Source organism: Amphiprion ocellaris, chromosome 11 (assembly GCF_022539595.1).
Source record: "Amphiprion ocellaris isolate individual 3 ecotype Okinawa chromosome 11, ASM2253959v1, whole genome shotgun sequence".
NCBI lineage: Eukaryota > Metazoa > Chordata > Actinopteri > Pomacentridae > Amphiprion > Amphiprion ocellaris.
This window is the reverse complement of record NC_072776.1, coordinates 6,857,903-6,929,032: the sequence shown is the minus strand read 5'-3', so window position 1 is coordinate 6,929,032 and position 71,130 is coordinate 6,857,903. Positions and strand designations below refer to the sequence as shown.

The following is a 71,130-nucleotide window of genomic DNA, read 5'->3' as shown; positions in this document are numbered from 1 at the left end:
TAGGCCTGAAAACAGCAAAAATGTCAACTATGTTACAAGAAGTCCCACAATTATATATTGACCCAGGTGATGCCAATACTTCATATCTTTCTATCAATATCGTCTGGTACAAATACAAATATGCATCTCAGCAAGGAGTTTTTGCCATCAAGCCTCAGCATTATGTGGTTTTGTAACTACATCTCAAGATCCATTACACACTTATTCTTCTAGCTTGTGGCATTATGTTTGTACAAGAGCTCAGGTGTGATTGTGGTTCCACCTCACCTTCATGCCGCTCTCTCTAATCTCCTTGATGAGGTTTCCGGGGTTGGTGGTGGCCTCTAGGTGGAAGGTGTACTGGTTGGCTCCGGCTGCTGCCATTGGCTTCACCCACTGCTCCGGCCGAGACACCATCATGTGCATGTCTGCAACATTTACACTGTCAGAAAGCTGTACTCCAACACAGCAGAGCATGATTCAACATACCTATGGTTTTTAAAGTCAAGGAAGTGTGTTATTTCCTCACCAAAGAAAGGGTCTTGGCCTACTGACTTCCTCAAACACTCCACCATGGGATGACCAAATGTGAGATTGGGGACAAAGTGCCTTTAAAGGGAAGCAAAGCAGCTATTGTGAAAATCTCCCATCTTGCATAAACAGCTGCAAAGTAACGTCTTGCTTAAGCTATGTGTAAACACCTCGACAGACCGAAGAGGCGTTAAGTGTTGAAATAAAGTGCATTCTTTGACACTCGTAGATTTTACAAGCCTCTAACAATTAACGCATAAACTCCAGTTATATAAATATGAGCTCCGCAGCTTAACTTTTGGCCGGCTAGCTTAGCTTGTTGATGTTAGCCAACTTTGGCTCTCCAGCACTGAGCTCATAATTGGCTTGCTAGCCGTTAGCATGCTAGCTGATGTAGCTGCTGACACACTGACCCGTCCATGACGTCTAGGTGCAGATAATCCGCCCCGCACTCCATCATCCGGACACACTCGCTGCCCAGACAGGACAGGTCGCTGCTCAGGATGGACGGACCGATCTTCGCGCTGTAAGCCATGCTGGTACTGCTGGTGCTGTGAGCATACAGCCTGGCAGCTAAAACACGTAAAGTTAGCCGCATCATAAGACGTAACTTCCGCTGGTAGCCTTCAAAATAAGTTGTCATAAAGCTAAGATGACCCTTTATTAACCCTGCAAAACCCACTGCTGCAAAAATACATCAGTTTTATTTTTTATTATTATTAGTTTTTATTATTTTTATCTAAAAAATATTATTTTTGATATTTTTTTCTATGTTTGGATTTTACAGATTATATATGTGTGTGTGTGTGTATGTGTGTGTGTGTGTGTGTGTGTGTATAAAATACTTTTACATTTTTTATTATTAGTTTTTAGTATTTATATATGAATACATATTATTTTTTTCATTTTTTTCTGATATTTGGGTTTTACAGGGTTAATGTCAGTGGGGGAATTTGCACTATTACAGCAGCCAAGGGGAACGTGCAAACGTAGGAAAAAATAGTAGAAAAAATATATATATATACATAATGTGAATATTCAGATACTGCACAGATTCATCTGGATGTAGAAAATAGCAATATTCCACATATGCTGATATTGCACAGATTTTATCTATATCGTACATATAACGCCTCTTCTTATATTTAACTATCAAAAAGCAACGCAAATGCTGGTAAGCAAGTTTATTTATATAGCAGTTTATTTATATAGCAGACTATCATATATAGAGGTGATTTAAAGTTCTTTGCAGGCAATGGTGTAAAAAAAATTAACATGTTAAAGACAAAATATGAAATGCAGCCAACAAGAATACAATATATACAGTTCAATAATTCAGAAACAGTGGAGACAAGTTGATAAAAGTACACATACAGTTTACAGAATAATCTAAAGTGACTGAGCAACAAACTGAGCAATTGAAAAATAAATTAGTGAATAAGTCGCAGCATAAAAGTGCTCACAAAAGTACCAACTTATTCATTTTTTAAAAAACACCAACTTTATCACATATCTTCTGTAGGAATGAAAGCAAATACATGATTGTCTTTGTATGATGTTTTATTTGTGATTGTTAATATTATATAAGAACCTACACTGACAAATTTAATACTTTGCATTTCATTTTATTTACCATTATTCTGGCCCAACGTGTCTTCGATTTACCAAGCATCCATTTCCCCCGTAGTCTACGGTCTTTAGTAGTTTTATTTTTACAGTAAAATTCCCCAATCTTTGATTTTACTTTGTGTGTCGACTGTAGCTTGACAACTTTCTTCTAGTCCATGTTCAAGGCTCACACACTTTCGCATGTATAATGAGACAATCCTTGCATTTTTACACTAGATGGCGCATAAATCATATGTTAATGAGCTTTCATCTCACTCTCTCACATTGGATTCAACTTCAAAGACTGAGTGTTAAGATGTAGACGTAATTAAAAGACACCTTTTCTTGAGTTTTGTTGTTGTTGCAAACTTGGAGGTATGGAATAAAAGCTTTTAAGATATTACAGCGTGTACTTCTGTCATTCCTCAGTCCCAGAACAGCAGCAGTTCAGTGGTTCTCAGAGCTGAAGACAATAAAACACCACGACTAGAACAGTTTGTTATACTTAGTCATGGCAAAATGAACCATATTTGTAATATTTTTGTGCTGTAAAGTCCAAATCTCACTACACAGACTTAAGAAACATTCACAATATGAGGCCTTTAATGTTTTGTCCTCTGCATGCAATAATTAGTTGAGAAATATTCCTGCAAAACTGTGGTTCTTTCCTGAAAAAGAATAATGTAAAGCCTTAACAGACAAAACAAGAATAACTTTCCAGGACAAACATCTTTATTGTGTGTGTATTGTGTGTGTTATTTGCTTATTTCCTGATTATCACAGGTGCTTATTACATTTATTATTGTCTCCGTGCTTCACTCTATTCAATGACATGACTGTGATGGCAAACTTCTGTTCACTTGGCACACATTTGTATGGACAGTTGTCAGTTTTTGAAAATATGTGAGTTTTAATTAGTCCCAGTGCTCTTCCAGTCCTATATTATGGTATTTTATCTACTCTAGTTTAGTGTTCTAATAGCTCTTTTTGTTGTTGTTGTTGTTTGATTAGTTTGTTCACCATCTTGGACAAAATCCACTGAAATAGTTTGGATGTTTTTCCACATGATTGTGTAAGTCGCTGTGATTTATAAGCAGCAGAAGGCTGCTGGGTTTTAAAAAGCCTCGCTGCAGCTCTCTGCTGGGGCTCAGCCCACAAAGAGCAACACTCATATACCCAGATTGCTTAAACAGAATCTGACATTTATGAGTTTTGCCCACGTCTTGTATTACTGCAGCGAAGATGGAAACACTGGTGGCATGGCGCACCCTGGTAGACATGATATATGCCGGTTTTGAGCAGAGTAAGTTGGCGCCACAGAGAGTTGGGGCCTCAAGTGACTCTGAGGAAGGTAGTAAAGAAAAAAAAAAAGAAAAAGTTTTGACAGCCATATTGTGGACCGGTGCCATAGCTGCAAGGGCCCGTTTTATTGGTCTGTCCATACAAAAGTCCTTCATAGTAAACTCTGTGTAGAAAGTGTCTCTGTGATGGTTAAGAGCAGGGTTGATGGAAGATGATTCAGTGCAGCTAATTAAGTGATTCTGAGTGCTTAAATCGCGTGTTTTCACTCGGGTCACGCTCAAGGTCGACGCATTGCCTGTGTTGGCTGATGCATTTGTGTTTCTGCTTTAAGAGGGGTCATTCTTTCTCTGCAGCTGACAGTAAGACACATTCCTCACCTTCACTGTAAACAGCTATAACACACATGCACGTCAGTTCATACAGCCACAGGCTTCTGCTTACTGGAGGTCCCCATTAAAGACACCTTTTTTGGTTTAGCGGAGGAGGAGCAGCTCAGGAATGTGACTTGGACCCACTTTTTGGACGCTGTCAAGCTGTTCTCTATTGCTCATTGTTGACATTTTGTCAATTTAAAACCACTTTAATAACCAGTACTGTACCAGTGATGTACTGTCACATGTGTTCACTTAGTTTCCAACTGAAATGATACATATGTCCTGTACGAAATCACTATGGGAAATAAATTGGGCAATAAAACCCTCAAAAAACAATGCTTTTGTAGATTTTCAGATTTAAATGAAAGCACAAACAAAGTCATTTGTAGTGTAAAGCTGATTTTGCAGCCTTTCATCACTGATCACATCCTAAATTTTCCCACTCTCTAGTGCAGTGACATCTTACTTACACACTGTGGTGACAAAGGTGGGCGTTTCACAGTTTTAAAAGGTTTTAGAATGTGCGAATGTACTTTCTGTGATCCTAATGAGCTTGTGGATGAAAGTTTTCTCGTTACACGCGTTCCTGCATCTCAGTCGTCTGTGAACAGTTAAAAAATTTCTTTTCTTCAGCACATCGGGGACAATTAGGTACTGATGTGGATAAAAGCTGAAGACTAATCAATTCCATTTGGCGGTCTGCTAAATTAGTGTGTCCATTGCATTAGTTGTTGCCATTTTTAAGGTCTGTCAACAGCTATGGCAATTAATATGCTTGTTTATCTTTTTTAATGAAATTAATATTTGCTTTTTTCACCTTTTTTTTCACTAAGTTGGCGCTTTCAATTACGTCCCTTGAGGTTTGATTTTAGCTTTTACACGCGGCTAATTACCAGGTATACAGCAGGGTGTACTGAGCATGTTTGAACTTGTTTAGCAGTTTTTTGAAGTGCATCATTTACCTGCTATGAATTAGTGATCTAGCAAATCAATGATGAGCTCAACACCAATAAAGAACATCCTGGAAACGCAACATACAAATCAACCTTTCACACAACAACTGCCAATCTGCAAGAGGAAACTGTATGATGAATCCATATAAGGAGGAATTCCTGTGCGCTTTAAGTGCTCTTCAAGATGTGTACATTTGCAGCATGTGAGCTGTAACCTTGGATAAATTGGGTTTAAGTCACCCTTCACCTCAACAATAAAAGGCAGGAACACAAAAGATGATGGTGCTGATCTGTTTTTTCTTTCTTCTGTGCAGTGGTTGATAACTAAGAACTTGGTGCAACTCCAAAACTTTCATGTATTATCTTGATTGAAACCTTCCTCCTTCTTCTGCCTGATGCCTGAGCAAACAAACAGCGAAAAGCCAGATCTTGTGATGGTCAGACGTGGAACGTGTCCTTCTAGCCTCTCCCTTCCACGGCTTTATGTCATTGTGGTAAGTGGAAAGGGAAGGGTGGGGTGGGTGCTACCTTAACGCTACTGATCGAGTCTGTTTTCCTGTCGATGGGGGTCAGGAGGAGCTTGTTTGTGTTTGGTGTATCTTTAGTAGGAAACTTTCATTAGGTGTGTGATGTGGGAAATCCGTGAAGATGTTAGAGCAGGATTAGGAGCGAGCGCAGCGGGATTGTGTCTACATCCTGTAACCTGCTACAAAGTAATGATCCAATCAGGTAGGTATGTAAAGAAGGAAATGTAAGAAATCACTTTAGATCTAATGAATTTAACATACAATTCTGCTGTTTCTTATTTGGAAAATGTTCACGCTTGCACATTACACTTGCCTTTGCTTGCTGAATGTTAAAGAGAGGCTCTCAGGGGTAGAACAGTAGCCATAAAGAGTCACTGTGGCCCCTAGAAGAGCAATCATTAACCACATAAAACTCAAGACTTTGCAACCAGTAAAACTAAAGTAGTAGTCTTTATTCGTGATGGTTGCACAGTTTGGCTCATTCTGTATATCACACGGTTTGTCACATCATTACAAGTACATAAAAAATACTTGAAATCAATGATGTGGTCCTTTAATCTTCACAGATCAATGCGTTTAAATGCTGGTGTCATCAGCATAATTGGCTTCCTCTTGGTTATTTAAACAGCATTGATCAGTTTGTGTTAGGGATTCCTTGACATGACCTCAGCTTATGCACCCTGACCACAGCACACTTCTGAGCACCAGTGGTCAACGTATAACACTAATCGCCTGTGAAAACCCCCTCTAGGGAGAAACGGACTCTTCCGCTAGTCATAATTTAGCCCTTTATGGAGGACAACACATCACTTCAAAAGGCCAGAAATGGGAGCAGAGGGCCACTGGTGACATTTCAAGATGATAGCAACGAGTTCTGAATGAATAAAAACACAGATTTATGGAGCATATTTTTTTTGCGATTTAATACCAGTAGCCTACTGAGTGTTTGGTGTGAGCAAACGTTACCTCCCAACTTCATAAAACATCTAATCCCCCCCGATTTAATCTTTAATATTTGAAGATTGTAGATGCTGCTGAAAAACACTGCCTACTTTAATATGTTCTCACAACATGTGCTTCCAGAGTGCCGAGGTTTGGTTTATGAAAGCTGGAAATCCACTTTTAATAAAGCTGCTTTCTAAGATCAGACTGAAAGATTTTTACATATCTTATATATGTTTTCCTTTTTTCTTCAATAGAGTGTTTAATCCTGTACTTGGAATCTTGTGGTGCTGGTTTTAAATCAACCTAAAACTTGTTTTGCATCGATATATTCCAGCACACACTTTTGCTTTCAAAGTTAGACCAAATCTGCCAACAATCTGGGAGTGAGGAAGGTGTTTTTGCCAACTCTTCATAGAACAGCCTGGTCAGTATCCATGTTCAGCCTGAACTATGAATCATGACAAGTCTCTCCTCTGCTGGGAAGAGTATTAAATGTTTGTATTGCTAAGAATACAGCAGGAACATCAGCTGCTGAGCATTACTCAGCTGCAGCAAATAAAAAACCAAAACATCATGTGGGAAATTCTTTGGCACTGAGCGGCTATCTCCTTTGGACAAAATAAATTTGTTGTGAAAAATGGCGAGAACTTTCACTATCACATGATCTAAGTGGGAGTACTGATCCTGACCCCATCTGGTCTTTCCAGCAGCTGCTGGACCCACTGTGGAGAGCGCTAAAGACTCAAGCAGTTTCAACAAATTCTCGAAAATCCTTGTACTCAGTGAGGAGCCATTCAGGGATTTCAACTCCAGCTCAGTGAAAGATAAGAAACCAACACAGATGCAGCTACGTAAATACAGGCTGAAAGATATGCACTTGTTCACGTCTTGAACAGACGCAAACACTAACTCTGCATGACATTTTCTCTTCCTGTCTCTGAGGTCAAACGGTCCCCTGACAGGATTTGACGAGGACGACTCTCCGGGGAGCAGAGCAGCAAGTGAACCTTGTCAAACTGCCTAAAACAATAATTTGTAAGTTGCACGAGTTTAAAGGTGAAAGAAGTTTTCAAATCATTTGAGTGAAGTATCTTTACAAGTAGAAAATGTGCTAAAAATCAAAAGTAAACATATGCACTGGAAGAAAAGCAGGTAATGATGGATTTTTAGGAATAATTTGACTGTGATTGTCAATTGAAAAGCAGGTATAAAAACAATAATTTATGAAACAACTACAAACTGTAGATCCCAAACCATTGTAGAGGAAAAGTGACAACATATCCTCTGGAGATGCTGTAGAGTAGAAGTCACATGAGCTCCAAAAGCCCAAGTTAAATACAAGAACCTCAAAATTTCCCTTGAGTGCATTGGCTGACTAATTTTTTGGATTTTCCATTACTACCAATAACTTGTTTTGGTATTACAAGTGAAATGAAAAACAATGAGGGAACTACAGGGAAAACCCTCACTGGGTGCCAGTAAATCGCCTTTTCACTAATACACTATCGATGATATGCTTTACGGCTTCTAATCTTGGTGTATTTTTCCTGGATTTGACAGAAAATGTTACTTAATGGGAGGGTACTTGCGATGCTCAGCCACTTCAGTCATCAGGTTTTCACTATAGATGGGTGGCGGCTTTCTCTCCAGATTCCCCATTTAAACCTTTACTTAGGCAGGTAATCTCATCGAGATCAGGCTCTCTTTTGAAGGAGAAGTCCTGGTTTTCAGCAAAGAACAGGCCAACCCTTCCTCAAATCCCCCAGTCTTAATATTTCACGTGGCAACTGAAGCATGTGACATGACACAACAAGGTATGCTTTTAACCAGGAAAAAAAAATGAGACTTTAATCCAAGCCATGATGTCTCTCTTTACATTTAGCACGCAGAGGAAAATTTAGGAGAACATCCCTTGAAACGCACTCAATAACATATTCATGATGCTCGTCACTGGGAGAGTATCGACACAACTTGGATTTCTGTTGAACTCCTTTTTGAATCCAGCCCTGGCAGTGAGCGCGCCGTTATCAGTGGAAATAGTTTGTTCCATTAAAAAAATAAAAGGGGGGTTGATGTGCGAGTGACTCTAAAGACTCACACACATCCTGACACAGCGTTGTCCCACTGTCCAATTAACCTCACACAGAGAACGGACGGAAGGGAGAGCAGCAGTGTGATGGGTTACAGCCCCCCGGAGACGCACCGACGTCCAACAGCATGTATCTACAACCTTCCTACAATCTAAGTGTTTTCATTCAGCCTTTAGATATCCTTTCTAGGTATTTCCCCCTTCTTTTATTCTCTTTTTCCTGCTGCTGGTTGGCAGCATAAGGGGCCAATATTGACTTTGCTGATGTGTTTTTGTTTGGCATGGGAACGCTTGAGACTTTGGCTGGTGATGGCCTCTTTGAGTGGCTTACCAGAGGGGCCTGGAAGAGATCCAGCATGTATAGCAGCTAATAATGGACTCTGCTGTACTGCTCCGCTCATCAGATGAGAGCACAGGGAGGAGAGAGGAGCAGCTATATTGGTACAGGATGAGTCACTGTAATTTGGGTTTGTGTATATGCACAGCACTGCATTTAAAGAGCAGCTCTATACACTGTGCTGTATGCGAAAGGCAAATGAAATCATTTTGCACATTTCACAGATTAATGGAGCGTTTAACCTGGTTTCTGCTTGGTTTCCTGAGGTCTGCACTGAGCAAAGAAACACTGGAGACCGGCTTCACATCTTTTTTGTTTGCCAGGAAACACCCCATGGCATAGAGGGAGAAGAAAGGAGGGGGGAGAAAAATATGGATCACAATTGAGGAGCAAGGATCAATGGGCACAATGCCAGCAGATTTCATGAGCTACTCCATCAACAGAAATGGAGCCATGAAAGGGAGCTCCACAAATCCACACGAGCCTTGACAGATCTTTTTTTTTCTTCTTCTAGCTAATGCACGAACTATCTTAGAGACAAAATAGAAACATTGGCAGTTTTGGAGAAGATCCACCCAGCCACGAAGTTCAGTAACGTAACAAATCAATGTTGTTTTTCAAGCTGTGACAGGGTGTTCCCTTACTGGGTTATATAAGGCCTGGCCCCGGGGAGTGAAAACTGTGCACTAGGTTCATTAGGGTGGATTTCCCTTGAGTAAAATAACCAGTTCTGGTTGTAACCAATTAATTAGGAAAGTTACCCTTTTAATTATACCTCAACTGCTTGAGTCATTACAGTTAATTTCCAGTGCAATATTTTAAACTGTGAGCCACAAACAACACTGAAGTGCATAATTTTATTGAATACATCACACAAATGTGAATGCAACTGTCAAATGCATTTTGGAAATCATGCATTTTGCTGAGCAGTGAGAAGATTGATACCACTGAGACCTACATGTCTGCATGCTAAATCAGAATCTTGCAGCCAGCAGGCAAATAGCTTAGTGTAATTAGAGGGAAAATCCGCCACACAGCATCTGGAAAACTCACTATCAACGCTGTATATCTTGTTTTAATATTTTAATCTTTTCGAAAATCCACATACAAAAATGTCAATAAATTCCTGGACAATCTGCGGATGGCGTGTCAGGAAACAGTCTGACATGTAAGACCCCATAAAACAGCAAGTTGTTGTTTTTACGCAGATTAATCATTGCAGGTATGACATGTATATGAGCAAACACATTGACATAATATTGGGCAGAGTCTGGCTGGCTGTTTCCAGTTTTTATGCTAAGCTAAGCTAACCTCATATTTGCCTCACACACGACTGTGACAGCCTGTCTGTCATCTTATCTAAATTTCAGCACGAAAGCAAGTAATCTTGTTTCCCAAAGTGTTGAATTTCTCCAACCTAATATAAAATAACAGTGGCCGTGCCAAAATTGTGCATCCGACACAAACTACAACACATCAAATCCTCATTTGAACTGGAATATTTCTCATGGAATTAAATTTGTTGTCTAAAGAAACAGTCCTTTGTTTTGGAAAAAATACTTGTTTGCTATCTTACAAGTGATTAGATGATTAGGAGATTGATAGTATTTGAATTTGTCTTTATTTTTTTCATCGTCTATCAACATAATGCAGCCTTGTTAAGAGACCACACGCATTCTGTGGTGCATTCTTGATCGCTGTAAACAAACAACATGCTTTCACAAATGCAACTCTTTGTGTAACAGCGTGATGAAGACGATACCATCCGCTGTTCGCCAACAAATCAGAACAAGCAGAAACAGCAGCAGTAACGACCGCAACGCCGCTATGGAGAACCCGGTTTTATCTGGTTCAATATCTGTAGTTGTCATGACAGTCGAGTAAATTTCAATTTGTGCATTCCTGTGGTATTAAGACACTCATGGATCCCTGGCAGGAATTTCCCCTGGCCTTCTCTTTTGTTTTTTCTGCAGTGTCCCTGCCCTGCCTGTGGAGGTGAGGGAAAGTTCAGCCACACAAAATCTAGAATCTGAAGGAGAATCTATTTTTTACAGTCACTGTTTTTCCTTACATCTTTCTCAAGGATTTTCAGACTGGGCAAAAAAGACTTTTTACTCACGGATTTTGCATATTTAGGGCATCTTTATGAATTTCTAACAAAAACTGGTGTATGTGCGAGATGTTTCACAACACAGTACACAATAAACCCATGAATACATAAAGGAATAGGATAACCGTGCTATGGTACTGACCAGTGGGAGTATCAGTTTACGGATACAGACAAAGAATAAGAGAAACCTGTGAATAACGTATTCATAAATACTAGAAAAACAAGAAGTGATTCATGTCACATCTTTGGCAGCATCTCTACGTTCCTTGGGTGGAAGTTTTTTTTTATAAGAGAAGAACATCTCGTCGCCATCAGGGGCCAATTTTCATCGTTCTGTCCAGAGCTGTCTCTCAGCAGTGTTCCCCGAGTGATTTATGGGTAAAAGTAGATTATAATCGATATCACCTTGACTCCGTGAGGTTGTGTGAAATCTTCCATAAGGGTTTTACAGTTTCACTGATGGCAAAGATCAGTACAATGGAGACACTGGGCTGTGAGGGTGGAACTAGGTATCATTTCCTTCTGCGTCATTCCCAAGAAGCAATGGTAGATATCACGTCCAGATGTTTCTGAGGGTTAGAGTGGACACTCATATCTTCCCTCAGCACCTCACATCTTTCCTGCTGTATGTGCTGCACAGGATACTTTGAAAAGACTAATGGCAGCAGAAAAGGAAACTCAGAACCTGTTCCATGAAGAACTTAGTGTCACACTCTATTTTTGTGTAGAGTGCTAGACAAAAAAAACTGCGGTGAGTCTTCACTTTACGGGAAATCTACTCCTTGAAAGCCTTCATAAGGAATAGTCGAAGATTCAAATTACTATGTGTCATACGAAAAGTGTTGCCCATGATGACTAGCACTAATGCAGTTCATCTCAGCTTTTTTTTTTGCCCCAAAACTTAGGTTTGTTTCCCACTGCACCATGCAAATTCCAGAATAAAACTAAGAAAACAAACTCCATAAACCTGCTGTACAATAACTACTGAGCACCAAATGACACAGAGACAAAGTCAACATCAGACTAGTGGACATAGTGGAGCTTTAAGCACACTGAGAGTCTAATGTAAAGACTTTTATATTCCATAGATGGCGAGTGAACAGAACACTCGTCTTAATTAGGTAGCCAGAGACACAACTTCAAATGAATATAGTTCTGTGTCTGCTGGATGTCAGTATTTTGTTGTTAGGTAGGAGCATAAAAGAAGTGCAAAGGCATGAAAAGTATAGTCTGCTTTTCTTGACTAGACTTGACTTTCAAGACCAAAAACTGAAGGTAAATATTTAAGCATGTTAAGCAATGCATGAAACTCTGCTGATATGAAAAAAAATGAAGGGATCTTACAGAACTAAATACTGTTTCTTTACATATCCATGGCAACCCAAGCTAGACTTACACAGATAATTACAGCATGGTATGTCTTTCTGACAAGCGTAAGTGGTGTTCTTCATCTGCACACAGTGTTCTCATTGGCTTGCACAGCTAAAGTCAAAGAAACAGAGAAGAACTTTTAGTCTGGGGAATAGCAACAAAACAATCAGAAATATTGCAAACACAGTGGCAAACATTACAGTTTAAGAGGTACTATTCCTGTTTTTATTCACTCTCACGCTTTCATAGTGTTGTTCTTGGCCACAGGAGGTAGCTGTTTTCAGAAGAAATGCTCTTCAAAACTGACCGTCAAACACGGAAAGACTGACAGCACAAAGTTCATGACTGCCTGGTGAATAAAGCTGAGCATTCAGCTGCTAAAGAGCCAAATATTTATCTCAGGGGTTGGTGGAAACCAAAATAGAGCTGGATGTGTATAGCCAACTGTTTGCTAATACGCTCACCATATTGTCACTATCACCGCCTCCAGGTGGCTAAAAAAATCACACATAAAATCCACTATGAGGCCTGCATGTGTGTGAGCAATGTTATGAGTCTCCTTGGACTGCATTGGTCTCCTTCACTTCTTAAATTTTGACTTTATCCTGCTCCAGAGGCTTATTTGGGGTATTTGCACACTTCTGCCCCTGGTTTATAAGTCACTTGTGCGTCCCAGCAGAGCCGCCGCACCATGACACCACTTTCATCACCACAACGTTCGAGACATTTATAGCTGCAGTTGCCACTCCCTGATTTAACTCTAGACTCATGCAGGAAGACGAGACATTAACAAATCACAAACTACGATGTAACCACTCGAAAGTTCACGTCACAAACGGTGACACTTATGTGATTAGTTCTTCTTTGTTGAATCATGACAGTCAGCACTCCTGGTACTTCCACCGCTCAGAGGACCGACTTTTCTTCAGGCAGCGCATGGCAGCTCTGTCAGGACTCGACTGTCTGGCTGACTGAAAGAAATGAGGTAATGCTGCCACAGCGGCGCCTCATTTTTGAACCCAAACTGTCAAATTTATCTCCCCTTCATTGGGCTGACACTGCAGCGGAGGCATCAGTCATTTTACACCAAATGTTAAGAGTCTTTCTCAAGCCCTGGAGGTAAGATCCCTACAGCACAGCGATGTTGGGGACGCGACATGAGAGCTGAATGTGATTTTCTTTTAGACTTTACTCTTGCTTTGGGCTGAAATGCACTTCATATAGTTTTCTTTAAGCCTGCCTGTTGTTTTTTCTATAAAATTTAGAAAGCAAATATGAAATTATGTTTAAAATTCAAATGAAAATAGCTCAGTAAAAGAAAAAAAACAACACGGCTGTACTCACTAGACTTATCCTCTGAGATGTGTAATGAGGTCTGAGTTCTCTTTCAAACTGATTTGGATTTCTTCCAACAAAGCAATGAAAGAGGATTACGTTTTAATGACAATATTGAGAGCATATAGATTGTTCTCTCATTAAGATAAGACCATGCACTCTGCTATTTGAGAAGAAACAGGTCATGGGAATAGGATGAGAGAAGAGGGACCAAATGTACACTGAAGTACACTTAGAGTCTTATGAGTGATGCTAATGGAAAAGCAGATGATAATATTTCTTCCAACTCTATGTCATGTACACCTTTACCTCAGTATTACATTTCATTCTCATTTCTTTCTGTCATTATAACTACCTCATCTTGTGAATGAAACGGGCGAACTTGTTGCGCACATCCATGAGTTGAGCCGTCCATTGAAACTTCCCCAAGCCCACCTTAAAAACCTTTACCGAGCCTGTGAGAAAATGTAAACTGTGCTGCCATATGTTCTCACCTGCTGCACGACACACACGCACATTTCCAGAAAGTCACGCACGGGTGCCCGTCGCACATTTACAGCCTCAAATACGCAAACACACATGTGCTCAGACACATCTGCGCAACACACAGGTCCTGATTGATGCGTGTAGAGTTTGAAAAAAGGGGGCTGAGGCTTTGATATCTGTATATCTGTGTTTCCATTACAGTACAAGGCCACCTACTCAGCACTATTTATACACTGTACTGCAAACATAATCCACATAGCGGGAGAAGCAGGAGGAGGGAAAGAGTCTGGAGAGAATGAGTGGAAAGTAACGGAAGAATGTGCGAAGATTTAATTAAAAATGTGGATTAAAGAGTGAAAATAATTACACGGTGTGAGGACGGAGAGGGCGGTGACCTATTTTTGAAGCTTTGGAGCAAGACACAAGGGCACCTGTGTGTGGCTGTGGGTGACCTGTGTTTTACATGTGTTTGTATTTGTCCAGCCCCCAGAGGTAAGTCTGTGTGTGTCCAGTCTGTGACCTCTTGTGGGTCTGGTTAGCGGCTTGTGTGTCCCCTCCACAGAACCCCTCTGGTGGGCCGAGGTGATGGATGACGCCTGGAAGCTCCGTGTGTGCATCTGACTGCCGTCTGAGCTGCTACCAGACGGTTTTGGGTGATGGATGCTTTGGAGTTTGTATGCATGTGTGGGTAAGTTTGGGTGCAAACCAGTGACAGGTTACTGATGGCTGCTGTGTTTCAGGTGTTTTTCTAACATTATTGATTACAAGGTGACAGGCATGCGAAGAAAAGCTATTTAATACTGTAGCAGCGAGCGGATGGTGAAACACACACCGACACAGCCTCCTCCCTCCAACCTGTGTTTGTTCAAACCCCCCCACTGCTCCTATAGAATTACAAACCATATACCAAGTGTAAGGCCGGGATGGAGAGCCCAGTTTGGGTTGCAGGCTTTAGTTGTGACATTTCGACCTCGATGAAAATGTTCATCCATCAATCTGCAACACAGAAAGGGATAAGTTTACAGACTTGGCCAAAAAACTCCGCACAGCTTGTATATATGGGGTGAAATGTGTAATGCTTGGAATGCAGCAATGGGATTCTGGACAAAACCAACCAAAACCTGCATAAAATTATGAAGTGCAAATCTTGACCTCATCATTTTTTACTTCTATTCACTTCCTTATGTAGTCCCCTGCATTAGGTTTTTGGCTCCTGATAAAGAATATTCCTAACTTTTCAGCCGTATACCTTCATGAGATCAATATTAAAACAAGACTTGAACATGTCTACAGCCATGCAGCTCTGTAAACCTGTTTTAAATTACAGCACAGTGGTGCTTTGAGCCAAAGAAAGGTGATGAATTAAAGGAAAAAAACAACATAACGTGTCTTAGTAAGGTGTTGGGCCAACATGTGCTGCTACAAAAGCTTCAGTGTGCCTTGGCATCGATTCTGCACATCTCTGGAGCTCTACCGGGAGGATGGAGCACCATTTCTCCAAAAGATATCACCTCATTTGGTGCTTTAACGTCGACGGTGGAGAGAGGTGTCTCATAGAAAACCTCCCATGGCTGTTCAATCGGATTGAGCTGAAGGAAATGTCATTAGCTTTGCAGGTACTGGTCATAAATCCAAGTATTGGGCAAATTGGCATTTCGACAAGGTGAAAGACATAAAGCAAGGAGAAAGAGAATTAAATCAAAGAACCTGAAGATGAAACTTCACTCAAATCAATTGCAATAATTTTCTGCCCTTCACATTTTCTTTTATTTTCTAAAAAGGGTCCTCATGGCTTTCAACAAAAAGTCTGGCTCATTTCCTCTATCTTTCCTGTCATCTGTCTGACACTTTTGGCTCTGAGCCCTAGATTGTGATCCTTTGATGCCTTGTGTTGCTATAGTTACTTAATTGGACAACGTTCCGAATTACCAAGATCATAAGTTTTGAATCAGTGAGATGAAATGCTGCAAAAAGAAAGCAGCAAGGTCATGTTCAATTAATCTCTATTCTCTGCCTGGATGCCAACATGGGATCTTATCTCTCAGCTACAATAAATCGTTGATTTACTGCAACAGCTCATGAACAACATTGTAAAATAAAAAGATTTACCTCATAGTTGCTGCAGCTTCTTGGCCTTGATGCTGGGTAGTGCTAATTTGCTACATTAGCCCTTATGCGTTTCTCCTACAGCTCTCCTCTGCAAAATCTTTGTTTTTGAATAACAAATTAGCTGCAGCTGTGACTACAATGACAACGTGAGGCAAATAAAACTAGCAATTGATACATCAGAACCACCGCAGGGGTTAAAAAAGGGGCCAAAAGAGGACAAACCCTGAGTCCAGCTTCTCAAAATCTCCTATTCATAACTGAATGCCAAAAGGGAAATACAATCCATTGCATGTTTTCATTTGGTCAATTGTGTGGCTGAATGCTGAGATTTGGTGTCACACTGGGCGTGTCAGCTCTCAGTTTCCCCACCCTCAACCCCACCCGGAAACTACAACTTCCTCCCCCATTCATCTCACTCTGATTTTGTTTTATTTCTCAGGAGCTGTTTTACAAAGTCATTTGTCAAGCCACATAAAAGTTTACTGAGCCCTGTGAAGCCAAGCTGAGGAAAACAGTGGCGAGGAAACTCTCTGCTTTATTCAAAGAGAAGAATTACAGAAACAGCAATCAGCTGGGTATCGAGGTTATTGTACTGAGACCACCAGCAGCAAGCCTCAGCCACAATACTGAAATTTCAGTTTGTGAATCAGTGTAGCCCCACATCGAAAGCAGCCAAATGTAGTTCATCTTGTTTGTGTGGGTGTGTACATGTATGCTCATTATGAATTCCTTCTTATCGCAGCAGGGCGCATGAAATAAATCACAGGTTCGCCTGAGTTAGAGGAAACCTGCAGCCAAAACAACATGATGAAGGAAGAGTTGAGTGAGTTCCAGGGCAGCAGAGAAAGTTTCACTCCTGCGGGGGCAGTAACTGGGGTGTTACGGAGGATGACGAGTACCTCTCAGTTCAGCCAAGACGCTCCGAGGTGGTTGCTGAATGACACACAGACATTCGTTTCCACCTCGGGGTGTAAATTTTGTGTGTGAGTCGACGCTGGTGGGAGAAACTCCCTGTAAGTCGATACCGCGGCGAGCCTATCAGTCCTGCTATCCAGACATGAAGAAAAAGGGAGCAGATAGGGAAAGAGACAGGAATATTTTTCTTTCCCTTTTGGTGACAGACAGACATAAACACATCATCAGTGACAATAATTGTTGAACTAACATTCCTTATATACAATGGCATGAAGCATGTGAATCAGGAAAGATGGAGAAATAATGTAACCGCAACTACCGCTATAGCAAAAACATATGCAGGGAATATAATCCAGGGAGCAACTATGGTTCTTAATTGAGAAAACAAATGAATAGAATATAGATGTAGCATAGTGTCTAGGAGACGCTCAGCAGGAGGTTTGATTCTAGATATTTATTCTCTTTGTCTCAAGTGAAGCATTGTCAATTCCTTTCACACAGCATTTTCCAAGAATAGAGCACGTTCACCGCATGACCCTTTGATGGAATAAGCAGGTTTAGCGATTGAGTATATACAGTTAAATCGCAATTACTAATTCCTGCCATCATCCTCATCCTCTACCGATTTGGGAATATTGGTTTACATGGGGAATGTTTCAGAATTCAGGTGTTCTAATGACATTTAATAATTCCCAGGCAAACCTGAAATAAGTTGAATCACGTCTTTGGCAACACACACAGCGCACTCGGTGTGGGTTTGAGTTCTGTGGTGAAAGGGTGGCTATTGGCGTACGCTCAAGTAATACATTTCATCCCAGGTTAGAATGCTGTAATGAGAATATGAGAATGCAGAAAAAAAACAGAATTGCTATTGTGTGAGCTGCATTAATTTGGGAAGGCCAAGGCTGGAAGCTGTACTTTAAGGGAATTTCCATATTTGCCCCTTAGCTGTAAAATGTCACGCACCAATCTCATGCAGACGAATGACACAGATCTTCCTTTTATATGCTTTGCAAAGCCAAAATAAACTATTATCCTTGAGAAATGATAACATTTTGGGGTGTGATGCAAAGTTTTACAGCCTCACAAATCCTGTTTTCGAGGGAAATTCTGATGAATGTGGCGTGTTTTGTAAAGCAGAAAGAAAGAGGAGGAAACTCTGAGTTTATGAAGCTTATTAAACTGGGTTCTGGTGCAGTGATGTTATGTTGACTCGACTGGGACGCCCTGCTTTTGTCTGAAAAAACAGGCGTGTTTATTTAGTGGAATGCCAGAGTCTGACCCCAGACAGGAACCAAAAGAGGACATTTGCCTGCTCAAACATTACCACAGACAAAACATCACACACAGCCTGAAGTCTGCAGTGTTTCTTTTGCTTCAGAGAGGCACATAAATCCTACTTTTGATTTGGGCTGTCACCGTTAACACACCCTGTCAGTCGAGAAAAAAGTTATGTCGGCACCTTCATTCTATCGTTCTCACCCTGGAACCAAAATAAGCCTTCATTATCTGCAGTCAGACTCAAAGCGCTGTAGCTAAGTCATTCATTATCCATCGAGGAAAAAGGGGTGATTTGACAGAGTGACACGCTACGATAAACATGACCAAACTATGTTCTAAAGCTTGGAATTTGAGCTTAGTAATATTGGGTGTAGCATGAATTCTTAATGTTATGACGCTGTGTGTTCTAATCCATTCTCATTATCTACACACCAGAGACCTAAAACATTTAGTATGAAATGATAGAGAACAGATTAGTCCAATAAACAGTGTAGCAGTATAAGTAACATTATAGTTTCAAATCAAGTTCTAATTGTCCAAACACATTAAACTGGGTTCTTATAAAACATGACAGATATGTGTATAATAATGCAGCCAAATGGTCTGTGTGCCTCTTTAAGCCATAAAGCAGCTGACTTCTCTTCTCTGACACGTCTCTGAAGTTTCATTATCGGCTCTGACAGGAGCATGCGGCCCAGATGATGGAGCGGAGGGTGAACTTTAAGCTGCACATCAGGCTGAGCTCTTAAAACCGACAGGGTGCTGGATGAATGAGGTGATGTCTAAACACCGGATCCATAGTTTGGGCACGAAGTGTGGTATAAATCAGTTTCCCCCCAAATATCGGCCATGTGTGTCCTGCCTATACAGTTACATTTGTGGATCTGGAAGAGATTAGAGCTTTCACACTAACAATAAGCCACAGGATGGTTTATGAGGGGTTGAGCATCAGGCACGGAGTGGTAGGCAACAGGAGAAAGCATCACATCCCATTATTTAGGGTACACGTGAAGCTTATTTTGGAACACTCTGTGTTTAATCTCGGTTTGGGCCATAAATTAGAGTCAGGGTTTAAGCCAAGCAACCTGGGTTTATAGCAATCATGGAGCTAGTCTTTCTTTGCTTGACTTACCCCCCGTCTATATTTTATAAGATAAGAATGTACCAAAACTCTTTTTGAAATCACAGTGTAACAGCCATTATACTCTTAAGGCAACACTAATAAACATTTTAGAGAATTATAACCAACGACTGGCTTCAGGTTTGCTGCATCTTTCAGTTCCTTGGTTTGGTTTTCCGGACGCAGCTTCACTGGTTTTATTCAGTCTCAGTGTGGATATAAACAGTAGCATGCAGCTGTTTTCAACAACAAAAAAGACTTCTAAAAACCCACTGTACGTTAGCAGCCTACCATCAAACAGCAGACACACAGGCGACTAGCTGAAGAACAAACATAGTGTAACGTTTAGCTGTGCAGCAGCCACATACTTCCCTCAGGGCCTGAAGGAGACCAAAACAGAGCTAAAAGGAATGTTTTTCCATCATTTTTGTACAGCTGCTAAAGGACGCTCTCTTCAATATTATGGAAAGTCATTCACCCAGATGACAAAAAAACACCTCGTGTATCTGCCCATTGAGACATGCTTTAAAAATCATTTTGTTTGAGGTTTGAGGGTCTGAAATGGAAATTACATCTAAAACACACAATGGCAGCACTTTCCAAAGACAGTGTCCCAGTTAACTATGATAAGCCATAGAGCCCTTTGTATCCACAATGAAATATGATTCACTTTCATTGTGTTTGGGTGGAGGCAGAAAACTTTGTGTTGGATATTTCAAACTCTGGACAAATAAAGCCCAAACATTGCATGGGTAGATACTAATAAAGGTAAGTGGTTTTGTCATGTTGGCTGAACTGACTAAAACACATTGCACGAACTGAAAGGCTTTTTAATCAATCTCTTCTTGTCTGAAGCAGAAAATGTTGGACCACCAACCACTGGCTCTTTAAGACCCTTACAGTATCATAATAACATCATTAATCTTCAACAGAGCAGCATAAACTCCAGCTTTGGTTAGTCCTCAGTTTCTTTCAATGCTTTCTAGCTCATGCACAGACACTGCCCTCAAGTTAGTGTTATCAGGGAAGGTTAAATAAGCCACAGCTCCATTGGTGTTGCTCGATCCACAATCAAGTTCAGTGGTCTTTAAACTCTATTTCCTTCTTTCCCTTTTAACTGAACATCTGCCCAACATCTGGGCACAGCACTTGTCCTCCTCTCCTGACGGTAGTGAAGTCATTAAGTGCTAAACTAACCCTGCACTTCGACTTTCTTTATATTCGCACCAAAAACTCCCCCTGAGCATGAGCAGCTGGTGCTTTCCTCTTCTGCTTCATTAATAATTCAAGACCCTTTATTCACCATAAGTCCTCATGTGAAATTCCTGCCACACTGAACCGAGCAAGTCGAGACTTGTTTTGAAATATTCTAAATGCCTGGAAACGGTCCAGCAATAATGTTACAGTTTCACAGTACGCCTTTAGTGTTTGTGTGAAAATAATATGCAAAATTCGCAGCACATTTACAAGAAGTGCTCCTATTGAAGACAGCAGTAGAAGATCCAGTTGCTCTAAATTACTCTCCACCTCTGCACCTCCTCTCCGTTTCATAATTCATTAATGTTATCTCTTCTAGAGACTATCATGCTGTAAAAAAAACTCCTCCCCATTAATAGACTTCATCTTAGGTCCATTACCTGTGCTTATTAAATCAAACAAAAGCAGATAGCCCCATTTAGAGTGTGCTGTAACTCAACCTGCTGTAAGTAAAACAAAAGCTGAGCTGGATATCAGATAGTACCAGTTTTGGATAATTTGGATTGTAATGACCTCTTTGCAGCTCAAACATTTTGCTGTAAAATCTTTTCTTCATTTTGGAAACTACACTTTTCTGAGCGTTCCTCATAGTGACAACAGAAATCTGCAAACCGTTCCTGGAAGTGAAGGGAATCCTTCAGTGTAGCTGGTTTTTACTCCCGCAGAGTGTTTGGGTTTCTGTAGAGCACGACTGTTTGACACGTCCTGAAAAAGCAACTTGTAATAGTAGCAGACAAGAATCAGAAGCAAATCCTAACTGACAAACTGTACGAGGCAGCACAGCAGTTCACAGCATAAGCTCATTCCAAGGAAAATATAGGCCGCCCAGTTGTGGAACAGCAGAAGTGTGTGTTACAATCCGTTCACCCTAAGCAACCCCCATCTCCCAGAAATTACATTCATACAACTAATTTCAAATAGCAAATATGACTGAAGGAAACTTAATTGTGACGGATTACATTTTCTGTTAATACAATGAGGAAATGTTAATCTAAATGCTTGGCAATTTAAAAATATGACCATAACAAATCAGTGAAATGTTGGCATTTTCTTCAACCAAAACATCCAAACTTGCTAATAAACTTTCTTTTGGTTTTGTTTAAATGCGCACAGCACTCATTATGGTTGAAGCAAGGTTGTGGTCTCGTTTAGTGCATGAAAAGTTTGCATTGGTTTGAGATGTATTCATCTATAGTGAACCATAACCACAATGTTTAACTACAACCAATGTGCTGTTGTTGCCTAACCACACAGTGGTGTGCACGTGAAACCCAGCCCCCTTCCATACATCACACAGCCTCCTGCTCACCAATTTAAAGCATAAATGTAGCACTACATTATTTTTTAAAATTGGAAGTTAGCCTAAAAAAGACTGGGCTGGGGCATTTATTCTGAAAATCATTATGGTACCTTATCTTACTTATACTTATTTATACTATGTGACTGTATATCTTCAGTCTGTATGTTCATGTCATGTTGAGCTAACACCGTCGCTTGCCTTTAAACCTAGATTCAGCTCTATAGATCAATATCATTGTGCATAAAACACACTGATAGAATAGATAATTAGATTAATGAGCTTTGTCCGAGTCTGGACTACCAAAAAGGCAAAGTGGGCAGCTGCCCAGAGGGCCCCTGACTCTGGAGGCCAAAACACCCAAGAGTCATTGTGTGGCAGTTACTTTGTGGCAATCCGATGTATTTAGAGAACTGAATACGACCCCTTCCGGAGAAAATCAAGGTTTCTACTTCCAAGGGTGCTTTGTTTTTATATTTTAGAAGACGCATTTCATGCAAAATAAGCAGTCATTGCAGTGGCTGAGAATTTCCTCCTTGAAGCTGCAGTGTACCAATGACAGCCTCAAAAACATGGATTCAGACTTTTGGAGTTTCATATTGCAAGAAATTTGTGAAACCGATCCTGTCAGCTTGAGGGGTGAGACTTTCCAAATTATTATTATTTAGCATCAGCTTCCACTTCGAATTTGTTTGACTGAATTACTCCAGTATTAAAACTCGCCATTGTGAGAGTAGCTTTAAAGTGTTTGAGCTGAATCTACACTACTGTTCAAAGTTTTGGGGTCACACAGACAATTTCATGTTCTCCATGAAAATTCACACTTTTATTCATGTGCTAACATAACTGCACAAGGGTTTTCTAATCATCAGTTAGTCTTTCAACACCATTAGCTAACACAATGTAGCATTAGAACACAGGAGTGATGGTTGCTGGAAATGTTCCTCTGTACCTCTATGGAGATATTCCATTAAAAATCAGCTGTTTACAGCTACAATAGTCATTTACCACATTAACAATGTCTAGACTGTATTTATCATTCATTTAATGTTATCTTCATGGGGAAAAAAATGCTTTTCTTTCAAAAATAAGGACATTTCTAAGTGACCACACACTTTTTAACGGTAGCATATGTGAGCTGGTGTGCTTGAGCTGCAGGAAGTGGTAGATAGGTGGGTGGAGAAAGAAGTGGGGCTTTATATATCCACACAAGCTAAAGGAAGCAATGGTATAGCGTTACATCTATGTCATGAAGGGATTATTTTCACAGAAAACGTCTGGATATGTAATTTAATACATGGATGAGAGTTTTTAGTCTAGAAGGATTTTAAAACCGAACTAAAATTCCCTCAAGTAATGCCACTAGCAAAAGCAGTATATCTGCTTCAATGCTTTTATTAGTTTTTTTCAAACTGTCTTTTAAGAATCTAACAGTGTCTCAGGGGTGCAATGTGGAATCAATGGAGTACTCTTTTTAACACAACTACTGTTTTTGTACCTAATCTTAGACCCCATCTTCTGGAGGGCTTCTGTTTCCACTCTGCAGTAAAGAACACTTCAGTTGATATGCTTACGTGGTGCATATTCCTAAATACATTTGCATTCAATTAACTTACAACCCAACAAAGGTTTTTAGTGCATGCACTTAATTAAAGCCCATAACTCTTGGATCTGCTTGCTGTGTCAACGCTTTGTCAGAAGTAATCCAGTGACTCCAAAAGCTGAATAGGAGTTAGTTAATAGAAGTTCACTGACCTGGAAAGAGCCATCAGCAGGGTGCAACATCAAGAAGATATTGATAGAGTTCGGGTCAGGAGAGAAGTGTCTAGTCTTGTGTCGGGAAAATCATTCACAAAAGAAAGGCAGAGCAGAGAGTGACCACCCCCCACTATGAGTGCCAGAAGATCAAGGCAGTGTCTGAGAGGAGAAAGAAGCTGAAAGGGTGTCATTAGAGCCCTCACTTAAATTGGCCTTCAGAATCCCTGCACCGCTGTTTTGGTAATGAGCTGCTCTTCACTGGCCACAGCAAACCTGTAATACATCTTGTAAGAAAGAACTATACTGTCTCTACAGCTGGTGATGTGGCCAGATGCTGAGAACGAAGGTCAACACACCGATAATAAGTAGGCAAGAGGTGACAGGCTAGAAAAAAAGATGAACACGTGTGTCCAAAGTAATCCCAAAGTGTTAAAAATAGGAAGCAATGAGGGACTGTTGTGTCTACTTCTATGATTTATATTTTGAGGATACAACTGACAGTGACTCCACAGTGAAAGGAAAATCTGCATTTCCTCAGGATATGGAGGGGACGTTGGACGGAGCTGCGTCAACACTGCTCACCTCAGGCAAAAAGGAGGGTTGACCTCGGCAGGAAGATCTCCCGGGGAGATCACCACCATCCTTCTGCTCAGACATGGTGGTGTAATTCCTGGCCGTCAAGATGGTGTTCCTCATTGAGCTCATCGTCCCATGGGAGGCAGCTGCCGACTACGAGCAGAAGATATTGAAATCTTCACAAATGGCAGCTGAGTGGAGGGTTGTCGTGCATATTAAGGATGAAACTGGTGGGGAGTTGTGCTGGACTTAAAGGTGCCCTACAGTGATGAATTTTCTTCACCATCCTGCAAGTTAAGAGTTGTTGGAGGCCTGTTGGCATTTTTGATGGAGCCAAATACCTTTGTTCTAGTTTCAATAAATGAGAAAACACAATAGAAATCAAACTAACTGACGTCGGTCTCCTCATCTGACCCTCAAAAAAACATCTGCCTGACTCCTGTTCGATGAAAGTGGCAAGAAAAACATCTGTTTTTTCTCTTGCCGTCTTTGAATGACAATAATTTAAAAATATGTATCCCAAAAGCCCACCCAGCGCTCCTTAAGTGACCCGTGACTTGCCTACACTTCAGTGTGTCGTTGACGTGACAGCTGAGATAAACCACAGAAAGTGATACTGACTTGTTTTATCTGAAGCTTCATGCTTTCTGAAGGAATTCAGTGACTCGAGTTGAATTGCAAAAGCTTCCCTGAGACGCGTTCCAACAGAGCTTCTCCATGAAAAAAAGAAAAAAAATCTGTATTTTCAGGTCTGGAGGATATTAAGTTTGAGATTATTTTGACAAAAACCAAAGAAATCCCTGAGGTGAAACATTTTCTCTATATTTAATATATGACAAAACATGTTACACATTACAATGTCAAAGGAATGCCTCTGGTCTTGTAGACACATGTTCGTGTCTCCGCTCTTTTCTAATCGCAACGTGAAATCTTTTCAGTGTAAGAGCATACATGTGTAACCAATCACGTGACACAATGTGATTTATGTCAGCACATCCAAATAACATTCTGCTTTCTACAACAGACAGTGAGTAAACTGTAATGTTCATGACACATAAAACGTTATTTTTTGGCTCTCTCACATATGTGTACAGGCTCTAAAGTAATGCCGTGGTGGGGGTTTTTTTTTTTTTTGGTCTCTAATAAACACTTGGGTGTTGCAAACCACAGCTGCTGCCTACATGAGAGGAGTAAAGCTATTCAGTCCTGTTATTTGGTCATAAAGTTTTTGCTGTCTGTGTCAGAATCAACACCACATGGTCGTGTGCATCCTTTACTTGCACAAAATATAGTGACAATACAACACACTGTATAAAATAGCTTTCGGAAAAAACGAGGAGCTACATGTATCTGCTCTTTAAGCTCAGTAGTCTCAGTTGAAACCTCCAGACAGTGTTTGGAAATATTCAGACCACCAGGTAGGCTAGTAGGCTAAGCTAAGCTCATCAGCAGCTTTCTGTAGGTTTATATTTTAGTTTACAGACAGGAAAGTGGTATTAATCCTGCCATTTGAGTCTCAGTAAAAAGCATATGTGTGCTTAAAAAAAAACATTTGTTTCATGATTTAAAAACCAGAATTATTCAAATGATCCGTCTGAAGGGTTCAGCTGACGTGACGTGAGGTTAAGATTAAAAATGAGACAGCAGGACTAAAACACTGAGCCAGTGGGCGACAACTGTAACGATGAGGCAGCGTTGTATGAAGTGGAGCAGACATCAGTGTGTGAAGACTTTGCATTACAACATTAAAGAGGCAAAACAGTTTAAATGTATATAAATACAACTAGATACAAAGAGATTAACAATAATATTCTGCTGATACGATCACTGTACACTGCACACCACACACACAAACACACACACGCACAATACAATCCTACATACACAGTAAAGGCAATGATTTCACACATTTACGGTCACTGTTTTGGCTTTACAACTAGACTGACTACATTTTTATGATTTCAGTATCAGCTGTTATAATGAAACCGCTTTCTAAGTGCTTTTCAATCAGTCCACCAGAGTTTACATTTTGCAGTGTTCAAGCTTTTCATTCACTCAAGCAATTTTCGGTGAAAAGGACGCTGGATTTTCTTCTCGTTTTCTGTCATCTAATGTCAAACATGATAGCAGACAGAGCAAATCAGCTCTAACATCAGTTTACCTTGCAACAGAATCATTTAGATACATATAAAAAAATGCTCATTGAGTTTTGTAATGTTCATATCTGCGGTGGGTTTTCTACAGCTACAGCAGAGTATTCAGTCTCGGACATGTTGGAAGCCTCGATGAGGCGCGCCAAGCCTGTCCTAGTAGAGTATTTAAAAATGAAGGCCTTCATGAGGTCGTAGCGGTAGTTTCTGTTGATGAAGTTGTAGAGGATGGGATTGAAACAGCAGTGGAGCAAGGACAGGCACTGGGTGAGGTGTAAAGCCACGTAGATTACATTCTCCAGGCCACAGGTCAGCGGCACCAGGCCCAGCTGTGACAGGGCATCAGCCAGGAGGACGCCGTGGTAGGGCCCCCAGCAGGCCAGGAAAACCACGATGTACGCCAGGATCACCCTGCGGCTCACACGACGCTCCTGCTCTACTGGGGAAGACGATGAAGAAGACGAGGAGCGGTTAAAAGCTTTGGCCAGCAGGGCATAAAACACTGCAATGACAGGGAAGGGGAGGACAAAGCCCAGCAGGATGAAGCTCAGCTGCACTCCCACCATCCACTCCCTGGGGTTTTCCTCTGGGTACACAGGCCGGCACAGCATGGTGTCCCCGTGTGTTGACTTGACAGTGCGCAGGAAGTAGGTGTCGGGCAGGGAGGCCACCAGCGCCAGCAGCCACACCCCGACACATGCGCCACGGCGCATCAGCTTCCTGCGCGCGCTTCCCTCATCTCCGTGCTGCGTCACGCTCACATAACGGTCCACGCTCATGCAGGCCAGGAAAAAGATGCTGCCGAAGAGGTTGACGGAAAAAAGCAGGTGTGTGAGTTTACAGGCCACTTCACCAAAAGGCCAGTGGCCATGCTGGGCCAGCGAGCTCACCCACACAGGCAGAGTCGCGCACACACACAGATCAGCAACCGCCAGGTGAGCGATGTACATGTGCGTCTCGTGGCGAGGGGTGGAGTCTCTTTGTGCGCGGAGGTTCACCCAGAGGACCAGAGCGTTAGCAGCCAGACCCACGATGAAGATGAAGGTGTAGAGGACACACATGGAGTACAGCAGAGCGCTGCGGTTGAACGCAGTTGCACACACCATCGCGTCCACACTTGATATGTTGCTAAAAGTCTCCGAGAAGTTCAAGTCCCCGAACGACTCCCACAGGTCCTCCAGCTCACTGGTGCTTAGACTCATTTTTCAGCAGTCGGAGAGGACCACAGACCACTGGGAGGTAACGCACACCGCCTCTGACTGGGAGAGATCCTGTAAAAACATGACATTAAATCATCATTTCTTGTAACACACATTCATCTTGATAGAGGTCCGACTGCCAAATACGAGCAGTTTTTCATGTAACCTTCTGCATTATATTTAAAAAGCAATTTTCTGTTGCATAAAGCACGGCTTGTTTTACGCATGTGGACTGCATGAGCTAATAAAACATAAACCCACTTGTGGTATGCCACCAGATCCTAAAGAATCTTAATGCGGTTAACTTGTTAAAACAGTGCTTTCATGAGTTAATAGCAGCTCTCTGTTATCGTGTCACAAACGGTGGAGTTTTCTGTGATTGATGGGCAGTCGGGGGCAGCACAATAAATGTTTACATTAGCTCCACAAGCACAGAGTGCAGATTAGACATGAGGAAGTGGGTTCGAGAAATCCAAACAGGGTGTATTTCCGGAGCGTTCCGGGCATTCCAAGATAAAGCACTGGTCAGGGTGGGAAACTTGATGCCACTTTAAAAGAATTTTTTTCCTATAACATGCTTGTTATGGTAAAAAAAAAAAAAAAAATGAATCCCATGTTTTTTTTCTACTCATGAAGCTAGCAAAGAGAGGGCAAGAGATCAGCTGTCACCACCCAGATGATCAAAGACAAACGCTGCTCATAATCTCCAGTACGTCATTTTACAACATCTGAGTCTTATAACACAGGAACACATGCGCACAATTTCAAATGCAGGGTGCATATATGCAGATACTGAAGTGACAGAAATTAGAAGTAGCAGTCTAGAGCGCATTGGCATGATAATAATTTAGCAAGATCGTCTCGAGCTTGATGGACCGCTGACATGTTCACCCCTGCATGGCCTGCACTCACAGCGCTGTGATGTCTCTCTCAGCTAACTGTCAGCCTGCCACAGTGTGAAAGATCAGAGGTGAAAGGTGATAGATCAAAACCAAGAACACGTCTTGCTTAACCCCACCGTTGCCCCTGACTGACTCGTACACCCGCGGAGTGAATTGTGTGCAGGCAGCAGCGGGGAGGCTTGACGCCTGCAAAATGGTCCAAACACGCTTAAAACGAGGGTCACTGACCACTGGCCTGACACAGCAGGCCAGAGAGCAGTGAAATGTGACCACCTCAGACATCTGTCTGCGTAGGAGACTTGCGCTGCACACAGGATAATTGGCACAAAGTGGCAGATGATGATGAAAGAAAGGGGCAAGATGAAAATAAGGATACACAAGAACACCTGGAACATGTTAAGATGTGCAGCTGTCTGGAGAGGGTCATGTCTGCCTCTGGTATCTGCAGTCTGTTTAACTGTGTTTTTTCCATTTTTTACCTCTTAAAACTCAGTTATATGACAAATCAAGAGGATAATATTATCCTCTTTTTATTCATTGTGAGTTATTTTGCCAATTTGCTTGAAAACAGATGATAAATAGTTGCAGATTAAACAAATCATTGGTATGTGAAGCAGTTAAAATCAACATTAAATGTTGTTTACATGCTTATCCAATTGTAATAAAACTTTAATGGTGACCTAATACACAGTAATATAAGACTCTCATTAACTGCAGTTGGTTGATATGACATCATATTGTCAGATCACATAAATATGTAATCTGGTGGTGGTTTTACCATAAACAGTATGGTGAAATCACTACTGCTGTTGGGGAAATGTTGAAAATTAATGAGGAAAACAGCTTTACGGAAATAGTTGATTTGATTTATAAATTATTTTTACACTAATGTGATGAAGTGGCTTAATATTTTCAGCTATTAAAACACCACATTACGCAAAAACAGACATTCCAATGTGGTTGTTGTATCTTTTAACAGTTCACACAATTTAAAATTCTATCTACAGTCATAAAAAGAGGCCATGGTTGATTTCTTTCTTTAAATAGATCTGATAAACACTTCTCTGTGTTACTACCTTTAAAAGCAGGACTTGTACCCAGAACAGACTACATTAATATTCAGTAGCACTACATTTTCTTGAAATTTAATACTACTAATACCAAACACACTACAGGCAGCTTGATACAGCTGTTTGAAGGGATGTCAGATGCCTCACATTTAATTTTACTTTCAATTATTTCGAGACGCCCGGGAGTGCTACTCATTCTAATGGGGGGATTTTCTAAGCAGAGATAATCTCCCTCAATAGTTTCTGTCTAATTCCCCTTATATTATATGGAAACTACCTGGAGGTGCCAAGTAGCCCCACAGGCTTCAAGCTAATTAACCTTTTAACACTCACACCATCAGATAACACAGAGAGCACATGAAGCCCAGCTCTGCCTCTATTTCACTGTAACTCTCAGTGAATCTCTTTCTTTTCTCTGTAGCCAAAGAGCATCCAGTTACAAATTAGGCGAAAACGTCTTTTGTTTCTCAATACACAGAAAATAAAAGGCCATTTTCATGTGCAAATGCTGCCGACAAGAGCAGTGCAGGTGCAGCATGCTGGTCAGAAGTTTCTCCTGTCAGTCTTGATCTACTGGCTTTACAGTAGGATAAAAATCTTCCCCTTTCTAAGACAGGACAGAATGTTTCCGTGCAGATTAACAGCAAAAAAAGTGTTGTTTTGCGCGTAATGACGCACAAGCGCCAAATCCAACGAAAGATCCCAGACTGCTGCTGACGGCAAACACATTCAGTGTTATTGTTGTATTGTTGATTTATATCAGGCTGGAAACAAACTTCTGTTATCAGATCTGAGCTTGGTACACAGAAGCTTGACTCGGGGTTTGAATGGGGAGGCAAATAAACAGGCTGGAAAGATGGAAAGCGACCAAAATTACTCAAATTTTCCTGAATTTACATTTCTTTTTCAGGAACAATATTCAGCGCGTATTTCTGCACCGATAAACAGTTTAAGAAATGATCAGATGGAACTCCTTTGCCAGTTTTACACAAAGAGTAAGCAGTTAAAAATCGCATCTCATCTTCAAAGAAGTGTTAGAAAGCCGAAAAACAACCCTTTCCCCGCCTAACAGCAGCTCCACTAAGCAGCTTACCTGTTCCCTCTGAAATCTCCTCTTCTGTTTGGAAGAACAGATTTGTTTGCGGTTAGATTTGATGTTGAAGGATAACTTCAGCTCCGTGGCATGAAAACTTGCCTGCGCTTCCCTCCGCCTCCTTCACATGAATGTGGATCTGTTCCTTGTTCTGCACTTGCTGATACTCTGCGGAGCTACGCCTCCAAGGCTGGTCCTAACAGTGCTGCGTATTGACATGGCATCACCTCAGGCATTTGATAAACACCAAACGGACGAGCGAGTTTCGAGCCAAGAAGAAAATAAGAAAATGCGGAATTTCCTGCTTGCGACGCACCATGAATATTAAACAAAGGTTCAGGCAACATTACCCAACGTTGTATGTTATTTCAGGCAAGCGTGCGTTGGTCTGTTCGTGTTTACAACTTGTCATGCACTGCACTGCAAATAGGAGATGCTGTTATTCTGTTCTCCTAATGCAGAGGTGTCAAACTCATTCTAGTTCAGGGACGCATTCAGCCCAATTTCATCTCCAGTGGACCAAAGTCACAGCATAATAATCTATACATGACCACAACTCCAAACGTTTCCTTTGTTTTAGTGCAAAACAGTAGATAAATGTTCACATTTAGGGAATTTCTTAAGGAAAAAAGGTTCAATTTCAGCAACATTATGCCTCAGTTTATCATTTATACATTACAACTTACAGATCACAGAGTTTCTACAAAGGAACACAACATTTAGTCACATGTATCTGGAACTGAATGATATAATATTTTACTTTGTGATCAAAACGACAGAAGTCAGACAAAAAAAGACATTAAAAAAGAGACAAATATCACAAAAATGAGATGCAAAATGTCAAAAACGAGATGCAAAACGACAAAAAATGAGACAAACGACAAGAAACAAAACAAAAAAGAAACAAAAAATTAGACAAAAAAAGTTACAAAGTGACAAAAAATGGACAGACGACAAAAACGTGGCAAAAAATTACACAAATGACACAAACGAGACCAAAAATTACAAAAGAGAGAAACAAAATGACAAAAAATAGACTAACAACACAAGCGAGACAAAAAAACAAAATAACAATACACAAAACGAATAAAGCAAAACACAAAATGACAAAAAGAAGACAAAAAACACAAGCAAGACAAAAAAGGAAACACAAAATGACAAAAACCAGAAACAAAAGGACAAACACGTGAGACAATCAACAAAAGTCAGACAAATAACAACAAAAACAAAAATGAGACACAAAATGAAAAGAGCAATGAACAATCTAGTATTTTACTTTATGATCAAAACAACTTGTCATGGTCTAGAAATTATTTTAAATTTATAGTTTTAAAAATTTACAAATTGCAGTTAATGTCTTCTGTAATTTTTACACTCTGAGGGCCGGACTGGACCCTCTGGAGGGCCGATTTCGGCCCGCAGGCCGCATGTTTGACACCCATGTTCTAATGTATTAGGTTTTGGGTAAAGTGGATTTTACGCCAAAAAAAAGTATATCTGAATGCAGGAAATGTACTTATGTGTCCCTAACAAACCATTTAATGCATGTGTATTGTTACTCTTTGTAAAGTATGCCAATATATAGCATGATATTTGCATTTCTATAATCAAAATAAGGCTTTTTGGAAAGTTTCTATCATGTACAAAAAATGCAATAATACTGCATAATACATGCAGATTTAAGAAACTACAGTTTGTCACCTCTTCTATCTGCTTAGATGCTGCACAAGTGTTTTTATACACTTTATTTATTTAATGATGTATGAATATAAATTAGCATGAAATTGTAAGGCGCCACATCCAAGTTTTTCTATGAAATTATTCTCCCTCAGTCCTACCATCCCTGTGAATAACTTAATATTTTATGTGCAGAATAATATTGCAAATTCTTCTTATGTCATTATGCAAAGCATGTATTTTAATGTATGGGAACAGTAGAAAAGGTAATATAATCAGATAAAAGGCAGTAATATTGTGTTTTTCTATAGCTTTATGGTATAGCGTTTTGCATAACACTGGAATTTTACTGTTGATAAAATAATATCGACCTATAAACTTCAACATGTGAGGTTAATGTGCAGTAAATCTAATATGCAACAGTCAAATTAAACCACAGGGCAGCTCTTTGTGCTTCCTGTGGCGCCCCACCCCAGTCACCTCAATATGAAACCAAAGTTTCAGACACCCAGTAAACCACTTCCACTACCACCTGCTTCCACCCACAACCAACAAGTGGGTTAAACCCAACGTTCAGGCTCACAGAGATAACTGAAAACGCCCTCCCAGTAACGAACACCAAAGTCACATTCGTGGTTTAGTCTCTGTTCCAGTCGAATGTCATTTTCATCAATCTGACCAAATTCAGAGCCAAAGAAGTACTTTTTTTCTTTTTTTAAACCAACGTGATGCTTGTCCTTAATCGGCCTGTTGTTCCTATATTGTTTGAGCCTTATTGAGTCTCAATGCGTGAACATTCTTTGGAAGCAGGACAAAGCTGCGTGGGAGGCTCGTGTGTTTACTGAAAGCTCACCTGCAACTCTGGTGGCCTCACAGCTGCTCCCACCAGGCCAATTAACCCCAAGTTCAGCACAAAGACAGGATGACAAAAAGAAGCAGAAACTTTGGCATTCGTTGCAGGAATGCGCTGATGGAAGACGTTTGCTTTGACAAATCATGATAATATACTTTGATTGAGCTGAAAGGAAATTCCATCTTTTGATGTGGCGTTCAATGAGTGAAATATTGACTTAACCAGGTACAGTGTGTCCAGCGTGTTTCCTTAAGAAGGCGATATCGCTGACTCGTACAGGTCACCCAGCTAAAGTTTATTATGACTGTATGCCTTGTACTCAGTGATGAAATACAGCCAGCAGGCTTCCCTGACCTCATTAAAGAAGCAAAGTAGTGAAGTCATTTTCAATGAGGCTTTAAAGAGAGCTCCCACTACGCACGCATACCCATTGTCCTCCATATCAGGAGCATCGGGGGGGATTTGTAAGCCTTTCTGATAAGCATCCGTAGCCCTGAACATTGCTGCCAACCTCTGTTCTGCAGTCCTCATTCACAGGGAGGCCGGAGTGGGAACAGCAGGGGTGAATGTGTGTGTGTGGTGTTTGACAAAAGGCCAATAAAGCCTACAGACTTTTTGCTAGTATCTAATTGGAACTGCACTGGTTAGATATTAGGAACAAACATAAAGATACAGCAATAAGCCAAAAGCTGCAACAAAATAGCATCAATGTGTTGGGGCAAATGAAACTAACTTAAGCCACACAGTTATTGACTATTGTTTGGTTTGACTTTCTTTTTTTACACCGATTTATTCTCGTGAACCTGCAGGAATCATTTGAAAGACTAAACTCTCTACAAACTATATCAGGGGTGTCAAACATGCGGCCCGCAGGCCCAAAACTGGCCCGCCAGAGGGTCCAATCCGGCCTGTGGGATGATTTTATAAAGAGTAAAAATTACAGAGAAGACATTAACTGCAGACTGTAAATTTGTAAAACTATAAATTTAAAATAAATTCTAGACAAGTTGTTTTGATCATAAAGTGAAATATTATATCGCTCATTGTTCTTTTGTCGCTTTGTCTTATTTTTGTAATATTTTGTCTTGTTTTTGTTGTTTTTTGTCTTATTTTGTCATTTGTCTCATGTTTTTGTAATTTTGTTTCCTTGTCATGCTTATATTTTTTTGTCTTTTTTTCTCACTTTGTTTCACTTTAATCATTGTTTCGTGTGTCGTTTTGTGCAATTTTTTGCCTCATTTTTGTTGTTTGTCCATTTTTTTGGCGCATTGCAACTTTTTTTGCCAAATTTTTTGTCTCTTTTCTGTTTTGTTTCATATTGTTTGTCTAATTTTTTGTCGTTTTGTTCTCGTTGTTGTCATTTTGTGTCTCATTCTTGTAATATTTTGTCTTGTTTTTTTGATGTTTTTTGTCTCTTCTTGTCCGACCGTTGTTGTTTTAATCATGACTAAATGTTTGTAGACACTCTGTGATCTGTAAGTTGCAATGTGTAAATGATAAACTGAGGCATATTATTACTGAAATTGAATTTATTTTTCTGAAGAAACTTCTGGTTGTTCATAATGTTTTGTTTATTAAATACGAACATTTGAAGAACATCCTTTTTTGCACAAAATCCAAGGAAAAAATTGGAGTTTTATGGGTTTATATGCTGTAATTTAACTGGTCCAGCCCACTTCAGATCAAATTGGGCTGAATGTGGCCCTTGAACTAAAATGAGTTTGACACCCCTGAAATAAACTGTAGCTGTTGGGCTCCAAGTGACAAAGTTAGTGTCTGGTGAACATAGTGGAACAACTGGAGCCCAATATTTCCTGCAGAGGTTTGCTTGGTTGAGACCAAAGCAGACCACAAAAAAGACTAAATATTGGTCATAAATTCAATAATAATGAAAAACATGACAAAGATATCGCTCCATATCCACAAAATGTGCAAATCAGTGCCTGTTTGCATAAAAAACAACCTTCTAAAACATATGCTAGTGTTGTGTTTACATCTTGCTCCTGCAGTTCTGGAAGAGGAAGCTCTATTCTTTTGTGCTTTTTGTTCTTTATTTGTTCTTCCTTTTGTGAATTCAAAATCAAGAAGTCAAAGGTGTCTTGTGTTGTACAGACTATAAAACTCTCCCTGACACAAATAGGTCAAAGAATTTAGGCTGAGCGAAACAGACTTGTCTTCATCAAAGTTCCCGGGACTCCACGGGGTGCAGAGTTTTGCTCCTTTTGTGTGTTCAGGCTCAGAACAAAACACTGTTTAGATAAAGAATCGTTATTTTCTATTACTCAAGCGCAGTTCTGAAGTAAGCATTGGGCTTTTCTCTTAAAGTCTTACAGACAAGGCCAGCTACAAACAGGATAAACAAAACAATCAAGAGGTAGGGATAAGTAAAAGGTTAGGAAACTACAAGAGGAAACCGTTTTGCAAAGACGCAAAAGAACAAGTGGGGTGGGCGGTTGTGTGCATGAGAAAAGCTAAAAGGAAAACAGGGGAAGAAAGATTCCAAGACTTATTCCAAAAGCCCGCTACTTCTATTGTAGTCTAGCCCTGCGTCATGGCGGTGGGTCTGACAGACACAGTCTATTTTCGTGCAAATGCCCATTCAGAGGGTCCCTCTCAAACTCTTTCTCAACCGCATTGTTACCAGCCGACCTCCCCTCCTGCTCTGAGGCTCCCTCGTGCATTTCTCCACTCCCTCACATTCCTCCTCCAGCCTCACTCATTTTTCACTCAATTATTTATTCATTTACAATTATCTTTCAAATGAAGAAGGGCCTCGCGTGAGTGAGGCTGAAAGCCGTGAGCGCAGGGACTGGATGAAAGGACAACAGTTTGGCAGACATCTCTCCAGTGTTGTCTCGAGTGTTTGAGCCAGTTTTTGGTCACTGCTGATATTCTTCATGCTGGTGATGAGGTGATCTTTTGTGTCTCTCTGGGATCTGTTCGTGCAGGTGCATGTTTGGCAGAAAGACTGCGTCCCTGTTGGGAAATGTAGCGGTCGAGGCATTCCTCACATTGACAGAGCATCCCTAACACCAGCCCATGAATCTGAGTGAAACCTGAGAACGGCTCAGATGTCAAACATAACAAAAAAAAAAAGTGAAGATACAACAAAAAGCTTTTATAGTTATACAAAGCCTGTGAAATGCATTCTTAAACCTATACTTTTGGCCATATGAGAGCAGTGAAAATATCACGTACTGACTGCTTTTAACCCTCATGTCGTCCTACGGGTCAAAATTGACCCGTTTTAAAGTTTGAAAATGTGGGAAAAAAAATACATTTTCACAGTGAAACTTCTGATGGCCACATTTTCAACATTTTTGGAAAATCTTTGAACATTTTTTGGTGGAAAAAAGAAATGTTAAAAATGTTTCTTGAGAACATTCACAAAAAAAATCAAAAAAATCTAAATCCAGCGAATTTTGCTGGATTTTAGTTGATTTTTTGTGAATGTTCTTAAAGAAAATAATAGAAGTTTTACTGATATATATGTAGTCACTTTAGATATTTTTAGGATTTTTTTTTTGGAAGATTTTTACTCAATTTTTGAAAATATTTTCTTGCCAAGTTTGGGGGATTTTTTAAAAAATCAAACTTTTAAGGGAAACTTTTAAGGAATTATTGGAATTTTCTTCCTGAAGGTTTTTCAAATTTTCAGAAATTTGGGGAATTTTTTATTTTTTTGCTGAATTTTTTGATTTTTTTTTTTTTTTTTTGGACAAGGAAACAATATTTTTTGGTGCCCGTAAATGAGGACAACAAGAGGGTTAAAAAACAAAAAAACAAAAAACAAACACACATTAGCAAACGATCACCAAACACACACAGAGCAACATAATTATTTATTTGAATTTAGAATTTATGATGACTGTATCCTCTAATCCTTGTCCTTTTTGATACCCATCAACTCCCTGGGAAATATTCAGCCCTGAAAAGCTGCTAAATGATCCACTACGCTCATCAGCCACAACAATAAAACCTCTGACAGGTGCAGTGGAAAACCATTAATTATCTCATTACAATTCAATGTTCTGCTGGGAAACTTTGGCTCTTGGCATTCATGGTGCTGTTACTTTGACACGTACCACCTACCTAAACATTGTTGCTGACCAAGCGCCCACCCCCTTCCCGCCATGGCAACGGCACTCGCTGACGCCAGCAGCCTCCCCCAGCAGGACAATGCATCCTGCCACAATGCAAACTGCTCAGGAACACGACAAAGAGCCCAAGGCATTGACCCAGACTCCAAACTCTGTAGATTTCAATTAAGTCGGGCGTCCACGGCGACTAAAACAAGACTCTGCAACCCACAGAACTCAAAGAGCTGGATGCCAATTTCACGGTGCATCCAGACAAAACGGATACCCTCAAATGTACCATGTCCATACCAGGGTCAGAGCTGCTATGGCTGAATTTGGAGGCCTTACACAATACCAGGCAGGTGGTTGTAATATTGTGGCTCATGTAGGTTCCAGAGCTAGTTGGTAATTTTCTCTGTATGCTTGCAGCGTTATTTCAGTGGACTTTTTGGAGCTGAAGCTGATGAGAGCTGTAAAAGTGAACCGAAACTGGCTAAAACAATGAGCTGAAAGATGCAGAAACACTCCAAAACGCTGCTGAGGAACGGTAGCGATAAGTGATAATGCTCTGTGAGAGCGTTCACATGCACAAAGAAAACATTTTTAATATCAGAGATTTGAACATTATTTTCCTTGTTTTTCTCTTGATGTCTGGAAAAGCATTCTCTTCGCTCTGTCTCTTCTCTCTCTTCCTCTGACCTCAGTCAATCTGTCAATGCCTTCATGCCTAGCTGTTGACCATGACCGGCTGCGGCTCATACAGTCCATTGACTTTGTCTATCATCTCTGCACGCTGTAGTAACTCAAACAAAGAGCAAGTTCTGCTTCCCCCCCTAAGCTTTACACCCCCACACTTGCACGCACACACACCAAACACTCACTTGTGTTCATTAATACGAGTCAGGTCATGGGGATCATGCAGAGGATAGGTACTAGCTGAGGAAAAGCTTTGCCCCAAGGGACAGTGAGTGTCCAGTATGGATGAGAGAATGACAGAATCTGTCCACAGGCTGCATGAGAAGGTGTCCATCTCTGTGTGTACCCTGAGGACTGCAGCTCTAATCTAGTAATTCTATCTTCACAATTCCTGATGTGTGCTCTAAAACACGCTGCCTTTTCATGCTGCTGACACAAAGTTCACAGATATGGTGGGTAACTTTCACCCCTATTGTCCTGTCACGCTAAGTGAAAAATGGACTATCAGCGCCACTGGAATGCAGCAGTGTTTTAGAGAAGCCTGCAGCCATAGCTTCACCGACTGCATTACCTGTAGGTGTCTTGCTAACCTTCTGCCATACATGAAAGCCTCAGTGCAAACTTACTGCGAGGTTCAAGGTTTACCTCAGAGTTTAAACTCTTAAGTTGCAACAACTGGCTCATTTAACATAGACAAAATGACATTTCTGTTGCAAACACGGAATGACAAGTTTTATAGGAGCGTGAGCTCTAAAAGAAAACCAAACACTGCGGGTTTTATTGGATATAAACACGACCCCACAGTACTCAAACAAGATGATGGAATAAATAATGTAGATAAACATGCTCGCAGAATGATGCCTGACGTAGTTTAATGGAAAAAAGATCTAAATGGCGATACACTGTAAATACAATGTCCTTCAGATAAATGCCCCTGAGGCAATAAATTATCAAATTCACAAAAGCAACATGTGATGGAAAATCACCTCGAGTCACTTTTCTCTGTCCCAGGTGTTTTCCATTCAGGGTCTCTCGACCAATCTCAAACACAAGAGTAAATGCAGCACTGCAGGGGGATTACAGCCAGGATGTGGCAACCCAGCCAGCATCTGGAGCTGAGCCCTCTGTGCCTGCAGCTCCTAGCAAGGGGCACTAGCACTAGCACTCCCATTCATCTAGTCTTTCCTCAGTCACATCTATAATTCTGAGCTTAGTTACAGCTATTACACTCAGACAAAACATATAAAGCCATTTGTCGTCTTTCATTGCTTATACTGATGTGTGACAGTGGTAAAAATCTGAGGAAGATTCATGAAACAAAAGCCAGAAAGAGGCTGGAACCAGATAGAAATGAAAGAAGAGTCGGAGCAAGTGAGAGACAGGATGTGTTGTGTTCACCATGTGTCTGTTTCGTGTATCACTCTGCAGCTTGTGGTGGAGATAGTAGAGATCTGCTTCTCATTACTATACAGCAAAGGATTTAAAGAGGAGCGTAATGGCTGACTGGAGTCTTAACCCTGTCACTCTGATGCCCCAAACCACCAAAAGAACCTCTGTGAGCCTCCCAGCCACACTCAACCTTGGCTTGTAAATACGAAACAGCTTTGCAGCCTCACGTCAGCCTCCCAGTACCAGGCACCCGATACATCACAGCATGAATGGAAGCCAATGGCCTGACGAACATTAATTCATCAGAACTGTGATGGCAGGCCTTCCGTGTAAGAGTTTCAAAGTTGCAAAGTGCAGGCTTGCCTGGGCCCTATCACTGCCAGCTGAGCTGAGCGAAATGCCTGTCAGGAGCTTAATTTGTGTTTACATGTGGTGAACTACCCACCGGTCCGCTGAGAAATGCATCTCCAGCGAACATTCAAATCCCCGTTGAGCGAAAAGATGTGTGAAAAGTCCCATTGTGGTAAAAGTTTCCTGTGTATTTTCACATCGGTGAGAGGAGTGGACTAACACAAAAGAAGGATGGAGATGAGGATGAAATGAACGAGGGATGAAAGACACATCCTGCAGGAGTTCATGAAAAGAGGAAGGAGCTGGTGTTTGTTATTATTTTTTCACCCGTGTTTTTCACTCCTTTTTTGGACTTTGTGTGGAGCTCCTTGGCTCTATTTGTGGTTGTGTTCCTCCACAGCTGTTATAGGCTGCCCTTTTAATATTTTTCCAAGCAGCTGTGCAGGTCGTGATCACAAGCACTGGACTTCGAGAAGTTTCTCTTTGATGCACACACACAGAGAAGTGTGAACTTATTCAAGTAGTTTATAACCTAAATTTATGAGAAAATAAAACCATAAAAATGCTTTATTTCCCATCATGCTAAAGGCAGATGAACCTCAAGTATTTCATCTTGTGTGCCACGTGTGTAATCCATCTACAAGTAAGTTATCCCCCCAAGTAAAACCTTTTTAACAAAGCTGTATGTTTGACAAAGAGAAATGTAAAGAAGCATTTTGCTCGACTATCAATCTTGGCGAGATTTCTCCTTAAAAAAAAACATTGAGGGAATCTATCTACATGTTGCTAGAAAAGCTTGATTTAAGAGGCTACTGTGATCTGAGCACTTTGGGGGATGATTGTGCTCGGATGTCAGAGGGAATTCCTCGGTTCCATAATGATGGGGAGCATACAATGGACACTCTGTGATACGAAGGTAAAAGGGGGCAGTTGGAGGGTTGGAGCATAAAAGTTAACGCCGGTAGTTCTTCATTACAAACCTTTCCTGCTGCCAATCTTAATATAACCGGCCTGAACGGTGCCTCATTAACCTCACGTACATGCACACATGGACTCGCTCTCTTTCATACGCACTGGCAAAGTTCGACAAGCTGCGTTTTTCTGTCGCGGTGTAATTGATTGGATTTTAATGTGACCACTGAAAGAGTGAGAGGATGGATGGTATAAATAATTTGCCTCATTTCTCACTCGACCTCTTTTTTCTCCCGCTCTTTGCCACCTCTCCCTCTCTGTCTGTTGTGGGTCATAGTGTTTAATGGCTGCCCTGTTGTTAACCCTGTGACATCTGGTGCAAACACAAGGGCCGATTTATGGCCTAATCAAACACCCGAAAGCCAACAAAGGACAATCAATCACATCTGGCTCACAGCAGCAACAAGACTTAGAAGAAGAAATATTTGTGCGATACATTTTTCCACATCTGCATTTATCACAATCCTTTAAAAGAATATTCCGGCATGTTGGGAAATACACTTACTCACTATTGTTTCACAGCTGTATCAGCAGCTGGTTAGCTTAGACCGAAAACAAGATGTTCTGTTAAAAGGAAGCAAGGTCTAAGTGTAGGTTATAACTCCTTTGTTTCATCTGTGGGAAATTTCTCCAGGCAACCAACACAGCTGCCGAGCCAAGATCCAGTTCCTCATAACACCAGGATATGTAGTTTTGATTTTGTACAATAAACAAATGATTTACAGCATTTACAGTAGTATGGGGCTTTGGAGGAGCTGTTAGATGGGATTAGTGAGAGCAGGCCAAGTTGTTTCCTTCTGTTTTGGTCTTTGTGCTAAGCTAAAGTCACCGTGTGCTACCAGGAGCTTCATATTCACTTCACAGACATGGGAATGGTGTTACCTGTCTCATCTAGAAGTGCATTTGTTTCCAAGGAATTGAGCTGTACATTTTATTAATTCTTTAATTTGGGGATGGTGGAGCAAAAGGCACTGGTAATGATGTTTCTTGTCAAAGCCTTCTATATTAATCATTGTTATCTGTTGCCTCTATAAATGCTGCAACCCTCTGTGTTTGACTACAGACACTAGAGTAGGTGTAGATGGATAGCATGGTGCATTGTTTTGGTCATTTGTTGGGTCTACAGCAATGTTTCATGCTGCTGTCTGATATTACAAATGTGTCTAACTGCTTGTAATGAAGGTCAACTTCATTACTAGCACGGAGTTCACATTCACAACATAAAACACAAGACAATGACTGTTTTATTGATTTATTGAGTGTGGTTTTGAGGCTGGCATGTGTTGTGTGGTGGCTCCTCCTGGTAGCATTGGGTGAAAACCCTGGTGAGGCCTACAGGAAAGGAAATAATAGTTTAGCATAATGGTTAAGTGATTGACTTAACTTACAACTGGATGCCAGTTTGAAGTGGATCTGGGACACTGTTTTAAGAAGGTATCAAGTAAAAAGTGTGTTATCACTCACCTCTCTGTTGTCACCACAGGTGTTGCAGCCAAAAGAGTCCCCTTGGGCTGGAACATCTTTTTAAAGGTTCTGGGAGGAACCAAGCATAGGTGAGGAGAGGGAGAGAAGAACTCTCATCAAGTGATGAAATAAATACATTGCTAGATGTGGATGTTGATAGTTAATTTTAGGAAATGGATATGTAGTTTTAATGTTCATTGTTACAGTTAAAATTAAAGACATTATATTTTTATGAAATTCCTGTGTTAGATTATTTTTGATTAACCCTTATGTTGGTAGGCCTGAGGGGTTGATTAGGGAGAGGCCTATAAAAGACTGGCAGTTGAGAGAGAGGGATGGTCACAACATGCCAGTCACCACCTTCTGCTGTTTGTGTATTTTTACTATTGATGAATAAATGCCAGGTTGTCCTGCATCTGATCTCGCCTCAAGCCTCCTTTCTTATCCAACCGTGAAATGGTCATCCTAACACTGCTCCTTTATAATAATCGTAGGCCAAAGCTAATAAGAAATCATTTACAACTCATTTGGTGGCCATTAGTAAGATCCGCTACACCTTCTGGTTTCATCTGAACATTGAAGGCTGTGGCTATTTTTAATCTTGAGTATATGTGTATGTTTGAGCTTTCAGTCAAGCAAGGCCGCTTTTCCGGAGACTCTTTTCCACGCCTGACATAAGACGGTGCCCACTTCCTTCCATTGAACCAGCCAAAAATGGCCTTCCCTGCTGCCATGGTGGGAGAATTGGGATGGACAATGGGGGAACAGGATAGACATCAGATCAGAGAGTGGTGTTAAACCCTTACATACATAAACACTTTATGGACACAAACCTGGGAATACTACTACCAACACTGTGGTTTCCTATTTGGGATCATGATTTTTATAGATAAAGCAGTCCTCAAAGTCTTCTATATCTCCTAAAGTTCGTCCATATTACTGCATGGATCTACTCATGCAGATTTGGAGTCTTTTAAGTATAAGGATGAAGCAAATTAGTCTCTGAAGATTCACATCTTTCAACAACTTCACACTAAAAACATTATTCAACCACACTGTCACCTCCAACTCGTTTGATGTGGTGAAAGAGTGTTAAGCTGAGAATCCTCCAGTCTTAGCACCATATTAAACAAATTATACATCTTACGCAGGGTGGCGGTTAACTCAAGATCACTGGATTTCCGCTCTGTTTTTTGACAACAACAAAAAGCAAATGATCTAAAAATGTTGTGGAGACGGAGACAGGTGATTATGAGACTGGACCTGACTCAACGCAAACAAACATGTGGTGACCTTGTGAAACCTCAGCTGTGAAGCATGCATGCCATCAAGTTCCTACATGTCAGAGGCTGTGGTCTGGACATCAGAGTGCAAGGCCATTTCCTTAAGTGTGCCTCACCCCTCCATCCCCCACCCTTGTCTCATTTCCTCTATACCCAAACAAAAGCTGCTTCTCTGGGAAAAGCGCTCAGCCACTTATGCTTCTTTGCAGAGCCCAATCCTGCATGCAAGCACACTCTTTAATCGCCAGTGTCTGTTTACAAGGTACAAAGCAGTTTAGTTTCACCCAGATGTGCATGCCAAACGACAGACTTGTTCCACACCAAAGTGTACATGCCAGACATTAACTCAGCTCACCCAAACATTAAAGTCAGAGCTCACAGAAAAACCGGCGAGAGACAAAAGGAAAGCTTTACTATATGTGCAGTGTTCATCGCTGCTCTCTAGCTTTGATCTGTCATGCTTTTTGTTTAGCACGTTTCCACCGGACTGCAGGCTTTAGCTGGACACCCTGCTCCCCATCAAAGTGGTCAGACAAAGAGGAGTTTTCTCCCAGGAGGCCCAGGAGGATTGTTAGGGGGAACGTTTATACCCATGCTGCAGGAAATAATTCTGGAGACGAGACAAAAAAGGCAGCAACATGGGCTTTAACCTGCTACGAGTTATTTTTGGAGGTGTCTGCAGGCAGCAGAAGAAAATGTGAACAATGTTTCACCTTAGAAGTTGAAATGGGAAACTCATTGGCAAACAGTTGGTTATTTGCACCTGCTATAGTTAACATTTGCATTCATCTGCAAGTTTCGGACCATCTGGTGAATGCAAGTAATATTCAGATTTACCGAGGTTTTATGGTTTCTACCAACTCCTGAGGGAAACAGCTGGATTTGTAGCCCAAATTCAACTAGTTGAAAACCTCTTTAGCTGCTTGGTGCTGAGCAGGTAGCATACAGCTGAATGCTATAAAAACAGTGGTCTGAAATCAGAAAGAATGAGTAAAGCTGTAGGGTGAAAGGGTTAAAAATTGCTTTCCGATATCCACGAAGGCAAAAGGATTATACAGGATTGTCAAAGTGAACCACTAAGGGCGAGTTCCAAAACATTTAAAATTGTAAAGGAAAAAGGCCAGCATTTTATTCACTTTATAGACTGATTAAGATGGATCCAAAATTCAGTCACAACTGGTGATCAAGATCTGAATTTTGTCTTAACTGTGCAAAAGTATTAAATTGAAATAACAGCAGTTAAACCTTTGACCTGTGCAGCACCAGGAGGGATTTAAAAATAAATTCTCTTGCTTGGAGTTGTGTTGACAAAGAAAATCTCAGATTAGCACAGAAGTCTTTGGTAATCAGCTTGCACAAATTGTGTCCCAAGCCAAGTTGTTCAGAAACGACCTAAAAAGACTCCTTGGGCATTCAGTCACATTCGCCCTTCAAGAAGAGCACCCAAAAGTTTTCCAAGACTGACTGTATACAAACATTGACCCTCATATTCAGACCTCTCGGCTGTAGCTGGTCTGAAAGGAGGGACAGAAACCAGTCAGACTAACCCATTATAACAGAATTAGCAAAGTCAATCTATTACGGTGTGCCTTCAAACACTTGACTATCAAGTCTGAATAAATATGCTTTTATTCATCATACAAGTTATGACAGCCGTGTCTTCAGACTCCAGCTTTCACTTGGCTGTTGTGTGGCAGCGGCTTGCCGAGGTGAACCCCCAGAGCCGGGCCAAACTCTTGGCTGGCAAATTTCTCAGCCACATCAGGCTTCAACTGGAAATGCTTCTCATCAAAGTAGTCCAGAGGTGGGAAGGAGAGAGGCTCTTCACCCATCAGCTTGTCCAGTCGTGTACACCAGTCATCCAGCATGGACTTGCGGGCCTCAGGGGTTTGAGAAGATGGAGCCCAGAAGATCTGAGGGGCCAGAACCTGGAAGCCACAGTAGTGCAGGATGCCATTCTGGAGACAGAAATCAACATTTATGTCATCACTTGATCCCTTGAACCCATCGGCTCACTCAGTGCTTGACTGAGTCAGTTTATAGTGAAACGGTACCTGCAGTGGCCACAGTGACACATTAATGTCTCCATGAATGCCATTAGCACTGAACATGGGCTCATGGGACCCAGTGGTGAAGGACAGCATGGCTTTCTTGTCCTGGACAAAAAGCAAACAAGTTGAGAAAACTGAACAACACCTTTTGGACTCCAAGTCATGCCTCTTGATTGATCCCTCACCTTGAACATTCCCTGACTGTAGCGCTTCTCTTGTGAGTAGGCAAAGCCTGGTGTGAGCACCCGATCAATCCAGCCCTTCATGATGGCAGGAACACTGAACCAGTACATGGGGAACTGAGAAAACAAGGTTAAAATTAACATCAATGGTGAGAACTTCATGCCAATACAAACATTACTACCACTGAGACTGTACCTGAAAGATGATGAGGTCTGCCTCAGTGACTTTACGTTGCTCTTCAGTGATGTCAGAAGACAGTCTTCCTTCCTCCCAGGCCAGTTTGGTCTCCTGTGCGTAGCGGAAGTGTTCAGCATTCTTGACTTCTCCTGTGACACACAAAATGCCATTTCCTTCAGTCTGAAGAGCAGTCAGATAAAGATGGTTTTATGCATGTGAATAGCCTCATACCAGTAATGTCCTCAGCAGTAGCAGTGGCTTTAAACTTCATGTCATACAGATCAGACACAGTTACTTCACAGCCCTTAGCTTTTAACACCTCCACAGCAGCATCTTTGGCTCCAGCATTGAATGAGCAAGGGCTCTGGTGGGCATAAACAATCAACACTTTCTGTGCTGCCGAGGCAAGAAACACAGAGGAGAATTAGCTCAAATTAGCTCTGAAACATTTTAGAGAATAATATGTTGCATCAAATCTTCCAGCAGTTACGAAGAAAAACAGAGGAAATTACCCATCCTGAACCAGGTTGACAAGCGTAACTGATGAGCTCTGTGGTTAGCTGATATGTTGATGGAAAAAGCTGCTCATCCTGGAGCAAAACTCAACATGCTGTCTTTATACACCCATCTAGGCCTCACTCACTCAGATGCTGCCAATCAACAATCAGGGTCATCAATCAGACAGATGGCACTTGGGGATTTTCTCTCAGGTCTCTCATCTACGCATCTTTCAGAGAAATTGGAGAGAATTTGGTGTCTGCTGCTGAAGGTTTTCACAGTTGTTCACGTGCTTCAGTCTGCTTCATTCATTCACAGCATACGGTAAAACATAAAAGAAACATCTGCAGCTCAGTATCACGAGGTACTTTAACCACAGCCATGTAAACTATAGATCACTCAGTAGTATAAAAAGGTACACACACACACACACACACACACATATACACACAGACGACTGCAGCTGATTTTGATTCCTGTTGGTCTTAATGATGGATGCTAAATAAAAAACAATTTTTAAAAAGTGCCCTGTAGTGCCATCATGTGGCCAAAGTGACACATTGTCCTTTCATTAGTGAGAATTAAATTCATACTGCAAGTGAGGATATATTGCAGCAGATGCAACAAAAATAAAATTAAAAGTATGAATATGACATATACAAAGATACATTATTCTACCCCTGGATTGATAACCAAACTGGCATGTCAGAAACACATCCAGGAGATCTAGGAATCAGGAACCAGTGAGCCAAAGCCTGCCACAGAAGCGACAGTTATTCATATTTATTTGTTCTAAAAAAGACAGTTCTCAGGGGAAAAGAGAGACTACAAAATCTCTTGATTTTTTTAAATATTAGTAAGGATGTAACGCTTTCCTTCTACAGCTGTAAAATGCATGTTTAGGTTGCAGAATGAGCATGAAATATACATGACAGAAAGCAGAACAGTTTTACCTTAAGAAAATATAACCTGCACTTCAGACTTCCTTTGACGATGTATTACATTTGAAACATTTACAGCTTTGTCATGACAAAAAATATTGTAGATGCTCTCAGCTTTCAGTGACAAATGTCACTTATGAATATATAGCATATTTCCTCACACATAAACTCAATGAGCCTTTACACTGAAAGATAAAAATTGAAAACAGGGCAAATGCACGAGAAAGAAGGAAGCACAGACAAGATAAATATAATCAAGAGCAAAACGTAGAATCTAAATCAATCAAGGATGCACCCAATGTAAGTCAAACATACCGCACTACAAGAAAAACCCAAAAACATAAACACGATCAAATAAAAACCTGGCTCAAACGCAAAGTCGTACAAGTAACAAATACTTCAAGGAACAAGTGCTACAACAGAATATAGACACACAGTAAATAAGCATGCAGTAATTAACCATAGGCCTGGGAGAACAGCAAAGTCTGCAGTTTGCTTTTGAGTGTGGAAACAGATGTGATGGACCTCCAGCCAGCAGACAGTTTGTTCCAGAGACGAGGATCACTGGAACTGAAGGCATCGGTGCCAGACTTGGATCTAATTCTGGATACAGGTGGAAGACTGATGACACGAGAGGCCTGGTTGGTTTATAATAAATGAACAAGTCAAAGATGTCGTAAAGGGGCCAAACTAGTAAGTACTTTATGGACATTTAGTAGGATTCTTTGAAGCAGATTTTGTTTTTAACTGGGAGCCAGTGAAGAGACTTCATTACCAGTGAGATGTTTAAACTTCTGTGTACATGTCATCGATAATAACTCTGGGAGATGCATTTTGATTGAGAAGAAGTTATCCTAATTGTTTGATAATCCTGATAGAGCATAGCAGTAGTCAAAGCTGTTTAAAATGAACAAAGAACCAATTTATAATGAAGATGTTAACTTTTTTCAAGGAGTAAGACATTCTGGTGATGTAAACATGTGATTTTCAAAACCATTATCTAAAGTAGTTTCAAAGATTCTGATTCACTGTATCACAGACAGCAATATCAAGTGTGAATTTCTCCCATTTAGAGACACTGTAGTAAGGATTTAGCTGGTGATGTACAATAAGGTTAGACGTGGTGACCATGATCCTTCATATTCAAAAACAGCAAAACCACCATTAAATGGAAGAGAAATCCAGCTTAACCTTTAACCCAAATGAAAATTTCAAGCAAATGTTCTTGGAGTTGTCTAGAGAACGTTGTCTCAGCCATTGCAAAATCCTTGGTAGTAAACTTCAAACAGAAACTACAAATTGTGGCCCACTGTGTCAGAAATAGCCTAGAATATTACTCTACCCATCATTCACATTTGCTGTCCCAGGAAAGGGGAAAATAAAAATAACCCAAACATTATACAAGACTGAGTCAGTTCAAATGTTGACCCTTGCATTCAGACCGCTTGGCTATAACTGTATTAGCAAAAAAGGATAGGAACCAGTCAGACCAGCATATAACAGAACTAGCAAAGTCTAGTACAGCATCCCTTCAAACACTTGACTACAAAGTCTGAATAAATATGCTTTTATTCATCATACAAGTTATGACAGCCGTGTCTTCAGACTCCAGCTTTCACTTGGCTGTTGTGTGGCAGCGGCTTGCCGAGGTGAACCCCCAGAGCCGGGCCAAACTCTTGGCTGACAAATTTCTCAGCCACATCAGGCTTCAACTGGAAATGCTTCTCGTCAAAGTAGTCCAGAGGTGGGAAGGAGAGAGGCTCTTCACCCATCAGCTTGTCCAGTCGTGTACACCAGTCATCCAGCATGGACTTGCGGGCCTCAGGGGTTTGAGAAGATGGAGCCCAGAAGATCTGAGGGGCCAGAACCTGGAAGCCACAGTAGTGCAGGATGCCATTCTGGAGACAGAAATCAACATTTATGTCATCACTTGATCCCTTGAACCCATCGGCTCACTCAGTGCTTGACTGAGTCAGTTTATAGTGAAACGGTACCTGCAGTGGCCACAGTGACACATTAATGTCTCCATGAATGCCATTAGCACTGAACATGGGCTCATGGGACCCAGTGGTGAAGGACAGCATGGCTTTCTTGTCCTTGACAAAAAAAAAAAAAAAAAAAGCAAACAAGTTGAGAAAATTGAACAACACCTTTTGGACTCCAAGTCATGCCTCTTGATTGATCCCTCACCTTGAACATTCCCTGACTGTAGCGCTTCTCTTGTGAGTAGGCAAAGCCTGGTGTGAGCACCCGATCAATCCAGCCCTTCATGATGGCAGGAACACTGAACCAGTACATGGGGAACTGAGAAAACAAGGTTAAAATTAACATCAATGGTGAGAACTTCATGCCAATACAAACATTACTACCACTGAGACTGTACCTGAAAGATGATGAGGTCTGCCTCAGTGACTTTACGTTGCTCTTCAGTGATGTCAGAAGACAGTCTTCCTTCCTCCCAGGCCAGTTTGGTCTCCTGTGCGTAGCGGAAGTGTTCAGCATTCTTGACTTCTCCTGTGACACACAAAATGCCATTTCCTTCAGTCTGAAGAGCAGTCAGATAAAGATGGTTTTATGCATGTGAATAGCCTCATACCAATAATGTCCTCAGCAGTAGCAGTGGCTTTAAACTTCATGTCATACAGATCAGACACAGTTACTTCACAGCCCTTAGCTTTTAACACCTCCACAGCAGCATCTTTGGCTCCAGCACTGAATGAGCAAGGGCTCTGGTGGGCATAAACAATCAACACTTTCTGTGCTGCTGAGGCAAGAAACACAGAAAAGATTAAAATCAGATCGGAGACATTTTACAAACAGATGAAATACGACAACATTTTCTGATTTGTCAAGGAAAGCACACATAAAAATTACCCATGCTGAAGCAGGTTGTCAACTGAGAATGATGAGCTCTACAATTAGTAGGTACATTGATGGAAGGAGCTGCTCATCATGGAGCAAAACTCAACATGCTGTCTTTATACACCCGTCTAGGCCTCACTCACGCAGATGCTGCCAATCAACAATCAAGGTCATCAATCAGACAGCTGGCACTTCAGGATTTCCTCTCAGGTCTCTCATCAAGACATTTTGTTTCTACAGAAATAGGAAATCTTTTTCAAATGGAGAGGGGAATATATGTGTTTCTGACAGTAAGCAGAAGATTTTCACAGTGTTCTTACGTACACTTCAAAACAATATTTGTCTCTGTTTTTGTGTCTTTTATGTCGTGACTGTGTGGGCATTCAAGAGCATGCATGTCTGTCTTTGTCTGTCTACAAAATGTTTAAAAACTGTGCGCCCCTCCCTTTGTCTTGGAACCACATGAAGCAGCTGTGGCTGAGTGATCCTCTCGCTCTGCTGTTACTGGTTTCCAGTTCTGTTTTCCTTTACATTACTTTCCTCTAAAGCAGCAGTTGCCTGCGGTCAAGGCCGCTCACGAACGTTGCCCTGTAAAAGAAAAATAATAGACACAGCGACCAGCATCAAAGGGGAGACATGAGCTGGCACACATCTGGACCCACAACAAGTCTTAAGTCCCATTTTCTCAGCCACTGTGAGGAGGAAGGGCGGTTTTTAGCACATAAGAGCACAATCATGCGAGGATCCCACATGAGTGAAGCATATAGACGTGTGTTCTCACAGATTTTTCTGACTGTTGTCTCTCTTTATTCTCACTTATTGAGATGGATTTGAGTTTCACGGATCGGTTGTTTTAAAATTATGAGGCATCCTCGTGTTTACGAGATCGTGTCGTTTTATCTCAATGGCCAGTCTGTTTTTAATGCCATCACCACACTAGTATGTTGCTCTCCATTGTGCTTCACGCTGAGCCTCTGGCTGCATTCTCCCCGTTGTGATGGAAAGGGATCGTGTGTTTTGCCGGGGGGGGGGGGGGGGGGGGGGGGGGGGGGTGTTTTCATGCTTTGTGATGCATTGAGCTACATGATCCCAGACTGTTTTGTTGCAGCGTTGTTTGCTGTGATCACCAAATACCTGACACATGTATGTAGCAGAATGTGAATCTTTCAACAGGCAGCCTCAGGTATTTCTTGTGTGCTGATTAAGATTGTTGTTTTATTCTGCTTACAGTAATGCATAAAAGAAACATCTGCAGGAAGCATTTTACATAAAACCACAACCATGTAAATTACAGAGCACACGGGGGTATAAAAAGGTGCACACAGGCACACAATTACAGATGATTTTCATCTTGTTTGTCTTTATGATGAATACTGGATAATATTACAAAAATGTGCCTGCACTGCCATCATGTGGCAAAAATGGGTCCAAAAGAGTGTATTTATGGGAATAAAATGCATCCTGCAATTAAGAATGTGTTGCAGCAATATACGGATTTTACAAAAGTAAAATAAGGAAATGCATCTCACAAATATAACTAACCCATTAGTCAAACTTTATTTATTCAACACTTTGAGGGACAAAATAGATTTAAAGATTACTGTACACCAAAACAACAAGACAAAATAAGAGACGGGTGGTTAAAACAAGCAAACAAACACACAAAATCAAAATAAAATTAGGAAATTAATATAAAAATGTATTACAAGGAAATATTATCCCCCTCCTGGATGGATTACCAAACTGGCCTGAAATGAAAGCAGTCAGGAGCCTCAGGGGTCAGGAGCCAAAAAGCCAGAACCTGTGTTATTAGAAGAGACTCTTATTCAGATTTTTTGCTGTAAAGAGACAGTAATCAGTGAAAAAATGGGGATGTCTTAATCACTTGAGGTTTTTGGAAGGACAGCACAGTTTTCAAATTCTGTTTTCGTTTATTGATAGTTATGCTGCAGCGCGTCCTAAAGCTTCAGAACATAAATATAAATTAGCAAAGATGTCTGAGCAGTTTCATATCAACAAAATACAACCTTCATCTGAGACTTCCTTTGGTCATTTTTAAACCATTTGTATTACTGATTCTGTAGGTTTTGAGTAATATTTGTTCAGAGGGTCGCTACTGTTGCTCTGCTGTGAGGATTCTTTCTACAAAATATAACTCCCTCATCTCCCCCAGAAACAAAGTTCAGGTGCTGTTATTTGATTAAAATATCGCTGGGAGAAGCGAGTTCACAATGGTCTGTGCCAAGGGACCCATTATCCCACACTCCATCCACTTTTCTATCACAGAGAAAATTATTTCAGGCTTTTTACCATTAGATGGCGACAGTGGCTGGCTTCTGGAGGAGATTGATTTGATGCATTTATGGTCCAATCACAAATTGTGAATATCCAGAGTGAGTAATGGCCGTCCAGATGGCGAGCCATGAATCGTGGCTATATACCGGCACAACAGCATCATTGTAAAGCATGCAAACTGCGACCTTTAACAGATTAATGTCACAGATCTAATCACCAGTATGGCCGTAAGTAAACAGAGCTGCAGGATTTACTGTGATACTTTTGGTGCACTCAGCACAGCTGCTTGGCAGGGATAAAAAGTGGTCTGACGTTCCAGCACTCGGGAGCAGATTCTGAGGAAAGTGAGGAGCATTTTTCCATTGGTATGTGTTTTCTTAACCTGAACCTAAACTTAACTCGAACTGGCTTTCTCATGATATTTAGCATGACCTCAGCCTAACCCAAAACAAAACCAAGTGGTTCAACACATAAGAGATTCTCCAATTAAAAGAGCAAAATCACAAATGACAAAAATCCTATTTTTTCAGAAATGTCACTGATCATGACCCTGTTTGACCCCAGGTGATACGGACATTTTTTAAAAAACATATTAACACCTTTAATATTGATTTTCTTATCAACATGTGACATTATCAAATGATACACTGCCTGTCCAAAAAAGAAGTTACCAACTGGATTTAACTAAGCAAATAGGTAAGAGCCTTCTACTGGATAATTACTGCAGTGATGAATATGTTTCAGCTGCAACAACTTATTTAACTCTAGCTGATGCAGTGAGGAGCTTCTTATTTCTTAAACAACCATGTTATCCTGTGGTCGTACAAATGATGTTGATCTGTCTCAGAAAGGTCAAATTATTGGCCTGCATCAAGCAAAGAAAACTAAGGAGATTTCTGAAGCTACTAAAATCAGGTTACGAACCGTCCAACGCATTATTAAAACCTGGAAGGATAGTGGTGAACCATCATCTTCCAGGAACAAATGTGGTCAGTCATGTGGTCTGATGAGTCCAGATTTACCCTGTTCCAGAGTGATGGGGGTATCAGGGTAAGAAGAGAGGCAGATGAAGTGATGAACTCATCATGGCTAGTGCCTACCAGCCTGTGGGGGTTAGAGTTATGATCTGGGGTTGGTCAGGTTCAGCAACATTATGTTCCCAAAGAATGAGGTCAGCTGATACCTGAATATACTGAATGACCAGGTCTTTCCATCAGTGGAGTTTTTTTCCCCTGATAGCATGGACATGTTTCAAGATGAAGATGCCAGGATTCATGGGGCTCACATTGAGAATGAGTGGATCAGGGAGCATGAGACGGATTTTCCTCCAGAGTCCAGACCTCAGAACCACTGAGAATGTTTGGGATGTTCTGGAGAAGACTTTGTGCAGAGGTCCGACTCTTTCATCATCGATATAAGATCTATGCAGAAAATTAATGCAACTGTAGGCAGAAATAATTGCTGTGACATTGCAGAAGCTTATAAAAATGATGCCACAGTGAATGAGTTCTGTACTCAAAGCTAAAGGCAGTTCAACAAAATATTAGAGTGTAACTTTTTTTTGGAGTGTATTTCTTCATATATGTTGTCGTGTGCACTTACAGAGCAGCATTTAGAGATACATTGCATCATCTACAACAAGAAAATCACAGTTTCTCATTTTTCTTTGACTTGGTTCTCAGTGCGCCATTGTTAGATGTTTATATGAACTGTGGAGTTCATATCAAATGCCAGCTTTTCTTTTGTAAACCAAACTGTTCGGATTTTCTTCTGAAATAGATGTGGTCACAAGAAGTGTTATATCATTGTTGTATTATTCCTCAGATGTACAACACAGAAGACAAAGCTTATAAAAAAAAACAAGTTAAAAAAACTCTTTAACCCTCCAAACATTTGTTTTTTCTCCTTGACAGTACCGCAGTAGTCGGCAGTGAGGGATGGAGTGTGATTGGATAACAGCCCAGTTTGTGTCGCAGTAATTTTAAGTTCTGTGTGAAACTGTGAAGGATAAAAACGGCCACAGAGTGCTAACAAGCAAGTGTCTGTCACCTGCATACGTTTTAATTTTTGACTTAAAAATAGCATCACATATATCTGACCATCTGTCACATTTAATATTAGAAGCCTTCAGCAACGCCTGAAAAGAAATGTGTGATTCATCCTTCAGCTCCTTTATTCTCTGACAGTTTTGTGGCAGAGAAATAAAGAAGTTGGGTGAACTCTAATGCAAGGTCCTCAAAAAAAAGATATTATTTAATCAAAAACAGGTAAATACACAAGTACATAACATAGAGTATGTTCCAGCAGACGGCCTTTTCTCAAGGTGCATTTTCTCTGAATTTAGTCTAGATTGGTGGGAAAATGTGGCTACAGAAAGTAGAGACCCTAATGAGTTTGCAAAATAAGAGCAAATTAAATATACAGTTTAAACTGTTTTCACCCTGCTGGGCTACAGTGATGGAGAACAATGAATGCTCACTTCTGGTTCCTCAGTAATCTTGTCTGCGTCTCCATTTGGATTCATTTGAAGATCTCACAATATTTCATGTATTACTGTGTTCCCAGACCTGAGGCTCAGTTTGCATAATAATGGATGGATTGTCTTGCACATTCCTAACTGGACACTGCATGTCAGATGGGGGAAAAAAAGCAATACTATGATTAAGTGTTTTGGTCAGTTTGCAGACCAGTGAAATGCTCTCAGGGTTTGCTATTACTGACAGTTATGACTAAGTTTCCTGGCAACAGATGATACCAATATGAAGAGAGATGCACACTTTCTACTTACAGGTAACTTAAAAAGGAAACGGAGCAGCATTAGTGATGTGTATTTGCAAATTCTGTGCAACACCACTTGAAATAATGACTTCAAACTCGTCACAATGACTCACTGACACTGAATTATTTCTGTCGTCCCTGTTGGGTTTTATCTTCTTGGTTTTATATTTTCCTTACATCTTAGTCACTCCCTGTCATTTCAGGTCTCTTGCTGTACAACGTTTGGCCAAACATATGTTGCCCTTTTTTTTGCTGTTTTTTTAAATACATTTTGTAACTTTGAAAATTAATATGAATGTGAAGTGGTACATTACTGCTCTATTTCAGCGCGTTCCGTTCTCATCCGGATAATAAGTCACTTATTATGTGTTTGTCAGACTAGCAGGGTTTCCTGAGCTGAAACCCCCTGAAGGCAACGCTATGAAGAGATGTGCACTGAACTGTGACAGCGAAACACTGAGTTTATTGTAAACAGAGTGGATGACAGACAAACCTTGTGCATATTTTTTTATGTTGCCACACAGACATGCACTGAGATAAGAACCTCTGCTTCTAGAAAAAAATTCTCTCACTGAAGTGAAAGTCTCCTGCTGTCTCCTCTATCATGTAAACATGTTGTATGCCTTTTCCACCATCCACTAAGTGCCCCTGCAGAGTTACAAACAAGTGTTCTCTCTAATTTCTCTGACTGCATCTGGCTAAGCCCACATCCTTGGTTGTTAAAATAAAGGGCAAATTGAAGCAGCTGTTTTTGTTTTAAGGGGATTACCTTCAAAATAATTCACAAAAGAATATCTCAAGTTCTCTCCAGTGTGATTATTAGATGTGCAACAAACCTATCTGCTCTTCTTTTCCATTTAGGCTTCTCTGTATCAATTACATTTTGTCTGAGCGTTTTTACAGCCTCCTTCTCCTCCTTGGAATCGGTTTTTCAGTTACTTTACCTTTGGGAATTGTGCATAGAAGTCCTAAAGTGCCAGATTTGAATGAAAATTTGTTACAGTACCTTGCTTATTTTGTCAATAAACACACTCAGAAGATTCCCCAACTGAATTCAGTGGAGGATTGCACTTTTCTTTTAAACTTTACTTTTTGCAAAGTGCATGGCATGAAGTTGGTTATGTCATTTATTAAAACTTGATTTCTTTATGTGTAGTATTTTATGCTTTTACCTGCAGACAAATTGCAGAATTTCATGTTCAGTTGATGTGTTGCAGTTATCGGTTTGGTTAGTTTAGCAATTATGGTAACCTTGTGAAGGTGTTTCAAGCCTGTGTGACATTAAAGTGCTTTTATTCATGAATTGTAAGCAGTAAAAACTGCTCCCTATTGCGCCAATTATTTGGTACCAAATTGCATGTTTCTCAGGGTTCTACTCAGTCTGTCATTGCTTCTTCATTCTTGTAGATTTTTTTTCAGCATTTATATTGGTAATTCACCACTAAATCATTTTCTGAAAGACTTCATCTTCTTTCAGTGATATAAAGAGAAAAGATAAAGTCAGTTCTTGACTTTGCATACCTCAAACTTTTCTCCAAACCACTGAGAATGACCCCAAACCTCCTAGAATACTTGAACTCTCCTCCACTTCCTTCCCAAAGCTCATCGATTACACTGTCACCAAATTCCAAAACAGCAGGAACAAAATATGACAGCAGATGTTAACCAGACAGAGAGGACGGCTGAGGGAGGGGGATGGGAAAACAACATTAAAATTAAACTACTTCACCTCATTTACATTTGCAGTGTGCAGTTTGATAACACATGGGGGTTACAAAAGACAAAAATATACTCAACAGAACATAAAAGTGATAAAAAGTAAGAGGAAATGTTTTGACTGCTATAATACAGATAACGCACAAACCTTGACATAAAGTGTAACTATGAGGCATAAATATTGTTTTACTGTGTGTGAGCAAAGGATTTAACACGAGCATGTTCAAAACACACATGTGCACACATGAACAGATGAGAAGGAGGAGAAATGAAAATGTGAGGTTTGTAGCTCTGTCCTTCAAACAGATGGTGTCCAGTCTGAGACAGATGAGGAGTTAAAGCCAGAAGAAACCATTAGAGGAGGAGAGATGAAGGCAAAGAACCTGAAAGTCTTCACATTACAGTGTTTGGTCATGAGTGATTCAAATGAAGTTGTTTTTAACTGCTGTCCATTAGGAGTCTTGTTTTATAAGACTGACATCAAATGGACAGGTGTCTAAGTTCCTCCAGAATTTGCAGAGTTGACTTAAAGATCTGAAACATGTGAAGAAATCTGGCATTATCTATTCATCAGGACTCCTGTGAAGCTCGGCTGCAGTCAAAATCGGAGCTTCTGGATAAAAGACATCTCTCTCAAAACAAATGAAAAGCAGAAATAAAAAGAGGCAGGGAAAAAAACTGGCATGGAAATACTACTTGTGTATATATTCTCTGAGTTGTGCATCACAGGCTGAGGGAATCTCTTTGCAACAGAGAAAAGATAATGATCTCAAATACACTAGCATTTAGTATTTTTATGCTTTATCACAGAAGGATCACATTGGTCAGCACTGATTTGTTATCAGATTGATCAGTTTCCTAAACTTATTTTAGCACCAGGAAATCCGTAATACGGCCTTTTAAACTGCCTGTTGAGTGCAGCTTCTACATCGAAGTTACTGACGATTAAGTGACAATGAAAGGTATTTTCATTTAGTTTGAAGTTTTAATGATGGAAGAAGAGTAAATTTAGATTTCAGTAATTTCAGTAGAGGGTTCAGATTGACCCCTATTGTAGGCATATTGCAGAGCAATTAAATTAACGGCCAAAACCACATGAAAAGCTATACAGCCAGATATAGGGAGAGTTCATCAACACACCATCACTGAAAACCCAAGACAAACAAAGCATACATGCAATGCTACTAGTCTCCACAGTGTGATTTTTATGTTTTAAGGGCATCCGGTGTGATGAAATAGCACCAGTAGCTGAGAAATGTTGTTATAAATGGCTGCTTCCTTCATTAGTGTTTAGTTTTAGCACTCAACATTAACCAGGCATCCAAATCAATGAAACATCAACCTCAAATCGAACCACACTGAAGAAATGCTGCGTAAAAGATGCATCAGCGACCTTAAATCCATCAAGTCCTCACTGATAAAGGTCAACAAATATCAATGTTCACTCAAATAACAATTCTGAGACTTTGTTTTCATCGCATGACCTATGTTTCTCCCTGCGATTAGCGTCATTTCCCAACTGACAGGCCACAAACGGCCACAAGGTTGCTTGGAGGAAACGATAATGACGTTAGCCATATGCCAAGGCCTTCTCAATAACTGCACATGATCCCAAATGAGTGTTTGTGGTGCCATTTCTGACAGTGTCTGAGGAAACACTTTCCACCAGCAGCACTGGGGTGGAGGCCCTCTGGTGATTTACTCACAGCGATTATGTTAGTAATGATTAGCGCTGACATTTCGCTCAGGGAGATGAGCGGATCAAAAGCTGCGATTCCGCAAGCACCTATTCGGCGTGGCTCGGCTCGTCTTTGTTTGCGAGTGTTTCCATATCGATTAGTGCGTGGTATCAGGTACGATTTTCCGTACCTCCTTGGCTGAGGTTCCAATCGAGATGAAGTGAGCTGAGATGTGACGTCTACATAGTGCAGGAGTACATCATGTTGTAATGTCAGATTGGGATTAGTAATTTTAATGTCTTTTAGGATTTCTCAGTGTGATTGGCTGCATAGATGGCACACACATCCCCATCACAGTTGCCTCACAGTGAAGCTGATTATGTGAATAGGAAGTGCATTCACAGCATAAATGTGCAGGTAGGCTGCAGGTAGATTGAGTAGTTTCAACATGTTAAAGGCTGCATTATAGTTCAACATGTGTTATTCTCTGCACTGTCAAGATCATATGTGGTGCTGTATATATTATTTCTAGCGTGGAGGTCAAGTGGTCTGGTTTTGTTCATGGCTTGAGGATTTGTGATGAGTTTAACTTGAGCAATAGACTGCAATGTGCTAAGCTGCCTAAGGATTTTAACAATATGATTGACTTGTCTATGTTCTTCAATATACTCTAATGTATCCAGTGTACATTACAGGAGAGTTTGATGGTGTTTTGCTGGGTGATAGAGGTTACCATGTCAAGCCAGAGTGATGATCTTCTAAGTTGACCCCCAACAGAACTTCAAGCAGGCTCATTGTAGGACAAGAGCAGAGGTGTAGATGATCCTAGGTTTGGTGAAAGTTCATTTATAGTGTCTATGTCACCTCAGGGTCATTGTTTAAAGGGTCTGTGATATTCTTGTGGCCTGTGTTGTTTTTCCTTGTGTTGCTGCAAGTAGAGGAGAGCAACACTTTGCTGTTTAATTTGAAGATGCAGGTGATGATCTTTTTCTTTATTTCATACAAATGAAAGAGCTAGTCTAGTTTGTTTTTCCAATAGTTTACATAATTCAACTGTGAACATGCAGTCATGTCTAAGTTGTGTTGCAGTGTTTATATTTGTAGATCTGGCCTTGTAATATGGTGGTTGAAGTATTGCATATATTTATTAGTGGTCTGTGATTGATTTTGAGTAAGTGGTTTGTAAATTTGTGTTAGTGATAACTCAAAATATATAGAGGAAATTAAAGTATGGAGTTGTACATGAATGTCACAGGATGAAGTTGTAGTTTTCTGCAATAACAAGATCTTGATTAAAGGATAGGGTTTATTTTGTTGTCAGGCCAACCTATGAGAACTGGGTTAAAGACAACAAATAAATATATAATATTAAATCGCATCTGTGTTTTAATAATGAGAGCTTCCTTTAGTAATGTAATAGCATATAGAGTTTTTGCAGTATATGGTGTAAGTTTCAAATCTGAAACAGTAATTAAAGGTTTACAGACTATTTGTAAGGTATCAATAAGACATTATGCAAGACATAGCATTTTTATGTATTGTTCTATGAATTTTATTAATCATAATTACTAGTGGTAGATGTCTAGTTATCAGTGCCACAGGCAGATAGTCCCTCCAGATAGATAGATAAGTTCCACATCAATAAAGAGTAATGTAATTAAAAGTAGAATGGTTGAGGCATGTAAGTTGGACAGTTAGTTATTGTGTTTATTTAATATTTTTGTTGAGAGTTTGAATTGGAAGTTGTTGAGCAGCTGTTCTTTGAACACATGGTTGAGCATCAGCAGTAGTTCAGTACAAGATGTATGTATACATAGTTGGTAGTAGATGTCTAGATAGGCCGCTACGATCGATCGATCGATAGGCCGCTACGATCGATCGATCGATCGATAGGCCGCTGCTCAAGGAACTACACGGTGCCAGACCCCCCCCGGCCTGTTCGATGGCCACGTCTGGCCCATGTACCTGCAACACAATGATTTAATGAGCCATTTGCAGTTTCACTGTACCGGCCGTGTGTACTTAGACTTGCATGGCTTAATCTTTGAGACAAGATAGATCGATCGATAGATCCAGGCTCAGATTCCCACAAAGACTCACATGGCTTCACACGCTCTGCTCCCTCATGGACTCTGCTTCCCCACTTCTGAACTCCTTTTTCCTCGACCCATTTTCTCCGTCTTGTGAGTACCCCTTCTTAGTTTACTTTTGTTAATCCAGTTTAGTATTGGTTGACTTCCGTTTCTGTATTCGTAGTGTTTGCTGGGTTTTGAATAGTTGGGTTTAGTTTTGTTTCCCCAGTTCAGCTCTCCATTTATGTACTAGTTTAGTTATCTTTTTAAATGAAACTCTTTCCATTATTCACCTGTCTGGAAGTCTCTCTGTGTCTGTGCCTGCTTTGTCCAACTCAGGGCCCAAACCGTCCCTTAAACGACCCTGGGTCCGTTTCACGAAGCAGGTTCAACAAACTCTGTGTAAGCCTGAACTCTGAGTTGATCTACTCTGAGATAGAAAACTCTGAGTTTTCGGTTTAACAACGGCTGATTTGAGTTGGTTTAATCAACTCGGAGTAGTTTCACCCAGAGTGCACCGCAACTATAAAAAGACAGCATCAATGGAACCCCGATTCGACGAGTCACCATGGCGACGAGGAAGTGGAGAGCTACGTTTTTTACACCACTTGAACTGGACATCTTAATGCGTTCATATGGCGACTTCGAACACGTTTTTAGAAAGAAGTGCAACACCTGCAGCTGCAAAAGAGAGGGAGACGGCGTGGGAGAACATTGCTGCCAGGGTCAATGCGTAAGTTTAAGTCACAATAATATTACAGGAAAACTGTTTAATAGCAGCCTATTCTGTTATTTCATTTAGGTGCAATCCTGCGGGGGAGAACGCATGTGACAGCAGCTGAAGATGAAATATAAGAACATTGTTCAAACAGGTAAGAAGTCGGCATAATCTCATGGAGCTACCTCATTTTGATCATGTTTTACATTGTAAAGTAGCTTAATTATTAAGTGGCTGTTTGACCGTGCAGTGGTTCTATCCCACACATAGCCTAAATGTCTGCATCCATATCATGTTCCGTTAAACAATTAAGCCTATTTAAACTAACACAGACTTCTACTCAGCCAACAGAAAGAAAGCAGATGCCTGTAAAAAGGGAGGAGGCCCAGCACCACCACCTGTAACGGAGGCAGAGGAGCTGGTCCTAAGCCAGAATTTGGGAAGGCCAGTGGCTGAGGGAATCCCTGGAGGGAGCTCATCCTCTGAGACCACATCCCAAGACACAAGTGCGTGTGTGTGTGTGTGTGTGTGTGTGTGTGTGCGTGTGTGTGTGTGTGTGTGTGTGTGTGCGCGTGCGCTCATGCGCCCACTGAACATTTGCCATAAGGAAGCACAGAGCACTGCATTGTTTGTGCGTACGAGCGAGTGTGTGTGCAGCCACAGCGATGGCATGCGTGAAGGGGTGTGCTTTAAAGATGGTGAGTTTAATTAAAGATGAAAGGGCTGATGATTAATTGATGGAAGGTGGACTGTTCCATCAGGCTGAAATGTGTGTGTGTGTGTGTGTGTGTGTTGACTCTTCTACTGTAGAAAAACAGAAAAAGTGGAAAAAAGCTACATTTTTTGAGAAAACTAGGACAGCATCTTAAGAGACACATTATATTGTCATTTAAAAAAAATGATAAATATAATTTGCTAATTTGATCAGTCCTTTATTGAAGAAAACTGGCGTGGAGGTTCAGATACACACATCTGGATGACAAAAAAGATATTTAAATGATTTTCTAGTGCAGATCTTTGCCTGTATTTACTCATGCCGTGCTATAGAAGTGAGCAGATCATCCCTGCTGTATTTTTACTGCTCATCTCTCAGCAGGTCTTCCTTTGCCCCCGTCGTCTCAAGGTGGCACCGAGTTCTACGAGTGCCTCTGAGACTCTCCTCTATAAAAAATGGAGCAGCACAAGCTCTTTTGACATCACACTTTCTGCTACCAGGACATTAGAAAGTGAAGGTGGAGCACTCTGGAGAAAACGCTCTCGGTCTGTGCATCTGTACTGAAGATTTAATCTCCACGCGACACTCTGAGTCAGAGAGGTTGCTGGGGGATTAGTTTGTCTCACCTGCCACTAATGCTAATGTGATTATTCCAGGCTAGCTGTAAATTTCTGTATATATTGTTTTATTTAATTTTGCTATTTCATTTTTCTTCCTGTTCCTCTTTCTATAGTTTCTTTATTTTTTATTATTCTCTTCCATATTCCTAGTGTGACACCAACAGCCGAAACCAAATTCCTTGCATGTTGTGTACTTACTAAAGCTGATTCTGATCACTTTTCTGTCTTTGGTCTAGGCAAGAGGAAAAGGTGCAACAGAAAATTGGACCTTCCAAGCGTACTTGTGGAGATGCAGGCCGAGAAGGAGCGGAACCGGCATCCAGCATGATGAGAACATCTGGTTGCTCCTCAGCGAGGCAAGAGAGAATGAAGCGGCCTTGCAGCGGGAGGAGATGGCCCAGAATGCTGCCTTCAACCAGTCATTCCTGGGTGTGCTGGGGCAGCTGGGGTAGCTGGGTAGGCAGTGCTGGGTGTGCTGGGGCAGCTGGGTAGGTAGTGCTGGGTGTGCTGGGGCAGCTGGTGCAGGCAGTGCTGGGTGTACTGGGGCAGCTGGGGCAGGTAGTGGGCAGCCAGTGAGTCCACCTCCCAGAGACTTGAGATTTAGTTGTATATAGTTTTACTTTTAGCCCTCCACTGTAAGAGAGGCCCACCACAGTTTGTACTTTGCACATTGTAAATAGTTTTGATTTTGCTGCTGACTAATAAACTATTTTGTGACTTATGTGATTGCATCACAACTTTTCATTTTGTCTGTTAAGACACTGGTAGGAAAAGAGTCAACAGTCTGAACCAAACAATTCTATATTCCCTAATAATGTATTTATGTTTAATGGGATTTAACATGTTTTAACACAAACTCCTTTATGGTTCATAATTCCGTTGACTGAATTACACCAAAGCAATACTGATTCATCAAATTGGAATATTCTTAAAACTGCTGTTTTAATGTTTTGGTGTTTAATTTGTCATGTAATCTTGCCAACCTTCACAAATAAAACAATAGCACGGACACATCTGCAAAAGGTACAAAAGTTTATTGTCAGAATTGCATTAAAGAAAACAATAGCAGTCCGGGGACTAAAAAACAGAAGTATAGCGAGAAGAATAACTTTGCATGACACGTAGTGCATCAGTGCATCCTGTACATCTCTGTCCTCCTCCTCTACACCTTATGCCACTGCAGGCTCATGTGCTGCTGCTTCAGGTAAATCCCATGAAGTCTCATCAGAGAGCATCTGAAACACATACACAGCATACATATTTTAATACCTAATAGCGATAAACTGCAGCCATTACAGGGTCGTTCACAGGACTGATACACGATAGCTAGCGAACTAGCATTAGCTTACCCTCATATGTCGTCTCGTTCATATCCTCTTGTCTTCAGCTTGATGCTGCTGCATCGCCTCCCAAACTCTCCTGTGTGTCTCCTGAGTGTTTCGACTCGCCGCTCTCAGCTTTCTCTGACTCTTCTATTACTTTGAATCTGACAGAAAGCCACAGACCGAGCAGCAGGTGAACCATCGTCTCCGTTATGTTGCGTTTGTGTCGCACGCAAATGACGTCAAGGGACTTTCGGCTCGCTGCGCTATGACGACTCCACCCACGATGAGGCTATATGGAAAAACAACTAAACCGAGACGAGCCGAGTCAGATACAATAGTGGCGAACCGTACCGCACCGAGTAGATGCTTGTGGAATCGCGGCTAAAATGCCAGAACCACCAAACACATCTGACCACAGACAACAGAAACACAACCTAAACCACAATATTAGGCTTTATGCTATCTTATGGCACACGTAGCTTGAATACCAATAGATAGAGTTTGGAATTTTACATGTATTTAAGCTGTTGTGGCTTTTAAAATCCACAAAATGCACATAAATGACTAGATCTTCCATTATAAAAGTGGCAATAAGCTGCATCTGTTTTGTTTGAGTTTCAACACAGATGGCAGGAGGTGCTGTGCTCACTTGACCTTAACAGGGTGCAGGAAAATGTGGCGTCACTGGCAGAAGTTTTACGTCAAGTAGACGAAATAATCCGTTTACGGCCACTAACCTTTAGAGGGAAACGTCTGCACAAACAAATCTGACTGAAAAAAAAGCACAGTTTCACCTGCTGATAATAAAAAAAGAAAGGAGGGAGAGATCTGGACAGCAGACATCCTCTCCTCGTCCCGCTGTGCTTGTAGTCACTTCGCTCCAGTTTGTTATGGAGAGATGAGGGTGTCTCATTTTACGCACAGCGAGGAGAGGCTGGATGGAGGAAACAGGCAAACCAACAATGCGAGGACGTTGCAGGAGGACGTGGTGCTAATCTGAAAGTAAGATGAAAGGAAAAGAGCATCCGAAGTCCCGTTTTCCGCTGATTTACTCCACTCGGCTATAAATCCAGACACCATGAAGGCTGATGGAGAGCAAACTTTAACTGCACTGACTGATAATATATCATGTTCTTGAATCAGACGAATCTTTGAATGTGGCAAGGTAAGTTGACTTTTAAAGATTTATTTACGCTGAATCTACAGTGATTCCAGAATATTTAAAACAGAAAAACACACATTTAAACCTGAGCCTGAATCGCTCGTCTGCTGAATAAGACAAAGATATTCACTTAACTTATACCTGATGATTCTGTGGTGTTTTTAGACAACAAGGCACACTTTTATTGTTTGTTTATTTGTTTTTCTTGTTGTTTTGGTGTTTATTATTGTCGTCTTGATACGGTCTCAGCACCTTGGACAGCGTCAGTCTCTGCTAGAAGCAACACAACAGATGCGCCACTGAGGGGCAGCACGAGTCCTCTGTGTTTCTGGAAGCATTTTAATTAGCCAATAAATAATCCAATCTGCTTACTAAATGAGTAGGAAAACATGCATTAGACTACACTTATCACGGGGCCAATTTATACTAAAGTATGGATTTTTTTTTTTTTTTTTTTGTGTCTGAAAAGTTGCGCATCAGCTGTGAGCCTCGTTTTCGAAACAGGATTCTCCTCAAACGTCTGGTTTTGTGTCTCTCTTTGACCGAACTTTTCTTTAGGACATTTGGACTATGATGCTCAGTCCTGACCAGCAGGAACCCGACCTCCCCTGGGGACAAACGGACAGAGAAAGCCTCCTGAACACTCTCAGCGCGCAGCGTGGCTCCATTCCGGCCACGTCCACGGATGGAGACGGAAAAGCGCGCTCCGGGGAGGAGAGGAGACGCAGGAGACGCGCCACGGCTAAATATCGATCTGCGCATGCGTGCAGGGAGCGGATCCGCGTCGTGGCCTTCAACGTGGCTTTTGCAGAACTGAGGAAACTGCTGCCGACCCTCCCACCAGACAAAAAGCTGTCCAAGATTGAAATCCTGCGACTCGCGATCTGTTACATCTCCTACCTCAACCACGTGCTGGATGTTTAGGACGAACTGCTGCACAGCTGAAGATGAGCTGAAGGTGGGATGACAGCCAGGACAAGGTTTCTAAAGAGGTCTACACAGATATTATAACCTGTGCATCCCATGATTAATCTATCACGTCGTTTGTAACTTATGGGAATCAGTTTATTGAACGTAAAATGATGTTATATCTGTGAGCCATACTACTAAAACATCACAATGTTTGATCTTGAATTTGCTGCCTTGTGTTTACTGGTCACACCAATTTGTAAATATATTTATTTTAAATTGCAAAGAATAGTCTTGTCTTTTGTGTGTGAAGGTTGCTTTTGAAATCCATTTGTTGGAAAAGCATGAAAACGAAATGTTTTACTCATACATTTCTTTGAATCAATAGGGTTTTTGCAAAATTTGACTTTCATATCATTTAAAAAAATGGGTCTGGAAGCAGTTTGCAAATATTTGAGACACACACGTAACAGATACTGCTGAGAAACTAAGAAACAACCAAAAGAATACTGTGATAGGCTAAACTCTCTGTTTATACTAGCGGCAGCAACAACCATTTAGGTGGTTTTTAGAATGTTTTCTAACATTGTGCATGATTGTCTTACTGTCAGCATCCAACTGTATTAGTCCCAGTTTTCATAACAATAGTTAAGTTTTTTGAAAGTTAAAAAAGAACAAAGAAAGAGCTTCCTCATCATATGTTTCAATTCAGTGTTTTGGGATTAAAGTCAACATGATTTGAATGGGATTTACATAAATAATTTTGGTACGTTCAGCACATAAACATACAAACTCTAAGCAAAACAGTACAACCACCAGGTTGTGAAAAGATTTTCTACTGGAGGTTTGCTTTAACCTGTGGTGTCTGTACAGCAGCACAATTAGGTGTTTTATCTGAAGTGAAGCCTCCATTATTTATAAAGCACATTTAAAACATCAGCTGCTGAGTCAAGGCGCTTTCCAGTAGAGAAATAAAAATGGTGCTGCACACTTACCTCATAAATTTGGATATTAAAGTTGAGGTCCTCAGATATTGTTTGTTCTGAGGAGGGGTTGAGGAAGTTTCAAGAGAAGGTAAAACAAAAATAGCACGAGGAAAGAAAACTTACAAGAAAACTTCAACAAGCTGCATTCAACAGTTTAGAGCTGCTTTGTGCTTCCTGATAAACAACCCGTTCCCTCCTTCTCTCCTAGTCCACTCATATATATTAGGAAGAGGGCTTACCTTCCCAGATTAAAATGGCCAATCAGGACATATAGTCCAATCATATGTGAGAGCCCGCCTACTCAGGGAACCTATCAAAGAGCTGCTTTGGAGGCGCGCCCCCCTTTTTTTATCTACAGGACAAGATGGCCTCCAATAGGAAGAAACTCAGGTGAGGACTTCTGTAAACTCAATGTGTTTTTAACAGGCTGCTCACTCTAATCAGAAAAGTAAACTTAACTTTAAAAAGTAAAAGTTTCTCTGTAAAAAAAATGAGGTAAATGAAGTAAACAGAAAAACAAAATGATTCATCATTTACGTGCACCTCTCTTCACAAAAGGGCTGCATGTGGTCGGGTAAAGAGCTTGTGCTTTTTAACATTACAATTCAGGCAACTTTACCTGACTAATTTAGATTTTAAGGCTAAGAACCTACAATATTACACACTCTAGCAAGTTACCATGACTCATTAATTAACAAGCTTTCTGATGACAGTGGCGAGGAAGAACTCCCTTTTAGCAGAAAGAGAACTGGTCTCAGGTAGAGCAGCCATCTGCCTCAACCAGTTGAGGTGAGAGAAAAGAGGAAAGAGGAAAGGGCAGCAGAAACAGATGGTCCAGTGATTGGTGGACAAATAGCCACAGATCAGAGCCAGAAATACCTGCAAGGAGATGGAGGCAGAAAGTACAAGACAGAAGATGTAAACATCATTGACTTGGGTTTGGATTTCTGGGTTTGGTTTGTTCTTGAGATATATTACTGTGTTTTTCTTTCACTGTGTTACTTGTGTCTCAGCTGTCTTTTCAGTTACTTCCTGTTTTATTTTGAAACTGTTGTATTGTCACTTCTTTTCTTTTCCCTCCCTTTTGACTGCACTGATTAGTTTTACCTGTGTCTGAATGTTTCGATGGCCTCGTCTCTATCTTTGTCTTTGTCAGTTTGTCTTGGTTGCCTCCCTCATGTTTGACCTCCTGATCATCTGCCTCTGTTTTGTACATTTAGTTTTTTGAGCCTTTTGGTGTTTATTTCAGTTGATTCCATGCTTTTGTTTTCTTTTTGGATTTGTGGTTAATTTTTGTCAGTTCCCCATGCTTTTGATTTACCTGGACTATGGTTTGTTTTTGTATCAGCTTTTAGATTAAATCACTTTTTGTTTCTTAAATACCTGCCATTAGTGTTATTCAGGCCCATAACTCACCAATCCATGACAATATACTTAATAAAATGCAATATTGCATACAAATCTATGGAGGAGGTGATGAGAATTTCAGAAAACCTAAATATGAACCAGATAGCTTAGGTGTAAAGCCTAATGGCAAGATTAATAAGAGGCAGACCAATGAAAGCAAGAGCTAAAGAGAAAATTGACCAAAATCAGGCAATTGATTGCAGCAGAATGAATATTTAAGAATAACGAAAGGCAAAGACAAAAAGATCAAATTCTAATTTGCAGAATATGCATAATTTTTGGTTTTCACACTCTGCACATTATCAAAAATATTCATCAGACTGTGAATGTGAACTCTCTTGTCCGTTTGCTTCTCCTCTCCATTAGTCAGAGGCTGTCTGTGCTCCTCCCGTCGTCCCTTTATGTGAATCTCTGCAGAGTAATGTGGCCCAAGGGGCTCGAGGTATTGTTCATGACCACTCCAGCAGCAAGACTGACAGCGCTTTGTCTGCACACTGCACATGACACACACAGCATGCTGGATACAATAGGCATGTCTGAGAATATGGAGGGGCAGGGGATAGAATAATATCAGATTTTAGGATAAATAGGACAGTGAAAGGTACAAAGCCCAAACATGGATGGTGATTAAAATCCTGTTTAGTTATAGTCAGCATTAGTCAAAGAGTTAAACTAGAACAGAAGCAGAGACGTTTTGCTTTTGTATAGAACCACACACTAAGCTTGGGTGTATAATATTTAATATGTAAATAGGTTTGATGGATATCTCCTATGTAAACCTACATATACTTCAGCTTGCTAAAGCCTTATTGTTGTCTTTGGAGGGAACAACACTGCCCTCTGATGGATTCACTCTCTGATGTGTCAGTGTACAATCAAAAGGTGAGAATTTTTTTGTACATGTTGACGGTTGTTTAAAGAAGAGTCCACATGTCCTAATCCCATTTGAAAGAATTTTTAAGAATCTATATATGACTAATATCTGCATAGTCGTATTTCTGGTCTTCTTGACTCACAGTCTCCTTGATTTTATTTAAATTTTTCATTTTTTTTAAATCACTCGGATTTCTTTTATTTGAATTTACACAGAGCGGATTGAAATTCTTGAAATAAGCCGTTGAGATGCGCCACAGACAAAACATTAACCAAAAACACAAGCAACGAAAAAACAAATGATACCAAATAACACACAAAACAAACCTTCCAATATGCCATAATCAGACAGTCATATTCCAAACAAAGCATAGAATTGTATCTGTCATCCATAGTCTGTGATAACATCAAGTAATAAAGTCAGAAAGCATAATCTTTATGGACATGTATAACTTATCATATTCTAAGAAAAAGGGCCTTTTTGAGCAGCTGCTATTGAATGAATATTTACAGGTGTGCTATTGCAAGCAGAGGGAGCTTGAAATATGAAGTTTGACTGGGCTAAAGATTATTAGATTACAAGAACAGAGAAAAAGAACTGTGTAGAATGTCTCAATTAAAAAGCAAAGGAATAAGATATCATAAAACGTTTTAAATAATCAGGCTAATTGAACAATACATAGGCTCACATACACAAATAAGCTGCAGCCCGTGTCACTGTCATCTTACAAAGGGAGATGGTAAATTAGGTCTCTCATATATTATGCAATGATGAGTTGTAAAAGGACAACCAACAGCAAATCTGCATGATCTTTTACAAACGATATAGAGAAGGACAATAGTTTTGGATGCAGCCGGACATACAGCATAATCTAGCATTTCTAAGATGAGTTGTAATGCATTCAAGTTCTTTTTAATAAAAATTGAGAGTAGCTTGTGTTGTGTTAAAGAGCACTAAGTCCACTTTCTTCACAGTGTGATAAATATGGCATTTATATGAGAATTCTACATGTTCTTTTTATTGCTTAGGTGGTCCTGGTGCAGGTAAGAATATTTAAGCAATGGCTTTCTTGTCATATGTTTATTATGTGTCGGGGTTTGTTGTTATCAAGATTGTAGTCAAGATGATAACGTGCATGTTTTTTGTATACCTTTTGCCAGTGAAAATGCTGCTTTAAATTTTCTCATAGTCATTAAACTCAACAGAAGGAAGAATTTTCTCAACTACCATTGAACTGCAGATGTTCAAATTAAAATTTCAGCCTTGTTAGATGAATTCCAGCACTGTTAAACCAAACAGTGTTTTAAAAATTCAAACCAGAGATGATTAAAAGCTGTAGAGCAGCTACTAGATGGACTTACAGGTGGACCTGTATTGTCAGCTGCTGTTTCAAGGTTACGAACTAAACACTGTTGTATTGCATATTACTGATTTTATTATTGTTTTCTACTCTTGATGGACGCAGTAAAGAAAGAAGCCAATCTTTCAGGATCTTTTCTCCTTTGCTGCCTTTTTACTGCATCAGACCTTCTTGCCCATTTTTCCTGGGTGTCAAAGTGACCCCTTTCATAACAGTGAAAAACGCATGTTTCCTCTTATATCTTCTCTCTCCTGTCATCTGGCCAGATGTGGAATGCCATGTAGTGATTTATCCAACAGAGATTCATGCAACCAGCCTCCAACCCAGTTTGCGTCTCCAGAGATCAAATGTGAGCTTGCTGGGA

General features: G+C 40.6%; 5 protein-coding genes and 1 long non-coding RNA gene across 7 annotated transcripts in view; 1 reads left to right on the top strand and 5 right to left on the bottom strand.

Moving 5' to 3' along the window:
- The window catches only part of rpe (ribulose-5-phosphate-3-epimerase), a 5,933-nt gene extending 4,832 nt beyond the window's left edge, over positions 1–1,101 (bottom strand). The window contains exons 1-3 of the mRNA XM_055014894.1: positions 924–1,101; positions 509–588; positions 268–407 (exon numbers count right to left, since the gene is read on the bottom strand). Of these exons, the coding sequence (XP_054870869.1) occupies positions 268–407; positions 509–588; positions 924–1,045 (342 nt within the window). The 5' untranslated portion in view covers positions 1,046–1,101. The remainder of the gene's footprint in view (positions 1–267; positions 408–508; positions 589–923) is intronic.
- Positions 1,102–25,066: 23,965 nt separating this feature from the next.
- Positions 25,067–30,833, bottom strand: ackr3a (atypical chemokine receptor 3a). The gene is made up of 2 exons (XM_023285929.3): positions 30,675–30,833; positions 25,067–27,681 (listed from the first exon to the last, which is right to left on the bottom strand). The coding sequence occupies exon 2, from the start codon at positions 27,610–27,612 to the stop codon at positions 26,479–26,481; it is 1,134 nt and encodes a 377-aa protein (XP_023141697.2). The 5' UTR covers positions 27,613–27,681; positions 30,675–30,833; the 3' UTR covers positions 25,067–26,478.
- A 14,216-nt stretch (positions 30,834–45,049) lies between these two features.
- Positions 45,050–46,519, bottom strand: LOC111578955 (ribosyldihydronicotinamide dehydrogenase [quinone]-like). The gene is made up of 6 exons (XM_023285970.2): positions 46,362–46,519; positions 46,081–46,245; positions 45,868–45,998; positions 45,675–45,788; positions 45,493–45,594; positions 45,050–45,396 (listed from the first exon to the last, which is right to left on the bottom strand). The coding sequence occupies exons 1-6, from the start codon at positions 46,363–46,365 to the stop codon at positions 45,100–45,102; spliced, it is 813 nt and encodes a 270-aa protein (XP_023141738.1). The 5' UTR covers positions 46,366–46,519; the 3' UTR covers positions 45,050–45,099.
- A 2,320-nt stretch (positions 46,520–48,839) lies between these two features.
- On the bottom strand, positions 48,840–50,311 carry LOC111578954 (ribosyldihydronicotinamide dehydrogenase [quinone]-like). Of its 2 annotated transcripts, none has more exons than XM_055015442.1 (6): positions 50,163–50,311; positions 49,885–50,049; positions 49,672–49,802; positions 49,479–49,592; positions 49,283–49,384; positions 48,840–49,186 (listed from the first exon to the last, which is right to left on the bottom strand). In XM_055015442.1, exons 1-6 carry the CDS (start codon positions 50,164–50,166, stop codon positions 48,890–48,892), a joined length of 813 nt encoding a protein of 270 aa, XP_054871417.1. In that variant the 5' UTR covers positions 50,167–50,311; the 3' UTR covers positions 48,840–48,889. The 2 variants fall into 2 exon arrangements, with proteins under 2 accessions (XP_054871417.1, XP_023141736.1); XM_023285968.2 differs by having other exon boundaries at positions 49,885–50,052; positions 50,163–50,292.
- A 13,447-nt stretch (positions 50,312–63,758) lies between these two features.
- Positions 63,759–64,451, bottom strand: LOC129350057 (uncharacterized). The gene is made up of 2 exons (XR_008603271.1): positions 64,093–64,451; positions 63,759–63,978 (listed from the first exon to the last, which is right to left on the bottom strand). It is a non-coding gene; the product is annotated as an uncharacterized LOC129350057 (long non-coding RNA).
- A 345-nt stretch (positions 64,452–64,796) lies between these two features.
- On the top strand, positions 64,797–66,418 carry LOC111578898 (helix-loop-helix protein 2-like). The gene is made up of 2 exons (XM_023285878.3): positions 64,797–65,233; positions 65,789–66,418. Exon 2 carries the CDS (start codon positions 65,801–65,803, stop codon positions 66,152–66,154), a length of 354 nt encoding a protein of 117 aa, XP_023141646.1. The 5' UTR covers positions 64,797–65,233; positions 65,789–65,800; the 3' UTR covers positions 66,155–66,418.
- The last annotated feature ends 4,712 nt before the right edge of the window (positions 66,419–71,130 follow it).

What these genes read in the sequence shown, in the direction of transcription:
- ackr3a (XM_023285929.3), bottom strand. Translation starts at nt 27,612, where the DNA reads ATGAGTCTAAGCACCAGTGAGCTGGAGGACCTGTGGGAGTCGTTCGGG.
- LOC111578955 (XM_023285970.2), bottom strand. An exon ending in TACTGCTGAGGACATTACTG is followed by an intron (nt 45,999 to 46,080) that starts GTATGAGGCTAT and finishes TGTGTGTCACAG; the next exon opens with GAGAAGTCAAGAATGCTGAA. An exon ending in ACAGTCAGGGAATGTTCAAG is followed by an intron (nt 45,595 to 45,674) that starts GTGAGGGATCAA and finishes CTTTTTGTCCAG; the next exon opens with GACAAGAAAGCCATGCTGTC.
- LOC111578954 (XM_023285968.2), bottom strand. An exon ending in TACTGCTGAGGACATTATTG is followed by an intron (nt 49,803 to 49,884) that starts GTATGAGGCTAT and finishes TGTGTGTCACAG; the next exon opens with GAGAAGTCAAGAATGCTGAA. An exon ending in TGTCACTGTGGCCACTGCAG is followed by an intron (nt 49,187 to 49,282) that starts GTACCGTTTCAC and finishes TTCTGTCTCCAG; the next exon opens with AATGGCATCCTGCACTACTG.
- LOC111578898 (XM_023285878.3), top strand. Translation starts at nt 65,801, where the DNA reads ATGATGCTCAGTCCTGACCAGCAGGAACCCGACCTCCCCTGGGGACAA.